Below are 60,948 nucleotides of genomic sequence, written 5' to 3' on the forward strand. Positions count from 1 at the left end.
AAATCGATCAAGAATGATTGAAATATAATATTTAAATAAATGATATCTTCATTATGAAAACATTCTCTTATTTATATTCAGTGGATAAATGTCTCCCATACTCTCCACACCACTTTATATCTCAAACCATGAAAGGATTGTACAAAAGATGTCCTGAGTACCCTAATTATACATGTATGTACCGTTGTGCTGAATGTTTGATGTAAAACTGCACCATTTCACATTTTCTCTCGTCAGATTTTATGGATACCAATATCAGTCTGTTCATTTTATTGTAAGGGCTATATAGGATGGTTCCTTAACAAAATACTGCAGACTGAAGTTTGAAAAGACATTTGATATAGCTCATCACTTGTGATGATGCATTCTTCTTAGAAGCATCAGCATGTTCATTTAGTCAAAGACTGATTATATCATATCAAGCTAATTAGTCAAATATTGATTATGGCATGTTAAAGTTATATGTACTTAGTATATATAATTATAATATCATAATCGATCTTTGACCTGATGAGCATGCTGAGCACATTTGGGCAGACAACAAAGAAAGTCGACGGACGGACAATTTCTGACAGATGGTCGTCGTCAGAGCAGTGTAGACAGAGTATGAGCATTCGTTCTATCATTACCCCCAGCCATCATAATACTCCAGGGGTTACGTTCGCTCTCTTCACCCATGTAACAGTCACTAGACATTAGTTTGGTCCTTTAATTTGGTAATCTTGAGGTCGCTTTAACATTGGAGAGAGAAATTGTATGTACCGGTATATCAGATTTGCGATTGGTCATGCAGGGTTTTTCTCGTCACCAATTAAATAGCCAGTTGCATTGTGCCTTCGATACAATATTGTTTCTCAACTTCCAACACATTTTATAATAATGGGCGATTTTAATGGCCACAACAGCATGTGGGGGGTTCCCAAAACAGAGACGAAAGAGAAAGACGTATCGAGGAGTCTATCAATAAAAACAAATCATGTCTGTTCCAACACCTATACTCCTATATATCTCCATCCTTGTTCTGGCTCACTCATTCACATTGACTTATCGTTGTACCACCCATCACTTCTATTAGAATAATGACTGGCGGGTCAAAGATTATCTTTATGGGAGCGATCACTTCCCCATCATTTTGAAAAATCTAGGGTCACCTACACTGGAGGAACCTCTGCCATGTTGGAATATGCTCAAAACAGACTGGGTGCAATTTCAAAACGTGTACCGAGGACAAATTCGAGAACCTCGATGACCCAGTAAAAACATTCACTGAAACGCTTACTTCCATTACCACTAAAACTATACCAAAATCCCTTCCAAAACCTGCACAGATCCTTTTATCTGTAAAATCTTTTATTAATATATCCGACCGAAAGACGGTACTTGGCTTCCCCTACCGTTGAAAACTACGATGATATTAAATTTTGGAGGGCGAAGGCTGAAATTGCAAATGCATTTGCCAAAAATGTAGCCCAAAACTCATCAGCCAAAAATAACTCCAAATAAATTCAAAAACATTCAGAAAAGAGAAAGAAAATAAACGTCTTGCCTTTAAATCCTCCAACACAGAAAATTACAAAAAAATAAAAAACAACCTTTTCGAACTGCTAGAGTTGCTCGAATCTCTAAACAAATCACACGATTCAACAGTTGTCCCCAATGAAATTCTGTATCAATTTCTGAAACATCTAACGGAATCATTACAATGTCTCCTATATTTTTAATCAAGTTAACGCTTCCGGAAATATCCCCGAGTCTTAGAAGGAGTCTACAATTGTTCCAATTCCAAAACTTGGAAAGGACACCATTGGATCAAAGAATTATCGCCATATCCCTCTAACGAGCTGCATTTGTAAAACACTTAAACGAATGATAAACACTAGACTAGTTTGATTCCATGAATACAATGATGTTTTGAATCCTCTCCAAAGTGGATTCAGAAACCGTAGAAAAACGATAGACCATCTAGTCAGATTAGAAATCTTTATTCGAGAAGCTTGGGCAAAGAAGGAACATCTTGTTGCTGTGTTTTTTGATCTGGAGAAAGCATACGATACTACATGGCAATATGGTATTATGAAAGACCTGTATGAAATTGGTGTACATGGAAATCTCCCAAAATTCATTTCAAATTACATATTTGACATGGCATTTTAAAGTTCGAATTAGTTCAACTTATTCTGAAACAGCCAAACAGGAAATGGAAGTCCACCAGGGTGGGATCTATCAGTAACTCTTTTCGGTCTGAAAATCAATAGTATAACTTAATGTTTCGGTAAGTAAACTCTATTCGATGATGACTTCTAGATCTGCTATAGGTCGAAGAACATGCACATGATAGAAAGACAACTACAACAATGTTTAGGCAAACTACAAACATGGGCAGATGAAAACGGCTTCAAATTCTCCAGATAAAAAAACCGTCTGCATATATATTTCTGTCAAAAATGAAAAACACACAATGATCCAGATCTAACACTAAATGGGAGCAAAATTCCAGTTGTCGAGCAGACTAAATTCCTCGGACTAATATTCGATTCGAAACACTCCTTTGTTCCACATATACAACTTCTGAAGGAAGTATCCACAGGCACTGAGCATTTTACGCATACTATCCCATGTTGACTGGGGGCGCAGACCGTGAAATGCTTTTGCGCCTTTAGAAGGCACTTATTCGAGCAAAGCTCGACTATGGCTCCATCTTTTACGCATCGACACGCAATTCCTACCTGCAGATGCTGGATCCTATCAAAATCAAAGGAATACGTCTAGCACTTGGGGCTTTTCGAACAACACCGATGAAAATCCTTAACGTAGAGGCAAATGAACCTTCATTAAAAGACCAAAGGAAAAAAACTGGCTCTACAGTACAGTATGCCGCTCAACTGAAGTCAAACCGGAAAAAACCCGACTTTTAATCTTGTTTTCAATCCGCAATACCGAAACATATTCACTTAAAATCAAAAACTCTTACCAACATTTGAATCTTAAACTTTCTACGGGCATCTTATAATAAGTTGAAAATATAGCCGAGTACACCGAATCCGATGTACCACCGTGGCTTGTCAACACACCTGACATTAACCTTGCTCTACATGAAAGGGCAAAGTCTATTGAGTGCATTTCCTGAAGAAACAAATCTTCCTTTCGAGAGTGCATTGCAGATTTCCCCCGATCATGTTCAGATCTGCACTGATGGCTCAAAAGATGGTGAAAAGGTCTCAGCAGCATGCTACACCGATCACCATTGTTTCTCTACAGAAGCGTGTGCCATCGTTTTGGTCCTCGACCACATCGATGAACACCGCATCAAAAGGCAATCATTTGTTCAGACTTTCTGTGCGTCCTTCCTACAATTATGAGATTCAAAAACACACTCACACAAAACCTTGTCTTTCGAATATCTAGTATCTTAGAAAAATGTAGAAGAACTTTACTGTGGATTCCGAGCCATGTCGGAACTAAAGGCAACGAACTTGTTGACCGTCAAGTAAAAATGCTTTAAATCTCCAACCAGCAAATATCAAACTACCATATACAGATTTCAAACCTGCCATTTGTACTGCCATCCAATGTAAATGGCAGCAACGCTGATCTCTTGAGACGAGCAACAAACTTTTTAAAGTACAGCCGAAACTTAACACATCTATTCCAAGTCGAAAAGATCGTAGATAGAAAGTTGTCCTCACCCTTTGTGCTTTGTGATCATGAATTATGGCTATGATATGCTGAACTTCATTGAACTGTTAATTTGATAATTGATTCTAAATCGATACAATGGCAAAATATGCACAAAACACTTATTTACATTGACATCTATGCAAATACACTTGGAAAAAAGAATGTGTTCTGGAAGGCAAATCGTTTTTTTTATACACCCACCATACAAAGTTACTTAGGAACTTATTGAAAACTTAGGAGGTAGATCTTACATGTAAGGGAAATAACCGCTGAAAAAAACCTTCTATATATCATGATAATTAAGCTTACTAAGTTTCAAAACTGTGTGAGATTTCCAGACAATATTCAAAATAAACAAGTAAGCGTCTTCTACTTCATAGACGACACCCGTCATACAAATCTAGGTCACGGCGACACCCGCCATACAAGTCTAGGTCACGACGACACCCGTCATACAAATCTAGGTCACGGCGACACCCGCCATACAAATCTAGGTCACGACGACACCCGTCATACAAATCAGGGTCAAATCCAGGTTAAGTCACACTCTCAAAATGAGAACTGGGGTAGTGACATTGGAACCACTAGACATAAACATGCATCGAACACGTCTTCATATCGCACAAGGAAACTAGATCATTTCCGAATGAGATCATGATGTCGAGCATACAACTTTCCCATTGTCTTCCTCAATCTGTATCTCCCATGCCTTGTTTAATTTTTTAAGCCAGTAGTCAACATCTGGTATGGAGATCGTGATGAGAACTTGAATATCGAATCAACAGAGATATACAAACCAGTGTATTTGGGGGAACAGGAATGTTACTATATATATAAATGGAACTTTAACTATTAGGGAATTGAAATCACGCTGAACATACAGCTTAATTGTAAGCTGTTCCTGCTGGTTACGTTGCAAGTACAAATTGAGTTGAGGTGAGCTGACGTTGAAGAGTCAAATATCCTTGATATACAAGGTGGACATGGTCAACATTTTTTTTTTTTTTTTGTTATTTAAGGACGAATAAGCCGTTCTATGTAACCAGCCTCGTATGAAGACAAAAGCAAGTCTGCCAACAGACAGGAACAGTTTGTTTTCATGGGAATACCAATAGTCTATTGGAAGATTTGGTCGATAAACAATTCAACTGATCTCAAGATATCATTGTGGAGCTCTTTGTTGAAAATGGAATTTTACATTTCTAAACTATTGTATGCTATTATTTGACAAAGAAATACTTCAAAAGTTAGATATTCAGCAGAGTAGGTTGTTAATTATAGTAGGTTGGTCGATATTACTTGACCAAGCATTTCAGTACTCCAGATTCTCGGATAACGTCAGACAAGAATGACTTATGTTGACGAGGAATGTTACCGTTGATAATGTAATTAGTTTTACATATTAATTAGACAATGTGTATAGAGGTTATTGTATGATTTCCGAGTTAAGATTGAGGCGACATCCAGCAATAACTGACTTACTGCATACAGGCTTACCCTGTACACACATAATGAATGTGAAATCTAATCTCATTGACATCCACATTCTGTCTTCATTTCTTTATGCATACTTTAAATGTACCTGTGTCAATAAGTACTTCCCCGTATCGGGTAGCTTTAGTGCGATATTTATAGCAGTGCTCTCTGTCTAAATAGATACGATTACATGTTAAGGTGAATGTGATCTGTGGATTTCTTTGCTTGAAAATCAAATTATTTAATATAGATATACAAAAAGGAGATATATTATAACAAAAAGATTTTACAATGATGAGTTTTTTATCCAAATGTCAGAAAATCATCAAAGTTTGGTTTTTAGGGGTTTAACGTCCTCGCAACAGCCAGGGTCATATGAGGACGGATGTCAAGGTCACACCAACAGCCAGGGTTATAAGAGGACGGGTGTCAAGGTGACACCAACAGCCTGGTCATATGAGGACGGGTGCGAAGGTGACACCAACAGCCAGGGTCATAAGAGGACGGGTGCAAAGGTGACACCAACAGCCAGGGTCATAAGAGGACGGATGTCAAGGAGACACCAACAGCCAGGGTCATATGAGGACGGGTGCCAAGGTGACACCAACAGCCAGGGTCATAAGAGGACGGGTGCCAAGGTGACACCAACAGCCAGGGTCATAAGAGGACTCGTGTCAAGGAGACACCAACAGCCAGGGTCATAAGAGGACGAGTGTCAAGGTGACACCAACAGCCTGGGTCATGACGTTATAACGAAAATAATTTTGTAGATACATACATTCTTAGTCTTTGAAGAAATATGGTATCTGAATATCAGTTTTATCAACAAGAGAAAGTTACAGTATTGTAAAAAAGACAAACAAAATTTAGGCACCTAGAGTAGAGCCAAAATGACTGCACCACACAGCTATTTCGTGGTTCTAGGACTCGTCAGTGATAGGAGGCGTCCAAAAACAAGACTAAATAGGTCATAAGACATGCCAAAATCTTGATGGGGAGGTTCAAAAGACCCATTATTCAATAAATTTGATGATTTCACAATTTCCAATATTGCATTTTTAAAAACATTAAGTACACGTATACTAAGTATATCTTACCCATGACATTATTCGAATGAATTATAATATAACGACTGAAAAATCCAACTACATTGTCTACCACCCTCAATCTAAAAAGGATTGTACGAAAGACACAACATCTAAAATCATCTTGCAAAAAACAAATTGAGAGTTTCATAAATGGAGAGAATGCTCGAAAATCTGCAATTAACGGGTAAAATTCTCCAGACAATACTTTTACTATCTCAAAATTTGTAAAAAAAAAAAAAAAAAAAAAAATGAGTATCGTGGATAGGCGATCAGTGTGCAGGTGACTACGATATTTAGGGATTAATCATACGCACAATCCCATTCAGACAGATGACACGTTCTTCCTTTTATATCGCCTTCTTTGAAGCTCGAACTGGTATTGCTATTGCGCAACGTCCTGCCAATATCAGGGCGGCGTCTAGCTGAATGAAGGCGTCCTTAAATGACCATAGATATCGATAGGACGTTGAACAATACAAAAACAAATCTTCCAATTTCAGGTCGCTTTGTTTTGTGATTTCAACGAAATGCCTTGACGTAGACATCTGTATACCCGGCCCTTCCCGGTTTCAGTAACCGATATGGTAACTGAAGGTCGAAATGACAATGCAAACTGATCTGAAAATACCCGATTGGCTGTGTTTGCCTGATAGATTGACTTGAATTGAGTTACGTGACTACTTGATATATTCACTGCCTCACTTTTGGCCTTTTGTTGAGCGTTCTTCCTGTGAGGCAGGTTTTGGTTTGTCCCCTGGCCGAGTCTATAAAAAAAGATACTTCCTAATCCTGCCAAGAGCTCAGTTTTTTGGAGGGAGTGGGGCGACTGGTTCGCCCATTGTTAGTATAATTTGACTGGATGTTTTGTCCTGCTGGGTGTTCTCGGTGGTATGATTCAGTGAGTTCACACTATAAAGAGGGCATCAGATGTGCGCGTTTGCATTGAAACAAACATGAACATTCCACAGATTCCCAAAAAACACATTTACCATAGCATGCATCTTGCGCACAGGAGAGTCCGTCCTTAATTGACCTTAGCTGTTGGTAGGACGTTAAACAATACCGAACCACAGGTCCTAGCCTCGTCTGTCAATACAACCAATATATAGTCGATATATATTGGGTGTATTGACAGACGAGGCTAGGTCCTGTGACTAAACCAAACCAAACCCGGGCTGTTATATCTCTGCGCTTATGAGGTATTGATTTTCGGTGTATCTGTCGATTTTGGGATTATTATCTGTCTGTAAACCTCTAGTGTACCCATGGGGTGTCCGATCCGACTATCTGACCTATTTGATTTGCTTTCTCTAAATGTCTGGTCCACTTTATACCCACCTGCTTCTGTCTACTTATTTATTGGTGTCTGTCTTCACCAGTGGAAAATGTTAAACTACAAAAAATCTATTACCCAGGTTTACAGTGGAGAGAACGTATCTTATTTATTATTTTACTATTATTACTTTATTGGAGATATTCCCTGTGATAAATATATATCTTGGCAGACATTTTAGTTGAAGTCTGCTTGGATACGAGACTGGGGACCAGTGCCTATAAAAGCGCGAATGAACGTGAGACCGACTATCATTATATCAATGTCAGCGCAATGCTACAAAATAAAAATTAAAAAAAACGTTACGAAACACATTCTTGCCTTTTTGTTTTCTTCTGAATAGCAGAGACCATGGACACGGACTTTGAAGAGGTAAATATAATAATGGTTGAAATAAGAAATAATCAAAAATTCACGTTCTTTGTACAGTATAACAAAAACAATCAACACTAAAAAGACTGATGGTATACACAATGCTCTCCTCACGTTTGGCGCAAAATATTTCCGAAAACATCTAACTGAAAACACTAATTTATATAAATATAACAGAAACTTTCTGACTTTCTTCTTTGGTGAAGAATCAACATATTTCCTACAATCGTCGTTATCAAAAGAAAATATGTTTGCTTTCGTTTTGTTAAGATCAGTTTCAAGTAATTAGCATAAAGTTCCCCGGTACACTTACGTATTTACTCCTACAGGTACAAGTTACGCAAACAAGAGACAAGTAGAGGGTATTGGGTGAATTGTCAAGGTGAACAATCTCCGCCTATTCACTCTGTGTATTCGAATTGGGTAGTATGCAGTAAGATTGTCAGGGTAGGATTTCTCGTCACGTGGGACACATTATACATACTCGCTATCGCTTGGCAGTGTAATCCCTATCTACACGAACACCATGCAAAATACCTGAAGTTACTGGTCTATACAAAGAGAGTTCGTGTCTGTGTATGACTACATATTCATGCTAGATGTAGGCACCATCGATCATATATGTAAATATTATAGTCCACGTTTGTTTGTCTTCCTTTTTAATACCCAATTACGTTTTTCAAAAATAACGTTGTGTAAACACGGAAAGTATTGACAGAAACTAGGACACAAACAAAAGGCTTCAACGACCGCTAACAGCTGCAAACCCTAATATTAATGGGATGTATGTCGTCTGTACTATATCTTATTCCTTATTGTATAGAGATAAAAGTTAAAAATTTTAAGGGATTATCATATATAATTAAAACGTATAACCGTATCACATATTTATACAACTTCAACATAATTGTTACAAATATGTCTTCATCATCCATGATAATATAAGCTTAAAATTGATGGCACTATGCACTATTGCAGACATATAATATATAACGGTATCATAATTATTTTAAATAGGTTCAACATAATTGGTACAAAGATGTCTTTATCATGCATAATAATATAAGTTGATATTGACAAGATATCTTTCCATCTTGGCATGTATAGTTAAATTTTGATCGGATGGGTGACTTTAATAAAATCTGAAAACTCAAAACAGGTTGAATGTTTATGTATGTTGATGTAATATGTTATTTTTGTGGGTATTCATGAATTACTAACTATCATCCAATATGGCTGAATTGCCCAGTCAATAACATCTGTAAGGTGCATATATTTACCAATACAATTAACAACATTTAGCGTGACATTTTGAAGTTTTATGACTATACTAGACTATATATTCTATTATATTATATTATATTATATTATATCATATATCAATTTGCTCTGTCCGTGTAGCGGTAGTATTATCGATATAATTGATGTAACTGTAGTAGTATAGGAATATATTATCAGTTTAGAACTGGTAACTTCATCTGATAATATATCAATACATGTATTCTACTGACTACCAGCCCCTAGGTTTCTATTCTGACTACCAGCCCCCTAAGTTTCTATACTGACTACCAGCTCCCTAAGTTTCTATACTGACTATCAGCCCCTTAAGTTTCTATACTGACTATTAGCCCCTAAGTTTCTATATTGACTACCAGCCACTTAAGTTTCTATACTGACTACCAGCCCCCTAAGTTTCTATACTGACTAACAGCCCCCTATGTTTCTATACTGACTACCAGCCCCTTAAGTTTCTATACTGACTACAAGCCCCCTAAGTTTCTATACTGACTATCAGCTCCCTAAGTTTCTATACTGACTACCAGCCCCCTAAGCTTCTATACTGACTATCAGTCCCCTAAGTTTCTATGCTGACTATCAGCTCCCTAAGTTTCTATACTGACTACCAGCCCCCTAAGCTTCTATACTGACTACCAGCCCCCTAAGTTTCTATACTGGCTACCAGCCCCCTAAGTTTCTATACTGACTACCAGCCCCCTAAGTTTCTATACTGACTACCAGCCCCCTAAGTTTCTATACTGACTATCAGTCCCCTAAGTTTCTATACTGACTATCAGCCCCCTAAGTTTCTATACTGACTACCAGCCCCTTAAGTTTCTATACTGACTACCAGCCCCCTAAGTTTCTATACTGGCTACCAGCCCCCTAAGTTTCTATACTGACTACCAGCCACTTACGTTTCTATACTGACTACCAGCCCCCTAAGTTTCTATACTGGCTACCAGCCCCCCTAAGTTTCTATACTGACTACCAGCCCCCTAAGTTTCTATACTGACTACCAGCCCCCTAAGTTTCTATACTGACTATCAGTCCCCTAAGTTTCTATACTGACTATCAGCCCCCTAAGTTTCTATACTGACTACCAGCCCCTTAAGTTTCTATACTGACTACCAGCCCCCTAAGCTTCTATACTGACTACCAGCCCCCTAAGTTTCTATACTGGCTACCAGCCCCCTAAGTTTCTATACTGACTACCAGCCCCCTAAGTTTCTATACTGACTACCAGCCCCCTAAGTTTCTATACTGACTATCAGTCCCCTAAGTTTCTATACTGACTATCAGCCCCCTAAGTTTCTATACTGACTACCAGCCCCTTAAGTTTCTATACTGACTACCAGCCCCCTAAGTTTCTATACTGACTACCAGCTCCCTAAGTTTCTATACTGACTATCAGCCCCTTAAGTTTCTATACTGACTATTAGCCCCTAAGTTTCTATATTGACTACCAGCCACTTAAGTTTCTATACTGACTACCAGCCCCCTAAGTTTCTATACTGACTAACAGCCCCCTATGTTTCTATACTGACTACCAGCCCCTTAAGTTTCTATACTGACTACAAGCCCCCTAAGTTTCTATACTGACTATCAGCTCCCTAAGTTTCTATACTGACTACCAGCCCCCTAAGCTTCTATACTGACTATCAGTCCCCTAAGTTTCTATGCTGACTATCAGCTCCCTAAGTTTCTATACTGACTACCAGCCCCCTAAGCTTCTATACTGACTACCAGCCCCCTAAGTTTCTATACTGGCTACCAGCCCCCTAAGTTTCTATACTGACTACCAGCCCCCTAAGTTTCTATACTGACTACCAGCCCCCTAAGTTTCTATACTGACTATCAGTCCCCTAAGTTTCTATACTGACTATCAGCCCCCTAAGTTTCTATACTGACTACCAGCCCCTTAAGTTTCTATACTGACTACCAGCCCCCTAAGTTTCTATACTGGCTACCAGCCCCCTAAGTTTCTATACTGACTACCAGCCACTTACGTTTCTATACTGACTACCAGCCCCCTAAGTTTCTATACTGGCTACCAGCCCCCTAAGTTTCTATACTGACTACCAGCCCCCTAAGTTTCTATACTGACTACCAGCCCCCTAAGTTTCTATACTGACTATCAGTCCCCTAAGTTTCTATACTGACTATCAGCCCCCTAAGTTTCTATACTGACTACCAGCCCCTTAAGTTTCTATACTGACTACCAGCCCCCTAAGTTTCTATACTGACTACCAGCCCCCTAAGTTTCTATACTGGCTACCAGCCCCCTAAGTTTCTATACTGACTACCAGCCCCCTAAGTTTCTATACTGACTACCAGCCCCCTAAGTTTCTATACTGACTATCAGTCCCCTAAGTTTCTATACTGACTATCAGCCCCCTAAGTTTCTATACTGACTACCAGCCCCTTAAGTTTCTATACTGACTACCAGCCCCCTAAGTTTCTATACTGGCTACCAGCCCCCTAAGTTTCTATACTGACTACCAGCCACTTACGTTTCTATACTGACTACCAGCCCCCTAAGTTTCTATACTGGCTACCAGCCCCCTAAGTTTCTATACTGACTACCAGCCCCCTAAGTTTCTATACTGACTACCAGCCCCCTAAGTTTCTATACTGACTATCAGTCCCCTAAGTTTCTATACTGACTATCAGCCCCCTAAGTTTCTATACTGACTACCAGCCCCTTAAGTTTCTATACTGACTACCAGCCCCCTAAGTTTCTATACTGGCTACCAGCTCCCTAAGTTTCTATACTGACTACCAGCCCCCCTAAGTTTCTATACTGACTATCAGTCCCCTAAGTTTCTATACTGACTATCAGTCCCCTAAGTTTCTATACTGACTATCAGCCCCCTAAGTTTCTATACTGACTACCAGCCACTTAAGTTTCTATACTGACTATCAGCCCCTTAAGTTTCTATACTGACTATCAACCCCCTAAGTTTCTATACTGACTATCAGCCCCTTAAGTTTCTATACTGACTACCAGCTCCCTAAGTTTCTATACTGACTACCAGCCCCCCTAAGTTTCTATACTGACTACCAGCCCCCCTAAGTTTCTATACTGACTACCAGCCCCCTAAGTTTCTATACTGAATATCAGCCCCCTAAGTTTCTATACTGACTATCAGCCCCCTAAGTTTCTATACTGACTACCAGCCCCTTAAGTTTCTATACTGACTACCAGCCCCCTAAGTTTCTATACTGGCTACCAGCCCCCTAAGTTTCTATACTGACTACCAGCCACTTACGTTTCTATACTGACTACCAGCCCCCTAAGTTTCTATACTGGCTACCAGCCCCCTAAGTTTCTATACTGACTACCAGCCCCCTAAGTTTCTATACTGACTACCAGCCCCTTAAGTTTATATACTGACTATCAGTCCCCTAAGTTTCTATACTGACTATCAGCCCCCTAAGTTTCTATACTGACTACCAGCCCCTTAAGTTTCTATACTGACTATCAGCCCCCTAAGTTTCTATACTGACTATCAGTCCCCTAAGTTTCTATACTGACTATCAGTCCCCTAAGTTTCTATACTGACTACCAGCCCCCTAAGTTTCTATACTGACTATCAGCCCCCTAAGTTTCTATACTGACTATCAGCCCCCTAAGTTTCTATACTGACTATCAACCCCCTAAGTTTCTATACTGACTATTAGCCCCTTAAGTTTCTATACTGACTACCAGCACCCTAAGTTTCTATACTGACTATCAGCCCCTAAGTTTCTATACTGACTATCAGCCCCCTAAGTTTCTATACTGAATATCAGCCCCCTAAGTTTCTATACTGACTTTAAGCCCCCTAAATTTCTACTCTGACTACCAGACATATCATCAAGACTAAACGTATAAAGCTCTATTGTATTATATTTTTAATATTCTAGAGAGAGTACCAGTTTAACCGAATACTCTTGGTGATATTTATTGTCCTTGATGCTTGTCTTTGTGTCCAGCGGTTTTTAATATCGATTCACGTGAACGTTTCTGCATGTTTGCTTTGTTTTAAATGTACATATCTTTCTAGGTCGTAAAATAGATATCAGGAACACACGAAATTCATTATACCTATTGTATATCATGCTTATCGTTGGTTTTATTAAAGAGAATTGTTATTATTCAAAGTTATAGTCAAGCAGTGTATGATAAAAGCTATATGGGACACTCTAAAATTATCAACCAGACACTGTTGTAAAGGACACCGTCATCACGTTTTTGGCACAGAGCCAATTTCGGGTCCAATGAAAATGATTTGCTTTTTCTGTTATCTTTGTAAACTGGGTATATGTTAATATAGGTCTACACTGGTATCTATATATAGAGTTAAATCATGACTGGTATACAAGACGGAGGTAACCAGAGCGTGAAAATAATCAATACCTCCTGCTATTGAGTCAGAGTGGTGTGTTTATATTGGATCGACTGGAGGGTACGAACCACATAGAGGATCGCTATAACGGGGTAGAACTACATGCAAGCCTAGTACTGGTACCTATAGCGGATATGAAGTCTGTACGAATATTGACCCTAGTGGGGCTGGCCCTCCTTTGTATGATGCTCACTGTCCAGGCAGATGATGGTAAGCATTCGAGTATATTTTTTATCTGAAATATTTGTTTTGTTTATCTTTACCGACTACTGGTATTGATAAATTATCCAAAATACTTGTTGCAGTATTTTTTACTTCAGTGTTGATGGAAGAAAGTATGCTTTAAAACAACGATTGAAGGGGCTTGATGTGTATCATCTGGTCATTCCATTTTTTTATTATTATTATTTTTTTTTTAATATATATATTTTTATGAACTATAGGTTATTCAATTTTATCATTACAGTAAAATACATAATAATATTCAATCTTATTTATTTTGTTTTATTCATTTTATTTTTATAGCTAAAGCAATAAAACTATCACTATTTTATTTTGATAGCTAAAGCAATAAAAAAAATCATATTTTATTTTGATAGCTAAAGCAATAAAAATATCACATTTTATTTTGATAGCAAAAGCAATACAGATATCACGTTTTATTTTGATAGCTAAAACAATAAAAATATCAGTTTATTTCGATAACTATGACAATGAAAATATCACATTTTATTTTGGATTTCGCTTCAATACCATCGTTATTTAAAATTCTTTAAAATTGTCTCGTTGATAATTTAGTATTAAATAGTTCTCCAGTTTACAAAGGTATGGGAGGCTTGTGCAAAGTGACACGACCAATTACCATTGTACCTGTCAGTGTACGATTAGGCTCTAACCTAAAATGGCTGTCTGGTGTAAGAAACTTAGATACAATTTTCCTGTTTTTAATTGAAGGTGACAACAGTGATGAGAACACGAGTGATAAACCACGCCATCCTTCCGGAGATGGTATGTACACTTGCCTGATATTTTCACTTCATTTATTTAAGCGTACATGTATATCGAGATTAGGAAAATGTCGTTTTAATATACTTATACATTTTCTTTGTGTTCGTTCAGCACACATCTGGATATGGATACATTAGTACAAGTTTTATGATAATTGACTTCGATTGTTTTATAATATAATGACAATTTCTTGTTATTGCAATCCAGTAAACCGCAGAAAGCCATTTAAAGACGGGTTCATCACAAATAACATTCGACTTGAAGCTGACCGATATGCTATAACACAAAATACAGAATTTGAAAATGTCTGTTCTAATTATTCCATATCTATATCTTGAGAAATGGGTAGAAAGTATAACTCTTTTCCTCCGTGTGTTTCGTGAAATGCATATGCATTGTTTCATTCCAGACATATGTGGCACGGTCAAACACCTCCAAGACTATATTCAATGTTTATCCAGTATTCAACAATATTATTTATTTTACATTATTATATTAAAGATATCTTACATAAGGTTTATAAGATAGGCTATATGTTTTATAAGATATCTTATAAAGTAAATTAAATATGTTATATAATTATTAAAATATCTTATATAATTCGGTTGATTACTGGATCAACATTGCTCCATGAATAAACGAACGCAAATTTGGCTTGCCATAGTAACCTATCCCAAAGCTTTGTACTTTAACTTAGTCTCTCATCCTGTAATATAATCTAATAACAACATGATACATCCCGGAGGTCAACCTACAAGACCTATTTCTTAATTCAATTAGACATATTGGTATCAGAACTTCAGCTCCCCGGTCAATGTCGCGTTCTTTGTCCTATAACCAAACATATTAATGATATCTTTTTAAACGTGTTATTCATGGGCAGTATGAACAAACAGCAAATCCGATAAACCTTAAAAAATAGCATGGACTATGTATTGGAGAGGGAACAAGTTGTACTTTCAATTGAAACAATTCATTTCAGATCATTTTGGCTACAAAGACGATGATGACGACGATGATTATGATAAGGATTGCGACGACGACGACGACGATTATAAAATGGGAGAAAAGGGAAGGATGGGAGATGACATGCACCACAAGAAAGGAGAAAAGGACCATGATGGGGATAGCAAGGAGGACGGTGATAAGGACCATAGTGGCGAAAGCAAGGAAGACAAAGATGAATACAACGAACACAGTAAACGCAAACAATGCCACCGCAAGAAAATCGCCAAGATCTTAATCATCGTCGGCGCTAGCATTGCTGTCATCGGTACAGGTGTCGGCTTGGCTATCTGGTGGGTACACGATAACATCCCTCATCTCGGTTTCCATGGGTGGTTGAACACATCACATAAATCTTTATTAGATCTAAATAGGAATTTTGTAAAAATCATTTATCGATTTTTACTTTTTTTTTTCTATTTGAGATTGCTGAATGAATAAGTGACCGAATGACAATTTACACCTGGACCATATTACAATGTGATTGTTAAAGAATAATATCTTATGTCGATATTTTAAACAAAATCACGAAATATTGCATGCATACCATTATTTATTATTTCAAATCTTTGTTCTATTATTCTTTAAGCTAAAAGAAACAAACTTCCTCGTGTTGACAAATGATGACAATTAAGTTTTGTAGTGTTAATGTCCCGTCTTTTTTCACAGTTGTGTGCGCCACAAACGTCAAAGGATGAGGAGCGTGAGCGAGTCCAAGACTAATCTGCACGTGCCAGGAGGCCGCGAGAATGTATATGTCGTCGCAGAAGTGCCCACCGCACCCGAAAAGAAACCGTCCGCACTCGACTTCCCCGTAGTCTCGCACGCTCCCCTCCCAGGAAAGGAGTAAAAACCAGACGGACAAATCACGTGCGTTACACAGGTGATAAAGCAAAACAAAAATATAAACAAAAACAAACAAAGCTGACACTTGTGCGTTGTTTGACAAGAACCTACGTTTACTAAGGAAGTGTTAAAACACGAGAGGCAGGATTGCAACCAGAATCGTGAATATACAAGTGGTACAAGAAATACAACAGGTGTTTAATGATTGTTTAGTTTGTTTAGAGACAGAAACACCCCTTCGAGGTATCTTATTGCACGTGATTTGTAGGGAAATGCAGAATATATTACATCATATATCATTCCCTCAACACCGCTATTTCTAGTTTCCATACTCTGTTTCTTAATTTCCGGTTATGTTTTGTTGTATTCATTTTCAACATTCCAGTTTTTACAGTAGCTATATTTTATTCAGAAAATATCAATAATTTCATTTTGTAGTCTTGCATATCCAATATTTTATATTCCAAATAATCACAAGCTCAGTAAGTACCACCTTATCATCAACAGCGCTTTGGTGTTTTACCATCCTCGTTACTCAATGGGATACGCTCGCTTTCGCTTCAAGTATTCGTTGACAGGCCTTTTATATGTATATTTTGGATGGAATATTTTGATTTTTGGTTTTCTTCGGGGTGTATATCCTTCCGCAAAGAACAACAGTCTACATACAGCATTAATATTAATGTCAGCGACATCAATTAAGGCTTTTGATAGGCCCGTTTGCTTTGATTTTTGACAGCTTTCTTGTTGCTTATAGTTCAAAAGGTTTCAACAGGCTAGAATCGTGTAGTTTTTTGTTGTTGTTTTTTTTTTCTCTCATTAAATATGCGTTTGTCCCCATGTCAATTCTTGTTTATTGTTGTTTTGAAATAAAAATCGTTAAGAGAGGTTTTTTTTTATTATTTGTGTTTGTCATTCCTTCCTGTATCTACTACACTTTCACGCATGACAGAACAGTTGTACTTTGCAGATTTGTTCATCATTCTGCATGATTCAAAGTCTTATTACTGGCGCTGATCGTGTGTCGTTTGTACAACAATCTGAGTTTTTGTTTCTATTCCTGTTATCTCTCTATATGTGTTGAACTTTGATTCACCTTTACGCGAACAGACATACTATAACATGTGAATACTAAAAATGGAAACGACAGTATGGGTGTTAATGTGTTAATAATTCATGACTTGTACACGAGCTAATTACCAACGCGCATTGTAAATGTGTATCGACAAGGTCTTTCGGTTCATCGAAGTGTTCTGGAATATATATCAAGCGTATATTGTATTGGGAAATGATCAAAAGAGACAAAACAGGGCTAGGGAAAATGTACTGATAATGTATATATGTGTAAATATTGGAATTCGTGACTAGAGTTCGAGCAGATACTATATATATATAAATAATACATAATTCATTCTTTGTAAAATAAGTTAGCTACAAGGAGTGTCGTGTGCAAATTAAGCTTGAGTAACACACTAATTAAATATCCTTAATAGGGACTATATTGATGTTAAATTCACCCGGTATAGAGAAGGACCCTCAAATCCTAACACAATTATTTTACACCATACCTCCATGCAGTTGTTACGGCATTCATACTTTGGATACCTGTTTGGTAGTCTTATGGGATTGCCGATATACGCCGATTACTAATAGTTGTGCATTAGGCATTATCATCGTTGTAGAAACAAACGCCACGCTCTATAGTGTTAGGTTACAAGGTCAATGACCAGTTCTGTACGGGTTATGTGACACCCATTGGTCGGCATTCTCAATCTATTAATTACAATTACAGTTACTGGAGTCCTATCGCCATAGGTACCAAACAGGTGGTAAATACGTCATTAATACCTAGATGTGGCAAAATAAGCGTTCATGAACCCCAACATGCTTTCGCTGTATATCTCATTATGTCAATCTTTAGGAATTATTATGACTTTTTGTTTAATTAAAGCGTATTTGTATCTTCCAATCTAGATTTTGATATTTGTTTCGACCTATTTTACTTTCCTCTGTCGTTTTCTAGGCATAAACACTCTAAACTCTTTAGAATCACTGATTAATCCTTTCGGAATACAACCTCGAGCACATAACACAAAATATCTTTATTTTACGTGTTGTAAGTAAAGGTGGAAAAAATAAGTGGTACTCTTATGCCTTCACTTCACAGACTTTGATGAAAGTTATAGAAACTGCACTTGAGATATGAAATAAGGTTAGACAGAATTATTTTAGTGTAATACTTCACTAAACGCTCTTACTACACAAAAGAAAGAAAGCTGTCTTTTTTATGGTAGAAAGGACGACTTGATATAGATTGTTTTATATATTTTCATCTCGAAGAACAAAAATTTTATGGGGCAAGTAGAAATTGCATTTGGGCAGATAAATTTCTGCTTTTCTTGGACAAGTGCTTTGAATTTTTTGTATGTAAGGAAAAGTTCAATCAAAAGAAATATTGTAAATTGTGTACACAACAATTTCCAACAAAACTCCAGCAATGGAATAGGCTCACTCGGGTACTATAGTAATCTGGCGACGATCCAGCGTAGTTAAATTGTTTTGGGTTTAAGTTTTCACATTTTTTGCTAAAGCTGAGGTAGGTGTAGGTGTGATGTCTCTGTTGTTTTACGAGGGCTGATTGATATGTCGTGAGCCTCATATTGAAGGATTTGAATTTTGCCGGACATATTGCATTATTTTTAACATAACCTCCTTCAGAATCTATATACTTTTGCTTCTATAACTTTGTCTTGGCTTGCATGTATGTTGTCATCATCGGGCTAAAAGTAGGTGCTTGAAATAGCTGTTTTCAGTTTTGGAAATAGATGCGAGTCTAATGGAGCGAAATCAGGTGAATAAGGTGGATGCTCAATCAATTTAAAACCACAGTCGTGAATGGCAGCCATGGCAATGACAGACTTGTGAACAGGAGCATTGACCTGATAGAATAACACATATGTAGTGAGCTTTCCGCTGCGCTTTTAGTTTAATATTTTCCCGTAACTGCCTCAGAAGTCAAGCATAGTATGTGTCATTGATTGTTTGTCCCTTTTGGAGATAATTTATCAGCAGAATACCATCTGTATCCCAGAAAACCGGGGCCGTAACCTTGCCAAATGACGGAACAGTCTTTGCTTTCTTTGGCAGGGGAGAGTCAGGGTGCTTCCATTGTTTCGATGGTTGTTTAGTCTCTGGGGTAAAATGATGGACCCATGTTTCATCCATAATGACAAATCTCTGAAGAATCTTCCTCAAAAAGCACGCGACAATATGCACCTAGTGTCATTCTGATCAACTGTCAGAAGTCTTGGTACCCATGGGGCCAAACGATTTCTCATTGCAAGATCCTCGGTCAGAATGGAATGTACTCCTGTGAGATTCCAACACTACTGGATATATATCTTTCTGTGACTCGTCTGTCAGTCATAACAATATCATGAATTTTATTGACCATTTCTGGGGTTGCAACATTGACAGGCCTTCCAGGATGGCATCTTCCTCAAGGCTCTGTCGGCCGCGCTTATATTCTGCCACCAACCTTTTCACTATAGCACATGGAGGGGCATTTTACCCTAGTGTTGCTACCATATCATTATGGATATCCTTAGGTGTTAAACTTTTTTATGCAAATATTGGGTCTCTGCTCTTTGACCGATTTTGTCCATTTTGCAAAAGCAGCTTGTCTTGTTTACTTGAGTGCTACCTCGTCGATATGAACTTACTAAATGAGACCAGTCCTTGGGTACACTGCCTTATATAGTCAGAGAATAGTACGACTTAAAAAGAACATCCTTGAGTACCTCCTTCAATATACAACATATCAATCATCCCTCGTATATGTATCTTCGTTTTGCATTTATGTACTAAATGTAAATAGTTTCGGATTTATTTTGGGGGATTTATAATTATAAGCAGGGACAATCTTTATATATATTTATCTGAAGAATCGCCGAGATGCGAAAAACCCGCTAAAGACGTGTTGTCGAGTTTTTATTTTTCTTTATGGTTGCTTCGTCCTTAGTGTTCATATTCAACTATTTTACTTTATATGGAATAATAAAAAAGGACTTTGCCGCTAGGCATGAAGAAGACTGAGAGGGCAGCAATTTCCAGCGGCGAAGTCTCGTTTTTGTAATTTTTTAAACCTTCGCAAGGACAGATTTCTTTAACTTATATACTATATATAATAGAGCTAAACTTGATAGAAATGTTCTTCGGAAGTATATTAACCTTATTTTTTGGAGCGAAATTTTAATTCATAAACAGGGGTAATAGTGAGTAGGGATAGGGTAGGGAATAGGGATTTCAAAAAGCTGGAACTTACTAGAGAATGGTCAAATGATTGTATCTTTAACAGGTAATTATCCTAATCTTTGAATGTAAATATGTATAGAGCTGATTAGAGGTGTGAGCACGAGTTGTAGTTAACTGGTAACTAGAATGAATGTAAGGTTTATCTGTAATTGTCATGATTTCAAATATTCCAAAATTAAGTTATTTAACTAAAACAAGCTTTTGGTTTTAATTGAGTAGTGATCGCGGTCCCTGGGATATTTATTGTAGCGTATACTCCCAAAATAAAGTTTGTTGATCATAGCTAATGGTCGAAGGGCAGACAACTCCAGTTGAGAGGTTCGCATCTTTTACTAACAGACAAACACAACAATACAACAAATTCACATTGACAAATTTATTGTCGTTGAAACTGGTAACTGAAACAGAACTACGATAGAAAAACATTGAATGGACCAGATTAATAACAGAGTACGGTTGTATTGATACAGAATTACTAGACCATTCGTGAAGTTCTTCATGGACTTGGTTCATATCAGATGACCAACCGAACTTCTCTGTAGCAGTCAGCCACGATACTTAATGGACAATTAACCGAATTGTTATACCTAAACTTAAAATGGTAGTTAATGATTAATTGATCAAACCACATGTACAGAAAAAGCGATGAAACCTTGACATCCGCATTTATCTTAAATAATACGTTTAAAATGTGAAACGATATAAATTCTTATTGAAACGTCACATACACCTTCTTTGTGAATTGTCCCTTTAATTAACAAATACAAAATATAGCATTATTACAAATATAATTAAATTGAAAGTAGTCAGAGGCAGTATTAGCACTATACATTTTTATCACAAAATTTCCTTGTGTTATTACCATGATTATGCGTGGATAGGTCGAACAATTTGACTGTAACAATATCAATATACACTATAGCTCTTTGTAAATGTTATACATTTCATATAAACAAAATAATGGCCAAATTAAAATTGCAGTTTTATGAATTGGTTTGGTGGTCTTTTGTTTATAATGCAGTTGAACGGTTACATTCCCTGAAACGCTCCCAGGACTGGGGATTGTTAGGGAAAAGGTTGTTCAAAAGACACATAAAATATTAACACATTTCAAGAACAATTTTAAGTCAGACATAGTAAAATGTAGACTGACCACATCCTTGGTACCTCCTCCTAAACTACTCCTTAACAGAATGTCTTTTAAAACGCAGCATACCATTAATGAATATTCCATTTACAGAATTCAGAGAATCGGACAAAGAAAATGGATTTACCGAGAATGTGGTTTCTTTTAAGCGGATGTGTGTATTTATATGTACACTTAATCAGCAATCTGCAGGTGTAAGATCATATTTAAAAAGTTCAAAAGGCTAATCACTTCCCATAGTTACATATACACACAAATAACGGTCTCATGCAAAATATTAATTGAGGATAAAAGTAGTTGACTTGATTTTCACTGGTTCTAACGAATCATGTCTAGACATGTAGTAATCACTTTTTTGTGGAGCATGAGCATTATTTTTTTTGAACCAAGCTTATACTGATTTTCCTGTTTAAAAAAAAGTAAGGCAGAACTTTGATAAACTTGTAATATGTTCACTTGTTAATTCCAAAAAGACATTTTATATATAAAAAAAAAAAAAAACTGTTGTTTGTGAATGCCCAGTGATTTGCCCCCAAATGCTAAAAACTCAGAGAGCTGGTCAAGCTACCATAGTTCCGGTGTACTGGACTACCACTACCCTTCAGTAAAGTAATATCAAACGAAAGAATGGCTATTCATAGGCCACGTCGTCGACAAACGCAGCAAACATGAAACTGAAAATAATACCCAATGTTTGTTTTGTAAATAGTTTATATATTAGTTTGTGATTGTAATAACAATATGGATCTAGTCAGTCAAAGATATCTGGTATAAATGTATAAAAGTGTATATGTCAGATTTACTGAGCGCAGCTGTGTTTCACAATTTATTTAGTCATCATACAAACTGGATTTACATTACTATGAACTTTTAAGGCAACCGTATTAGGCGGCACAGAAGTAGATGTTACCTTAGTCTTATGTCTTGTCTGGTGCACAGGCATACATGTACAATGCTAAAAGAGACTACCATACAAGGTATCAATATATTTGAAGGACTGTCTGAGGCGGTTTTCAATACATGTTTTAGCCTTATTTAATTTCTGATGCCTAGGCATAGATCGACTACTACAACAGATTAGCATATCAATTATCCAACATTATTTGAAGGACTGTCTGAGGCACCTTTCAAAATCTATGTGGGACAGACTTGTTTTGTTTAATTTTGATTCTAGAATCCATTGCATAAGTCATTTTATTGTCTTACTCTTTGTTGTACACGTACTTATTAGTTTAGTAGAATTTTAGTCCACACAACTTATTCTGGCTGGGACACTTGAAAGAAAGTTTCATTTCAAGTTTGTGGCGTTTTATTAGTAAGAAACCCCCATCTTTTTTGGTTTGTTAACAAATAACTGGCATTTTAATGAATGCTCAATTTTCGACAACGAAAGTGTTTGTTGTTTTATTGCCAAAAAACATAGCAGAATTATTGTAGAATTAATGTATGTTCCATCATGTAAAATACGATGGTATAATTGGATTTATGTAAAACATAAAGTAATTTATATCATCTATTTAATATGTAATTATTTGAGTTTCCGGACTGATAAAGTAGTCTGGTTTTGTTATTAGTTAAGTGTGGTATTTGATATAGTTTCCGGATTGATAAGATTTTCCGTTTCGGCTTTTAGTATCTCCCAGAATGGATAGTCACGTGATGTTTTGATTTGGATGATCACGTGACTACTACAGAACATTTTCACTGGCAGGAAGAATTGGTTTATCCAAGTATTTTGCTAATACCCACCTCCTCCCCTGCTTTAATGTCCTCCTAAAATTAGGATGTGGGGTGGATTGCATTTCATATTATAGTTTTACTATCTTAATGAAAAATATTATTTGTATTTATAGGTCTATTGATGTTATTGTTTTACTTGTGTGTATAATGTAAAAGCTTACTTACATGTATATGGGGCGTTTTATTAGTAAGAAACCCCCATCTGTTTTGGTTTGTTAACAAATAACTGGTATTCTAATCAATGCTCAATTTTCGACAACCAAAGTGTTTGTTGTTTTATTGTCAAAAAACAGCTGAGTTATTGTGGGATTAATGTATGTTCCAACATGTCAAATACGATGGTATAATACCTGGTATAAAAACAGCAGAGTTATTGTGGGATTAATGTATGTTCCAACATGTCAATACCTGTATTGGTTAATCACTTGATTGATATAGGTTTATACTAGTCAGCTTCCAACATTGATACTTACCTTGGATGTACAATTATCAAACTGACCAGTAACATAACCACGTTCAGAAGGGTGTTATTTCGTAAAAGGGCGTTCGTTGCTTAAAAACACAATAAATGATGCTCATGACTAGATAGAGGAGATGTTGAGAGAGTATTGTGCGAAAGACACACAAGATAGCAAAAGGTTTAGATGGGTATTGATAGTTAAATAAGTAATACCAAAATAAATTGGTTCGTCCTTCTAGGACTCGTCAGTGGTACTAGGGACATCGTACAGCTATTCCGTCCTTCTAGGACTCGTCGGAAATGTAAGGGACATCATACAGCTGTTTCGTTTTTCAAGGACTCGTCGGTGGTACTATGGACATCATACAGATGGTTGGTCCTTCTAGGATTGGTCAGTGGTACTAGGGACATCATACGTCCTTCTAGAACTCGTCAATGATGCCAGGGGCTAAAGTGTGACGGAGAAAAGTGAAAATATGTAGAAAGAAATATAAAAATATAGATGTGATGGCGTAACATCCCACAATTAAACAAATGTTCAATTATCTTAAAACAGTTTCGATACCTAAAGCCGATGTTCATCATCGCTATCTTTCTGTAAACCTACTCCTTCAATTATTATTCCATTTATAGAAATTCACAGAATTCGACAAAGAACAGGCTTTACCAGAAATTCATTCTTTAAAAAGAAGTTGTGTATCTGTATACACACCAAATCAGAAATGACAGGTTTTAATTTTTTTTTTTTTTTTAAAGTTTAAAAGTTTAAAAGTCAACGAACTTACAATAGTTACATGTACATATAGACACCCGTTGTGATAACCGTCCACCAACATACTTAGAATACAAAATGGCAGGTATGTATTTTTTTATAATACCATCATTTAAATGAATGTTGGCATATATCTACATCAGTATTTATCAGATTGAATTCTGCAATGATATGCACCTAAAATAATTAATCTTACCAAAAACTTGCATAACTTATGACCAAAAATGACTGTCTTGTGTAGCATAGTGATATACAATGTTAATTCATTTTACAAATGATATCTTTAACTGACAGTAATCTAAAACCCAAAATTACGGCCTTGTCTTCATGCTTTACATGAATTGAAGATAAAAGTAGTTGATTTGATTTTTACTGGTTCTAACGACTCGTGTCTGGGATTAACCAATCACGTTTTCGGAGCATGGGCACATTATTTCTTTTGAACAAAGCTAATAATGATTTTCCTGTTTAAAAAAGGAGAGGCGGACCTTCGATAAACTCGTAATATGTTAACTTGTTAAATTTAAAGGGATGCTTGTATGATAAACCCAATGCTGACAATTTAAAGATCACTATTTATAAGAAAAATATAATACGAGAAAGATAACTTATGATCGAGTGAAAACATAATTAAACTGTGTAATGATTTCATGAAATCTTAATTTAACTCCGACTTTATGAGGACTGTTATAATTACAAGTGTAATTTGATGGTTTAACAGGAACAACATAGATAACATGACAATGTAAACTTAATATTAAATCAAACTAGAACACAGGCCTGTCTTCCTCAGTTTTAATGACTTATTTATCAATAAGCAAGTCTGAAGTATGATATTTTCGTATTGGATGTTGTATTTGTAAATTTTGTAACTTATAGTTGGATTAAGGATTTTCACAATCAGGAGTTAGAACTTGGATCTAACCGATATGTCAATGTAGCAATGAAAAATGCAATGCAGTCCATCATCAAGTAAATTACTGTCTATGCAATCGGTTTGTTTAAGAGACAATAAAACCAATTTCATATGTGGATGGAAACTTGTCATGATTTTAATTAGCTTTTTGTAGTATACCAATCATAGTTTACATTTTTGCATGCATATCATAATACATTTATGAGTTATTTGCTTAACGAAACAAATCCATGACCAGGCTATGCTATGTAACCTGATATATATTTATGCCATATTACCTAGAAACTGACAGACAAATCTTTTTCATGTCATAGACATCACTGTGTTATTTACTGTTCTATTTTGGAAATTCACAGAATTCTAAACTGAAACCACATTGCTATTTATACACCCACGTCATCAACCCCGACTGTGAGTGAACTGAAACATGACGATTGTTCTATTTTTAGAAATTCACTGAAATCTGATAAAGGAACTCCCCTTGTCAAAGCAGAGGCAGCTTTAAATAGCCGAAAATTTACAGTTTAAAATGTACACAATCATAGTCTACACCAGCCACCGTTATACTCTGACAACCTTAGAAATACCTTGATTTCCGTAAACATGATCACATTAATTTAACATCTTAACTGTTGAACAGTTCTGACACGGACAAGATTGTTATAAAATAATGCACTAATGGTTCTTTGACCTTGACCTTGAAAGGTACGTTATTTTCTTTAAACTGAAACCACATTGCTATTGATTCTTCCACGAACTGAAACAATTGCTGACAAATGCTCTATATTTAAAATTCACGGAAATCTAATAATGAAAATCCCCTTTTCACAGCGGAAGCAGCTTTAAATAAACCGAAAATTTACGGTTTAAAATGTATATTTTCATAATTACATGTACACAATCATAGCCTTACCAGCCGCCATCATACTGGGACATCAAAATGACTGGTAAGTATAATTATATTACCAAACGAATATTTCTGGTATATATGTACATTGTATTGATGGACTCACTGATATTCTATTTACATTCCACAGCAAACGATCACTTCCGTGTAAATTTGTATTTTATAAACAGCTCCCTAACCTTAAAAATGTCTTAATTTCCGTAAACATGATCCCATTTACATCTTAACTGTTGAACAGTTGTGACCCGGACGCGATTGTATTACAATTTTGCATTCGTTGATTGTTTGACTTTGAGTGGCCGGGTGGTACAGTGGTAACACACTTGCATTTCACCTAGGTTACCGGTGTTCGATTTCCAAATCAGACGTGAAAAGGTTTGGGGTCATAACTAGTTTCGCAATTGTTGTAAAATAAATAAAGTTTACATTACATTTGACCTAGAAATAAAGGTCACGGTAACCCTTACAAAGACGGTGGATGGCGCAAGTTCAAGCTGTTAACCAAAATATCAGTAATTGTTGAAACGTTATCCCCCAGACAAGATTTATCAAAACAATGACAAAGAAGACGGAAACATCAAGAACAGTACAAGAGCAAAATCATCTTCTTTCCAATTAGAGACACAGCAAAACAATGACAAAGAAGACGGAAACATCAAGAACAGTACTAGAGCAAAATCATCTTCTTTCCAATTAGAGACACAGCAACAAAATAATAAATAATATATGATAGGTGAGCACATGTGATTTATTACAATGGGAAATTATCTTGTTTAATTGAAAATTGGTTTCAGACGATAAGAAGACGTATTACCACCACACAACTAAGGACGGAGCCGCAAAAATATTACAGTCAGGGTACATCAAGCAATCAACTGATACGAAAACAGATGCTAAGCATGGTCCCGGTACTTACCTTACCAGAATGGGCCCAGACAAGTCCCAGAAAGATATAGCAAAGAATAACTACGACGGACTCAACAATCAATTCGCAGATAAAATGCTGAGGGATGGTAAAACAGACGTTACCATAGCCATTGATCTGCCCAGCACTAAGGTTACCAGGGCAAAGTCACCTCGCGACATTTATGTGTCGCCGGGAGATGTTACCATCAATGACAAAAATCCAAGGGTTTATGTGAGGGATAAGGATGGAAAGGCTCGGGAGTTCAAACCCAAGTAGAAAATGAAACCCTCGAGTACTGGTACACACGATTCTTTCGTGTTTGCTTTGAAATAAATGCTAAATTTTCTCTCCCTAAATTCTATCAAAATGAAATCTTGATATCTGAAAGGCGAACATTGTTTTCTAATCAAGCAAAAGTGTGGAAAGAAGCCTAATTCTTAAGGCTTAATTCGACTCAAGCTTTATCTGGACTGTTATTATTAAAAGTGTAATTTAATGGCTTACAAAGGACAGCATGAAAACAATATGATAATGTATAGATAATACTAAATCGAACTTGATACAGGCCTGTCTTCCTCAGTTCTAATGAATGTTTAATAAATAAACAGGTATGAAGTGTGATCTTTGTGTTAGATGACGACATGATATTTGTAAAACTAAAAGTTGGATTAAAGATTTCCACAAGCTGGAGATAGAACTTGGATCTAACCGATTGGTCAATGTAGAAATGAAAAAAAAAGCAATGCAATTCATCATCAATTGGATTACAGGTTGTATTTTTTTCTCGACCATAAGAACTTACCGTCTAAAAAATATCTGAGAAAATTTATAAGCTGGTATCATCTTTAAATATGAATTCAATAATAGAAAAAATTCTTTTGATAGATATTTCAAAATTCAATGGATTATGTACATATGCTCTCTCTAATTTACGATGTAATGACATGATTAGTTATATCTTTGGTTGAATAATAGCCCGAAAAACCTTTATGTTATTATTTTATTGTCCAGACAATTGAATCTTCACAATCAGTTTCTTTAAACGACAATAAAACTAATTTCGTATTTGGATGGAAACTTGTCATGTTTTAAGGTAGACCGACCCTTCGGGTTTCCTCTGATAGATCTCCTTAATTTTATTTTTATTTCAATGTTAATTATGCTCTTATCACAAAAAGCACATAAAAAACATATGTCACCACGTTCGTTTTACTACCAGGGCCACATAAAGATACGTATTAATTAATAGCTGAACCATATTTTTAAGGATTTTGGTAGATTTTATCTTTCCCCGATAATATTCACCTCAAGCATAAAAAGGAGTTTATATCCTATTTATATCATCAGTATGAGCAATATCATTCATAATTATCAAAAAAGAGAAGATTCTTTGGGTGGTTAACAAAATATGGCTATTTTTATACGAAAAACCTGTTATTTTTAGTGAAAAATTGATTTAAAAAATACACGTTTATTTTTTTCCTGAAAAAATGAACAGAAAAATTACCCCCTTTTTTTTGCTTAATTAAAAATTTCATATGTATGCTTTAAGAGAAAAAAATAAAAATAACACCTCACCATATTACTTTTGACACTATGGCCGTTTACTTTGCTGGTACCCCGAAAACTTTTGCTTCAAGTATGGCTCAAATTACCAAATTAGAGCAGTTATTTTGGAATCTGAGATTGATGAATTTTTTTGTTAAATCTTTACCATTTTCTTTCATAAATTATATTGTAATCTATGTTACTGGTGCTTTCTTTTTTTCTAAAAGAATTTTATTTGTTTGATTTCCCAAACGCAATTAACATTTTCCGGATATTTTCCTCTTTTCCGGATGAAAATTACAACATTACACTAACGGTCCTTCAGACGCTTTCTTCTAATACGCCATGTCAAACGAAGCGTATCGGTGATACAGAATGCCAGAATATGCACAATATGAGCTTCATTTGCAGCGCTAAACAAGGTTGCTCGAGTGTCGAGCGTTCCAACCTATGCGATAATGTAATTTGAATTAAGGCAAAGCCTTAGAAGAGCGCAGCTATGACAGTAATCACTCACCGTAACATGTATATGTAGCAAGGGATGTTATCGTGTATGTACTGATAGGTTAAGCTGACAGGGTTAAGCTTAACGCTAACTATATGCCATGCCTATATGTCGTGTCTGTACTATGTGTACCTGTGTCACCTTGACCTTTGCTAGTCCTCTGTTCACGTGTGCTGTCTCTGGTCGATGTTTTTGTCGTGCATTGTTCGTAGTCGCTTGCTTTTTCGTCAGTGTCTGTCGTGCCTGTGTATCCTCTGTCGTGATTGGTCTTTATAGTTTTGTATTGTTAAACAGTGGGATAAATTCAGGGTGGTGTATCGTATACTGGGCAGTCTGATGGATTAATTTCCTGTGTGCTGTCACGTCTTTCTCGCTAGTACTAATGTAACGTTAGGGTATGTAGGGTCTTGGGTGGGTAGTACTAGTCTTGACTTTAAACATATTTTATTGTCTAAACAAGAACAATAGGATTAGGCACAAGTTATTATAACTTATGAAGCCTTCTCCACTCAACATGTTAATATTTACAAGTAATGACATAGGTATAATATATAGTAAATCATGTAACATTTAGGAGGAAAAATTGATAATTTAACATACAATGTACATTTACATAATAAAGAGATACAAGTATATATATTCAAAATCTTCTGCTGAACTTTATGAAAGACTGCACATATCCAAATACATAACTATTCACTTCCAAAGCCAAGTTTTCATTACCATATAATAACAAATTTAAATTTACATGTATATTTAAATCATTAAAATATTGGAACATTTCAGCACGAGCAGTAGCATATATTGGACATTCAAAAAAGAAATGATGCGCATTTTCACAAATGTTACTACAGTTTACACAAATAGAGTCCTCTGCCAAATTTACACGAAAGTATTAGTCGGGATGTTGGGTTTAGTTAGGTCGTACAGGTATGGATAGCTAGGCCTATGCTGCTGTCCGTTTATATGTAATTTCATGTTGTAAATGTTTATGTCATCGTTAATAAAGTGTTAATTGTAGTTCAAGGCGTTTGTTTTCTCTCTATACGACAGATACAAGTTACCCATCGAACCTGGGTTGTTGGTCCACAAGGGCGAGTCGGGTGCAGTTTAACGTACGCTCCTGTTACATATATACTACCACATTTTCAGATTTTAGACTTTTTTTTTAGGGAGGGGGGGGGGGGTTAATTTAAAAGAATGACACAAAAAAAAATGCTACAACACATTGTAACATAACTATGTATTACATCTAAACATCTATACATGAAAGTATATATGAAAATTCCTTAGACAGTATGTCTACAGAAAATTGAAATCCCATAGCCCAAGTCATTTTTCCACAGACCCATTTTGTAAACATATTGTTGAAAAGTAGCATTACTGTCACGCAAACGCTTGCATCATCCAGTAATAACACGCTATTATGGGTTAAAAAAACCTCTATTTTAAGCTCGGATTTCATATCATCATTTGTCAGAAAATATTGGAATGTTGTTTACATGAATTGTAATGTATGTCAGGACTCAAACTTTTCATAGCCATTGGGGCCAACACTGAGAAATTTTACATAGACCGACCAGGTTTTCTATAGCCTCTGGCCATCGGACCACCTTTACTTTCGAACACTGCAAGTTGAGTGACAGACTTGTTTATTGTTTGTCCTGATGTGAATTTCATTGTCTTTACTTTGCGTTGTTGGATTCCAAATGATCGTGCACTTAATAATGGCATCAGTATTCTACTGCCATATTTCTTTGCTACTAACAACGTAAAAGGGCAGACGATACAACAATATTTTCATATATATAACAGGAAAGCGAATTTAGTGCCGCCACAAGGGGTTAAACCCGCGACCCTCTGCTTACTGCTCCGTCGCTCTACCGACTGACTTAATGGAAATTCCCCCACCTGAAATCACTATGTACCCTATTTACAATTAAAACCTGCCTCACTATTCCTCACTTTTCAAACGTGTTCGCCCCGAACACACATTAACCCAGGTTTTATCCCCAACGAAGCCTCTCATTTTCATATAGCTTGCACTTGGAGTGGTCAACCGATGTAACAGAAAAGCAAGTAGTGTGCCTCCACCGTCATCGAACCGCGACCCCAGGCTTTACTCACCGGGTTCAATCGTACTGACCGGTCGCCGGTGCTTACACCTGGGCATCGATGAATTTTACACCCGGGCAACGATAATTTCGATAGAAAATGAACGCCGAAGACGGGATCGGAAGAACGGTTGGGATATTTTTTCTCTTTTTTGATATGATAATGATGTCCTTCAAGGAAAATAACCCGACCACGGAACAAAATGATAAATTGGCTATAACTTGCAAGGATAACTGACAGGAAAAACACCTCTCATTTTTTGCTAATTCGCCCACATTGTAGGCGGGTATGACCAAATTATGCCGCAATCCACGAATTATGCAACATATACAGCAAAATCCGCGATCGAAATGACTGTAAATCTCACAGTTTATCGGAATTATATATTTTGATATTGACAAGTCTTATTGGATTGATTGGTAATAGTTAAATAGGAAAATTAAACATTTCCGTATTTTACACCTGTGGCAACGAAGACGCTCTTGAGCTTTACACCCGGGCGCCGCAATTTGCTGACATGGTAGTGATGTAGAAATTAACAGAGTTGGCCTTTTGATGGTTTTTGTTTATGTATTTTTTGCATTTATGCAACTCGTTACAATTCATTCACGGACATGCCTCTTTAAAGGGTCCGAATTTGTGCTTGTCAATCCGTCATCCTGATTGATTGATTGATTGATGGGGCTTAACGTCCTTGTTCCGGTTATAACCGAGCCTAGGACACTAAGGGGAAATGGGTGGGTCGGGGCACTAAATAGGGAGCAATTTCGCATTTCGTCATCGCCAAATGATCTGATATGAGAGGGACAGACGATTATCTCTATGTCTAAAAAAAAAAAAAAAAAAAATCCGTCATCCGTTTTTGTTATGATCTATTTATAAAACTGCTCGAACCTGGTAGAGAGCTCCCCATGGAGTGAAATCTCCAATCTCCAGCCTAGACCGATCACAAGAAACGTGTTTTATAGGCTTACAGTTAATTAAATACAATATTTATAATATATCCAGAATATGAGTAAAAAGGCACTTAACATCTACATCAATTTCACGGGTGTTAGGTTTTTGAAAAATTGTCGAATGTCTATAGTTTATATAGATCTTTTATACCATCAATGCATGTTGCAAGTTTTGTGTTTACGTCCCATGCGTTTCCTCCTTTTTCTGATCTGTGTCTAGCCGCGGTTGGAATATGGTTGACTACCTCGCATTCTGAATAACAATATATCACATGTAAAGTGCGCAAGGCCGAACTTACGTTCCCCAAACAATATACAATCTGACAGATGGAGTACATACTGAAGTAATTGTTGGTTGCCGCAAAGTGCATGTACTTTTAGAGCATCGGCCAAAGTCCCCAACTCCACTATGCGTCGGCCCGTGCGCCATGAAGTGTCCTCTTGTTCTACATTGCCATAAATTGGAGATGTGCTAACCTCTTCCTGACTTGATATAAATTGTCTCCGCCGAGACTGTAACTAACGTTATATGGTCGTCACACATTGGCACATTATGTGATACATCGGCGCTGTCCTTGTTTTCAATGGACCATCTTTAATTTATGTTCTCACTTCATTGAAAGCATAAGCCTTACCTAGTCTTTTAGTTTTACAAAACTGACCCCTTTACCTCTTGACCGCATCGTGCTGTAGGCCTAAACATTTATCTCCCAGCTGACTTGAAAATTAAACCAGATACATTATATGTAACTATTCGTGAATATAATCAAGGGCCCGGATCGCCGGACGCCGGATCGCCGGACTCATGTCTGTGACGTCACAGAAGGGTCGGTCTACCTTAAATAAGTATTTTGTATTATACCCACCCATTTCGTTTTTGAAAAAGCTAGTCCTATTTCGTAAAACGTTTATTGTTACCTTATCAATCTGATAGGGGGTTTACACCTTCAAGTTATTACATAATGAATATTCACCTAATACAGAAAGTCTGAAATTAAATCACATGTCATGGGATTGACCTTTAATGACGAAAATTTGTCTGACACCCATTTATATTTAGCGGATAATGTTTCAACCTTCTTTAATTTGATGTTTTTACCATGGTTATATTCCCAAAACTGTTATTTCACTACCACCCCTTAATAAAATTTATATTCAGTTTCTGTCGATATTCATTCCTGGGTTACATAGTGGAAGTATCATGAGAGATGAAGAACATTGAAATCAAATTATTTTTGAACGTAAAACAGCGAGATATGCTGAGATCTGGCCCGATTGTCCAACCCACGGTTCATAAACATGTTTTATATACATGTATGTGTATTATAAAATAGCAAGATTTGCAGGGACTTCCGACTCCGAATTCCGAACGCTTCTCCCACATATTATATACATGTATGTGTATCAAATATAGTATGTAATTATGGACTGTTGGATGGGAATTCCGTCCAAGTCTGTGCATGTCTCGTCAGCGTCCAACTACACCGCATACTGTGACATAATCGCATTTTCAAGTTAAGTTCAAGAAAATAACTTGAATTTTTCAGTAAAATAATTAGGTTATGGCATACCTTGATTTTTATTTATAATTAATTGAATATTTTCATTAACACAAATATAAAGACATCAAAATATCGTTCCCTGTTACATGAATTTGCCTGGCAGATTCTTGTGGTTTTGCGTAAAACCCAAGAACCGAATATTTTTCACCTGATATGAAATAGTCGAATATTCGGAGTTTTTTATAGTTAACAGATAGATCGCCCTTCAAGATGGATTTTTGGTAATATCGAATGTCAAGTCGAAGTCGAGAGAATGTTGAAGTATTTGCCATGTACGATCTGAATAAGAAATTGGTCATCAGAAACCGGGGCAAACATATTATATAAATTAGTAAAAATGTTGAGGCATAGAAGGGAGCTGTAGTTAACACATCCTTTGTAGTCATTTTCGTATTTGGATAACTAATATTCATAATGCAGTCGAACGGTTATGTGCCCTAATGTTCCCATATATACATATACACACACGCTGTGATAGCCGTCCGCCAGCATTCCTGGGCTTCAAAAAGGTAGGTATGTACATGTATATATCATAATACAAGTGTACCATCATTTAAATGAATGTTGTCATATATCGTCATCAAGATATTCATCTGAAATTATTAATTTTACCAAACACTTTTATTACTTATGACCAAAAAAGACTGTCTGATGTAGCATAGTGACATATATGTTAATTTATTTCTTAAAACTAAATTTCTTAAACTAACAGTAACTTAATACCCGAAACAACGGTTTCATGTTAGATATGAATTGAAGATAAATGTAGTTGATTTGATATTTACTGGTTCTAACGACTCGTGTCTAGAATGTAACAATCACGTTTTCGGAGCATGAGCACATTATTTCTTTGGAACCAAGCTAATACTGATTTTCCTGTTTAAAAAACGAAAGGCAGAATTTTGATAAACTTGTAATATGTTCACTTGTTAATTCTAAAAGGACCATTGTATGATAAACTCAATGCGGACATTTTAAAAATCACAAAAGTGGTTGCAAAGGAAACCGAACCACGTTCATGTAAAGAAATAACACTTTTGTTTGTGAATGCCCAATGATGTGCCCCCAAATGCTCAAAACTTAGAGATCTGGTCAAGCTAACATAGTTCCGGTGTACCGGATTACCACTACCCTTCAGTAAAGTGTCGTCTTCATTAAAAACTAATGTAAAAGGAAAGAATGACTATTCATAGGCCACATCGTCGGCAAACGCAGCAAAAATGAAACTGAATATAATACCTGTATTGCCTGATCACTTGATGGACACAGGTTTATACTAGTCAGCTTCCTACATTGATACTTAACTTGGATATACAATAATCAAACTGATCAGTAACATGACCACGTCCAGAAGGGGGTTATTCCGTATAAGGGCGTCCTTCTAGGACTCGTCCGTAATGTAAGGGACATCATACAGCTGTTTCGTCTTTGAAAGACTCGTCAGTAATGTAAGGGACATCATACAGCTGTTTCGTCTTCCAAGGACTTGTCAGTGGTACTAGGGACATCATACAGATGGTTGGTCCTTCTAGGACTCGTCAGTGGTACTAGGGACATCATACAGATAGTTGGTCCTTCTAGGACTGTTCATTAGTGCCAGGGGCCTTAAGTTTTGATATATATGAGGTGACGGTGAAAACTAGGTCGAAAGTAATATGAAAATATAGATGGGATGGCGCAACATCCCATAATAAAACAAATGTTCAATTATCATGAAACAGTTTCACTTTCGATACGTAAAGCCCATGTATATCTTCGCTATCTTTCTGTAAACCTAGTCCGTCAATCATTATTCCATTTATAGAAATTCACAGAATTCAACAAAGAACAGGCTTTACCGGGAATTATTTTCTTTAAAAAGAAGCTGTGTATCTGTATACACACCCAATCAGAAATGACATGTTTGAGAAAAATACACACACAAAAAAAAAACAGTTTAAAAGACAACGCACTTTCCTATAGTTACATACACACACCCGTTGTGATAACCGTCCGCAAGCATACTCAGACTACAAAATGGCAGGTATGTATATATCATAATACTATCATTTAAGCGAATGGATATCTACATCTTTCAGTATTGATCAGATTTCCGCATTGACATATATCTGTTATTAATCTCACCAAAATCTTTAATTACTAATGAAAAAATCCCGACTCATTTGTGTAGCGTAGTGAAAACTCATGGCGAACAAACCTATATGTTAATTTATTTTTTCCACTATTTTCTTTGAAGAAACCTAAAATCCACAACAATGATCTTGTCCTCAAGCTGAATAACAAAAGTCGTAGATTTGATCCTCCCTTGATCTAGAAATGTAGCAATAACGCTTTCGGGACATGAGGAAAGTAAGTCTTTTGAAACAAACTAATACGGGTTTTTTATGTTCAAATAGGGGGAGGGGAGATTCTGATGAACTGGTTATGTATTTCCTTGCTCATTGTACCTGTAAAAGGGCGAGTGTATGATAAACTCAATGCTACCACTCAAAACATGATAAATGTATCAAAATGGTTGCCCAAAAACCCACCCACATCCATGTTAAGAAATAAATTTATTGTTTGTGAATGCCCAATGATGTGCCCCAAAAATGCTGGAATCTCAGACACCTGGTCAGGCTGTACTGGGTGTTTTAATTCGCGAAACTCACAGAAATCTGAAAAAGGAAATCCCAGATACATGTATTGTTCAAACTGAAAACAAAAAATACAGTTACCTTTCCATAAACCGACTTCTTTAATCATTAATGACAGAGAATATTCCATTGATAGAAATTCGCAGAAAAATACAGAAACTAAGAAAGGTTTTACCAGTAATATGTTATCTTTGAGCACATCTGTGTGTATTTATATGCGCACACACGGAGATTACACGCTAGACTACGGAATGCCAGGTATATAAAAATAATAACGCCATCATCAGACGAAGATTGTCAAAAATCTATATCTTTCAGGATTGATCATATTGCTGCATCTTAAGTTCAACAATAACTATCATGCATCTAACTTTTAAATAATTTTCTATTTAAGCTAATTTATCTTAATTATCTTAAACAATGATCACATTAACAAGATGGATATGGATGGAGGACATATCACAGCGGTTGATATCCTTTTCCCAGTTCTAACACATCCGTCTCTTTTATTCAATATCATTACCGCTTCCTTGCCAAGGGATAATATTTCTCTTGTAAAAACGGAAAGAAATCTGATCATTTACTTATTTTATTATGATTACAAATATATATATAAATAAATCTTTGCGTCTTTTCAAAGAGCTTTTAGATTATTTTCAAATGAGGCTAAATAAAATACGTTTTGTACCTATCAACCACAACATTCCGTCGTTAACCAAATTCAGAAGAGTGAGGTGCGTAGAGGGAGATATCCTTTCAGACTCCGTTAACAGCAAGTTGTACTTCATTTGATATATACATTAAATAGCTGAACAATTCAATCCCATTCGTGAATAGTAAATATGATGTGTAATACATTTGTGATGGTAAAACATCTTATTTGTCAGTATCTGATATTTCATGTATATATTCTGAATATATATACTCGCTAAAATGTCATTGTTATTTTCCTAACCTCCTCCTTTCTTTTCTCTAACTATTGATTATCAATTGAATTTATTGTGATAACCGTCCGCACGCATACTCGGCCTGCAACATGGCAGGTATCATATCGAATATTGTTACATAATGGGTTTGATTTTCCTTAACTATACGCATAAGCGATAGACTATTGCACGGTCACGTGCAAACTATTGAACACCTGTGACGTTTCGGAATTTGGTCCTTCACTTTTAAGCGTCTCTGTCACACGGATGTCAACACTGCCAGACGACAACCATGTTGACTTCTAGGCCTACAGGAAAGTCCAGATTTCAGTGAAAGTGTCTTTAAGTGAATATGTAATAAAACAAAGTATATCATTTGTGTCTGTGCAATAATCCAGAATAATTGACCCTCGGTACTGATAATCGACCGATTTTGAGTGACACCCATGATATATTTGTATAAAAATATCATCAGACGAACATTGTCAAATACCTACATCTTTTACTATTGATTAGATTTCAGTATCTGATGTTTCATGTATATGTTCTGAATATATACTCGCTAAAGTGCCATTATTGTGTTTTCGTTACTTCCACCATCCTTTTCACTAAACATTAATAATCATTGGAATCTATAGATGTACATAAGATGTAGATAAAATCTATTTCTTACGACTCAAAACCAACTTCTTAAAATTAAATTCTGTTTCAGGTTGTATTCAGACCTATTACCATTACACAACTCTTGAAGCGGCCAGAGCAATAGTGCTGTCGGGGTACATCGAACAATCAATTGACCTCACAACAGACGCCAGATATGGTGTCGGTGTCTACGTTACAGACATGGGCCTTGACCATACTCGGCGCACAGTAGCGAATGCAATCTTCGGCAATGCCGCGCATTACATGTTGGATAAGGGTAAACTGGATGCCGTGATAGAGCTTTATCTGCCGAGCAATATAGTTATCAGACCAGATCTAATGCTCAACATTTATAAAGTACAAGAAAGAGTTTCATTAAACGCCACAAATCACAGGGTTTATGTGAGGGATACAGATGGAAAGTTTATCGAATACAAATTCCAGTAGAAACTAAAACCCTCGAGCACGGGTACAGACGATTCTTTTGTGTTTGCTCTGAACTAAATGTTTAATTTTCTCTTTTAATTGTACAGACACAAATATCAAATATTCAAACTTGAATGGTGGACATTGTTTTAATGAACTAAAAATATGAAAGAACCCCTAAAATTCTAAATGTTGAGACAGAGGAGGTAGCTGCCGTTACCACATGCTTTGTAAACATTTTCGTATGTTTGTATAACTGAAAATTAAACACATTAAAGAACATGAAATACTTGTGTTAATTCTGAATAGGTGCCACTGCTCATAAGAACAAAAGGTACTACATCTCGGACAAAGAGAGCCGTTGGTCGAGTGAGAACAAAAATAAAAGACTCGTGGATTCATGGAATTCGACTAAAGCTTTATTAGGACTGTTATAATTACAAGTGTACTCCGATGGCTAAACAAGAACAGCATAAAAACAAAATTTCTCAATCAAACTGGATACAGGCCTGTCTTCAATAACAAGACAATGTATAGATGATACTAAATCAGACTAGATACAGGCCTCTTTTAATCAGTCTCAGCTCTCAAGACAGGTCTAAAGTATGATCTTTTTGATGGGTGACGAAATTATGTTGTAAAACTTGTGTGATCACTTAAAGTTGGATTAAAGATTTCCACAATATGTAGACAGAACTTTGGTAATCTAACCGATTGGTAAATGTAGAAATGGGGAAAAACAATACATCGCATCATCAAGTGAATTACAGGTTGTGTAAAGTCTTTGCATGACGCTATTGCCATTCTCCAAATGTTAGGGAATCTTTATTTTTCTTTTTTTCTTTCTTTTTTTTATCATTTTAAAATATGAATTCAGTTGTAGATAGAATTATTTTGATGGCTGTTGCAATTTCAATGGATTCCAGTCAAACCTCGATTATTTCGAACTTCGTTGATTCGAATTTCTAGCTGTATCGAACTTTTGCTTGGTCTCCAATTTCCTCACTATATAACACTACTAAGGAACCTATGTATGATTCGAATTTTTATGAATCGAAGTTTTCGATGAATCGAACTTTTTCATGGCAAGTTATCTATGATATTATAGGTAATTGACATCTTTTTTTTTATCATTTTAAAATATGAATTCAGTTGTAGATAGAATTATTTTGATGGCTGTTGCAATTTCAACGGATTCCAGTCAAACCTCGATTATTTCGAACTTCGTTGATTCGAATTTCTAGCTGTATCGAACTTTTGCTTGGTCTCCAATTTCCTCACTATATAACACTACTAAGGAACCTATGTATGATTCGAATTTTTATGAATCGAAGTTTTCGATGAATCGAACTTTTTCATGGCAAGTTAGCTATGATATTATAGGTAATTGACATCTCATGACTTGCACAAAAAATTTACCTGTACTGACCACTGGACAGGTGTTTGGCGTGACTGACAATAGGGATAACGATAGCGTGCGTTGTCATTCACGATTATGGGGTTAATTAATAATCAGACTAAATTAATAGATTAATGGTGTATTTAGAAGCCATGGCATTTAATCACTCGAGAAAACCATACCGGTAGCCGTCTGTGATGATCTCCGCCGCCATTGAAATCAGTGGTTGGTGAGTAAATATTACAGAACAGTAAAACAAACGGATCAATTTTAAACACAAACTATTAGCGACGTCTTCACTCATATTCAAAGTGTCACGTTTTAAACTTATACATAAATATCCATGTAAATCAGTAATTTGTCATTCAATCATGCATTCTCCAACTGATTGGCATTCCGTATTTTATATGCACATAACGCAAACACACGTGTCGTTAACAGAAAAAACGTTAACATCAGCGTGCATTGTACTTTTGCTTTATCTATTAGACGGGATATAAGTGTTTTGTGACATAGATACATAGTTTGTTTAATCAAAAAATACTTAGGTATAATTGATGAAAAGTATTTTTATTTTGTAGGGTTTGGGGTAAATTAACTAAACTTTTCCATGTGAGCCTGACAGGCGACGATCAACAAGATGACACCGAGGACATGTAACGTTAACATTATCAAGAAAACATCGATCTATTTTCAACCATGAATAATTCGAAGTCCCGCTGTTTCGAAGTTTTTCTGTTAGTCCCTTGAACTTCAAAACATCAAAGTTTTACTGTATATACATTTGCCCTCTCTAATTTTATTGCCCAGATAATAGAGACTTCGCAATCAGTTTCTTTAAGCAACAATAAAACCAATTTCGTATTTAGATGGGAACGTGTCATGTTTTTGATTAGCATTTTGTAGTATATACCAACCAATTTCGTTTTTGAAAAACTGAAAAGCGGTAGTCCTATTTCGTAAAATGTTCACCGTGACCTCATCCCTGTAATATGAGGTTTACATATATACCTAATACAGAGTCTGAGATTGAATCACGTGTTATGGCATTAACCTAAACTATAAATACCTATCAACTCTTTGACTGACCAGACTTTGTCTGACTAACATTTATATTTGGCGGGTAATGTTACAACCTCCTTTAATTTTATGGTTTTTTTTTTACCCTTAATATATTTCCAAAAACTGTCATTCAATTACACTCATGATTTAAATTTGTATCTGTTTCTGTCGATAATTATTCCTTGGTTATTGAACATCGATATGGAATTATTTCACTATGTAAAATTGCGAGATATGCCGAATTCCCAACTCATCGTCCATATACATGCATTACATACATGTTTTGTGTATCATAAAAGCGAGACGCGGAGGGACCCATCCCAAAGTCGAAACCGTTCGTTCACATATTACAAAAGTGTATGTGCTTTAAAAACGGACTGAAGTTAGCAGCGGATTCGTTATTCGGTATTGGGGATTTGAATAACGAATCCGCTGTTGCACAAGCGGATTAGGGATTCAGGTTTTTTTTTATGTTTAAATGATATTTCTTTGTATTGACATTTGGACATTTGGATTCAAATAACGAATCCGCTGCAGCACCAGCGGATTGGGGATTTAAATAATGGTGCTGCAGCGGTTTAAGGATTCAGTGTGGTTATGTTTCACTGGTATTTTTCTGATAAACTATGATTGGAGATTCGATTTTATATTTTGATTTAGTGATTCGAATAACGAATTTGCTGCCAATAGCGTATTGTGGATTCAGTGTTTAATTGACTTATTTATCACAAATTACGAAAATGATAGATTGCGGGTATTTCAATGATATAATAACTTAATAATTCAATCAACAATAATGGGATTCTAGTTCGAATCTGCTGCTAAGAGTTTCTTTCTTGAGGGAGGTTTATCGGCTCTTTACATGCAGACGAAGTTCTATGTTTCTTTGCCACCATATATGGTACAAATATAAAGACCAGAAGGGTTCCTACCGTTGTAACAAGATCGATTCGATATAGCTGAAGGTTTGATTGGAATGCAAACATGTATAAGGAATTTAAAGATCTATCAGTAAAATACTCTTGTTTATATTATATTATATTTATGTTACCATTGTTATACTAATCTGCTGTTATTCGAATCTCCAATCATATATTAAAAGGGAAAATATCAATTGAACATGTATATAACTGATTCACCTGCTGGCAGCGGACTCGTTATTCGAATCCCCAATCATATCTTATAAGAAAATTTACTAATATGTAACTCTATGCCAAATCCACTGCTGCAGCGGCGGATTCGTCATTGAATCCAAATGTCAAAATGTCAATAAAAAGAAATAGCATTTAAACATAACAAACTGAATCCCTAAACCGCTGTCCCTACATGTCTCGACAGCATCCGCCTACATTACATATTCTTGTCATAATCACATTCTAAATCAAGGGGAAGCATCCGCCTACACTACATACTCTGTCATAATCACATTCTGAATTAAGGGGAAATAACTTGCAGATTTATATGTAATCGCACTTAAACGAAGTAAGACACTCGAATGATGTATTTTCAACATTTTCAATTTTTCAATAAAGTAATTTAGATATAACATATTTTGAGTTTTATATATAATGAATTGAATGTTTTCATTTTTTGCCACAAATACATACATATAAAAATAACGTACTATGTTGCACGAATTTGTCAAGAATTTGAATAGACAGATTCTTGTGGTCTTGCATTATATCCAATTGAACTGAATATTTTTCACCTGGTTGGAGATTTTCCGTAACATTTAGATCACTCATCAAGATTGTTTTTTTTTTGGTATTATCGGATACCAAGTCGAGAGAATATTGAAGTATTTGCCAGGTTTTAACCACGAGAGTTTGAGAATACAATAGCAAATACCTTTCAATCCTACTCGAAAATCTCAAAGCGTAATTTCTTCAATAGTTGATTTAAACAGAATCCAAAGCTTTGAAAACGACGATAAAAAGCATTAGGCGCAAACTGTTTTAGCTCAGTTAGCCTTCTCAAAACATAAATACATTGAACATATATCATGATTGTCTTAATATGTACATTTCAATAAATAAATTAATAAATAATCAACAAAACAGGTTTTTTATGTAAGTTCTGCTTAAATTTATATGTTAAGACAGCCACGATGTATGTAAAATGTATCTAAGGTAAACAATTAATTAATTAACAAAATATTCTGCTGACAGTCGTTTCTGTACCCTGACCTCACTCTCAGGAGAATCAGCTAGGGTTTCACACAGACAAAGCAAAACAAAAACAAAAAACTAAACAAAAACAAAACAAAGCAAAAAGAAAAAAACGGAAAAAAAATAAAAACTATTTAGAATAGGTTTGTAACCTTAATGTACTATCTGGTAGATGCAAATAGCCACCCTATGTTGCCATAACGAATTGACCAATAGACAGTAAAGTGGTGACTTGCATACATTGATATGGTAAAGGATGGAAAGGCAAACAATTGTCAACATTTTAATTAATTCATAATTGAAAAACATAATAAAGAAAAAAAAAACAAGTTATATGAAAAAAAAGAAGAAAAAAAACCCAACAAACAAAATAGTAAGGTGAAAAACTGTGTTTCAGATGGATAAATCATAAACTTCCTGTGTAACTACCAGTCAACGTAAAAAAAAAAAAACAGTCTCAAACCTGCCGAATTGAGAGGTTTGCGTACCTAGACCAACCATATAGAATATGTCGGTGAATACATCTGAGATAACAAACGCAATGTCATATATAGGTAGATTGTAAACGACAAATCAACAACAATATGGAAATATTCATCTAAAGAATCAACACTCTGTAACACTCATCAATGACTTTAAGTCATTAAGATACATTGACTTGACTGGTTTATTTACCTTACTCAGGTTTATAGTAATATATCAACATTATCTTATATGATACATTTTGAAAAAGTTTATCAAACATCAACTTATATCTTACTTTTGCACAATGTATTCAGATGATTTGTTTTTACTTGTAGGTTATGATGAGGATAAACTCACACTTGTCATAATTAGGTTGAATAGGAGGCGAAAGTAATTAAGCTGATAATGGCTCACACTTGATAAAGTATTACGATCCATAGTTCCTGCCACAGTCTTTAAACATATCTTAGAAAAAAATTAATTACCGAACAGGTTCTCCATAAAGTTTACAGGTAGCTTCTTTCAGGTTATGAAGTGTGTTGTTGCGGAACACTTTATTTTTGCGAGATTTATCAGAAAATAACCCCTTCTTGTCCATATATCGGTACACTTGCTATCAAGTTTGATATTCCTTGGGTTTTCTCTCTCTCTCTCTCTTTTTGGCCCAGCTGGCTCTGGTTTTGGATAGGTCCTCATTGATAAGTATTTATTCACATCTTGGGACTATTTTGGTAGTGTCATGTCAATGATTTTAACCTTTTGTTATATAGAATTTCAACTTTTTGATTGTGGGAGATAGATATTGCAATAATTGACCTTGGTTTTCTATCAATGCACAGCAAACACTAAAATATATCCACTCTTTAGATACTATAACAGGAGCATACTGTATTCGTAGGGGGATATCTCAGAAACGATTTCTGAATACTAAAACTTTTTAATCCCAGTTGTAAGCTTTTATATTTACACCGTTAGCTTAATACGCACACAAGTTATGCTTTATAGACCTTAATTTCTTTCAATTGTTGCTTATCAGAATACCAATGCAGAGAGAGATTGTTGTTATCATAACTCATAAAAAAATAAAATGGGGATATAGAATTATTTTCAATTCAATATCATGCTTAAGTTGATATTTGTTTTCTGGGATTAATATCTCAAGCAATATTCAGTGTCATTTTTAAGAGTCGATAGCTGTCCTGCGCAAATAGGGTGTTTATCGAATAACACCTCCACGACAGTAGATGATTGTTTGTCCTTTAAGCTTCCAGAGAACTCATAACTCGGATATACACAGTGCATTAGTTCCATGTCCTATCTGCTTGGCTGTCGCGACCTCCTAAGAGAGCAATCTTAAATCTACTGCAGAAACATCGCATGACTAGATTGACAAACAAGCTCCGAGTGTATCACATTTCTAATATTTCACAGATCGAGTAATGTTCTGATGCGCATGAACAACCTTGAAGCACAGGGCTGGTGTACCGAAGGCATCTACGTAAATTTGTATCCGTGGTATTGTCAAACTGCAATAGGTCCTCATTAACAGGCTGAGGCGGATCGCCCTCGTCCCACCACTGCTCATTCCGTCAGTCGCATAATAAAAACAAATGTTCAATTATAATAAAACTTCGACAAGTAAACCCATGTTCATCATCGCTGTTTTTCTGTAAACCTGCTCCTTTAATCATTATTCCATTTATAGAATTTCACAGAATTCAACAAAGAATAGGCTTTACCGGGAATTCTTTTCTTTAAAAAAAATTGTGTATCTGTTTACACACTGTTTATAAACTTTTATTACTCATGACCAAAAAAGACTTATGTAGTAAAGTGATGTATGTTTATTTGTAAAGTGACTATTAATGCTACGATATCAAAGCTGTCTGTCAAATTAGAAATAATTTGTATTTGCCTATGTAACTTTCACGTCATAGACATATGTTTGTTGACCTGTTTAAAGTGCAACTAAAAACTTCCTGAATGCTCGTGCCGTTATACAGATCAATCACATACAACTAATACGATGGCATATTGTATTTCTTAATTGGCATAACTTCGTCAAATATCTACATCTTTCGGTAAAGATCAGATTTCTGCATTGTATTTATCAACAATAATCTAACTTACACCTATATTTGAGAAATAACTTTGTTTATTATAAGAAAGGTCAGACTGCCATAGAACCCCGGTGTATTGGTCACCAGTATCCTGCGGTCTATAGGAATCTATCTAGTAACATAAACACTCCATTTTTTCAAGCCGATATGATGGACAGGGATATTATAGAAGACCAAACGACAAATAACCCACATAATTAACGATTTCTTAATTGTTTAGCATTTGAAAAAAGGCCTGGCCTCATTACATAAAAAGAAGATGAATTCTAGGAACATTAGATTATCCTGTTAAAGCAGAGATACGATTTTGATACACTGTTTAATCAGTTTAAAATTACTTGCGATACTATTGGTCAGGTAAAACTCTACAAAGAGATAATATTTTATACCTTTTGGACGACAGGTTCATTTGATAAACAGGTTCAATACCTGAAAGTATAAATTCCATTAGTTAATAGAATAAATGGTGTGTTAATAATCGGATATTTTACGTAACAAAGACTATTCAATATGTGGAGGTGAAATTACATTTTCTTTACCGGGTACAGGCTCGCAGTCTTATCCCTAACATTTTGGTTGTTATCGTGACCCCCTTTTTTTCTATGTAAAATATAAATGTAAAGCAATTTACCAAGATAAATGCTGACTGACAAAAATATTAGTCATGTCATAGACATCACCGTGTTAGTTACTATTCTGTTTTGGAAATTCACAGAATTCTAAACTGAAACCACATTACTTTTTATACACCCACGTCATCAACCACGACTGTGAGCGGACTTACGAATGTTCTATTTTTATAAATCACTGAAATCTGAAAAACGAACTCCCCATTTCACAACAGAGGCAGTTTTAAATAACTGAAAATATACAGTTTAAAATGTACACAAGAATAGTCTACACCATCCACCGTTATACTCTGGCAACCTTAGAAATGCCTTGATTTCGTTAACATGATCACATTTACATCTTAACTGTTGAACAGTTCTGACCCGGACAAAATTGATTGTTATAAAATTTTGCAACCACATTGCTATTGATTCAGCCACAAACTGAAACAATTTGGTGATAAATGTTCTATTTTATGAATTCACGGAAATCTCATAAAAAAACCCTGTTCACATCAGTGGCAGTTTTAAATAAACTGAAAGTTAGAAATGTTATGTACATTTTCATAATGACATATACACAATCATAGTCTTACCAGCCGCCATCATACTGGAACATCAAAATGACTGGTACGTATAATTATATTACCAAACGAATATTTCTGGTATATATGTACATTTTATTGATGGACTCACTGATATTCTATTTACAATTGCACAGCAAGAAATCACTTCCGTGTAAATTTGTATTTTATAAACAGCTCCCTAACCTTAAAAATGTCTTAATTTCTGTAAACATGATCCCATTTACATCTTAACTGTTGAACAGTTTTGACCCGGACGCGATTGTATTACAATTTTGCATTCGTTGATTGTTTGACTTTGAGTGGCCGGGTGGTACAGTGGTAACACACTTGCATTTCACCTAGGTTACCGGTGTTCGATTTCCAAATCAGACGTGAAAAGGTTTGGGGTCATAACTAGTTTCGCAATTGTTGTAAAATAAATAAAGTTTACATTACATTTGACCTAGAAATAAAGGTCACGGTGACCCTTACAAAGACGGTGGATGGCGCAAGTTCAAGCTGTTAACCAAAATATCAGTAGTTGTTGAAACGTTATCCCCCAGACAAGATTTATCAAAACAATGACAAAGAAGACGGAAACATCAAGAACAGTACTAGAGCAAAATCATCTTCTTTCCAATTAGAGACACAGCAACAAAATAATAAATAATATATGATAGGTGAGCATATGTGATTTATTACAATGGGAAATTATCTTGTTTAATTGAAAATTGGTTTCAGACGATAAGAAGACCTATTACCACCACACAACTAAGGACGGAGCCGCAAAAATATTACAGTCAGGGTACATCAAGCAATCAACTGATACGAAAACAGATGCTAGGCATGGTCCCGGTACTTACCTTACCAGAATGGGCCCAGATAAGTCCCAGAAAGATATAGCAAAGAATAACTACGACGGAGTCAACAATCGGTTTGCAGATAAAATGATGAAGGAAGGTAAAACAGACGTGGCCATAGCCATTGATCTGCCCAGCAGTAAGGTTACCAAGGCGAATTCAGATCGCGACATTTATGTGTCGCCGGGAGATATTACCATAAAGGACAAAAATCCAAGGGTTTATATGAGGGATAAGGATGGAAAGGCTCTGGAGTTAAAACCCAAGTAGAAAATGAAACCATCGAGTACTAGTACACACGATTCTTTCGTGTTTGCTTTGAACTAAATGCTAAATTTTCTCTCCCTAAATTCTACCAAAATGAAATCTTGATATCTGAAAGGCGAACATTGTTTTCTAATCAAGCAAAAGTGTGGAAAGAAGCCTAATTCTTAAGGCTTACTTCGACTCAAGCTTTATCTGGACTGTTATTATTAAAAGTGTAATTTGATGGCTTACAAAGGACAGCATGAAAACAATATGATAATGTATAGATAATACTAAATCGAACTTGATACAGGCCTGTCTTCCTCAGTGTGAAGTGTGATCTTTGTGTTAGATGACGACATGATATTTGTAAAACTAAAAGTTGGATTAAAGATTTACACAATCTGGAGATAGAACCTGGATCTTACCGATTGGTCAATGTAGAAATGAAAAAAGCAATGCAATTCATCATCAATTGGATTACAGGTTGTATTTTTTTCTCAACCAGAAGAACTTACCGTCTAAAAAATATCTGAGAAAATTTATAAGCTGGTATCATCTTTAAATATGAATTCAATAATAGAAAAAATTCTTCTGATAGATATTTCAAAAATCAATGGATTATGTACATATGCTCTCTCTAATTTACGATGTAATGACATGATTTAGTTATATCTTTGGTTGAATAATAGCCCGAAAAACCTTTATGTTATTATTTTATTGTCCAGACAATTGAATCTTCACAATCAGTTTCTTTAAACGACAATAAAACTAATTTCGTATTTGGATGGAAACTTGTCATGTTTTAAATTAGCATTTTGTATTATACCCACCCATTTCGTTTTTGAAAAAGCTAGTCCTATTTCGTAAAACGTTTATTGTTATCTTATACATCTGATAGGGGGTTTACACCTTCAAGTTATTACATAATGAATATTCACCTAATACAGAAAGTCTGAAATTAAATCACATGTCATGAGATTGACCTTTAATGACGAAAATTTGTCTGACACACATTTATATTTAGCGGATAATGTTTCAACCTTCTTTAATTTGATGTTTTTACCATGGTTATATTCCCAAAACTGTTATTTCAATGCCACCCCTTAATAAAATTAATATTCTGTTTCTGTAGATATTCATTCCTGGGTAACATAGTGGAAGCATCATGAGAGATGTAGAACATTGATATGAAATTATTTTTGAACGTAAAACAGCGAGATATGCAGAGATCTGGCCCGATTGTCCAACCAACGGTTCATAAACATGTTTTATATACATGTATGTGTATTATAAAATAGCGAGATTTGCAGGGACTTCCCACTCCGAATTCCGAACGCTTCTCCCACATATTATATACATGTATGTGTATCAAATATAGTATGTAATTATGGACTGTTGGATGGGAATTCCGTCCAAGTCTGTGCATGTCTCGTCAGCGTCCAACTACACCGCATACTGTGACATAATCGCATTTTCAAGTTAAGTTCAAGGAAAATAACTTGAATTTTTCAGTAAAATAATTAGGTTATGGTATACCTTGATTTTTATTTATAATTAATTGAATATTTTCATTAACACAAATATAAAGACATCAAAATATCGTTCCCTGTTACATGAATTTGCCTGGCAGATTCTTGTGGTTTTGCGTAAAACCCAAGAACCGAATATTTTTCACCTGATATGAAATAGTCGAATATTCGGAGTTTTTTTTATAGTTAACAGATAGATCGCCCTTCAAGATGGATTTTTGGTAATATCGAATGTCAAGTCGAAGTCGATAGAATGTTGAAGTATTTGCCATGTACCATCTGAATAAGAAATTGGTCATCAGAAACCGGGGCAAACATATTATATAAATTAGTAAAAATGTTGAGGCATAGAAGGGAGCTGTAGTTAACACATCCTTTGTAGTCATTTTCGTATTTGGATAACTGATATTCATAATGCAGTCGAACGGTTATGTGCCCTAATGTTCCCATATATACATATACACACACGCTGTGATAGCCGTCCGCCAGCATTCCTGGGCTTCAAAAAGGCAGGTATGTACATGTATATATCATAATACAAGTGTACCATCATTTAAATGAATGTTGTCATATATCGTCATCAAGATATTCATCTGAAATTATTAATTTTACCAAACACAAGGTAGGCTTGCATGACTACATGTATACTCTGTTCCTATGGCTGATGCAGGTGTGACATTTGTTTCGGCCAATTGTCAAGGGCTATCCGATAAACTTAAACGTAGAGATGTGTTCACTTATCTCAGGGAAAATAAATATAGTATCTACTGTCTACAAGATACCCACTTTACACAAGAAAATGAAGAATTAATTAGGAACGAATGGGGTTATGATTGCTATTTTAATTCTTTTAGGTCAAATGCGAGAGGTGTTGCTATACTTTTAAACAATAATTTCGAGTTTAAAGTTTATAGAGAAAAGAAAGATTCCACTGGTAATTTCTTAGCTCTAGACATTGATATAGAAGGTTTGCGCATTACGTTGATAAATGTATATGGTCCCAATATGGATAAGCCAGATTTTTATAATAAAGTTTCTGAAGCTGTTGATTACTTTAACAATTCAAATATTGTTTTATGTGGTGATTTTAATCTTGTATTAAAACCCGAGCTTGATTATTGTCAAAACTACAAAAACTTAAATAATGCCCAGGCCAGAAACAAGGTTTTAGAAATTATAGATAATTATAATCTAGTAGATATTTTTAGAGAACAGCATGAGGAAAAAAGACGGTACACATGGAGAAAAAGTAATCCTATTAGACAAGCTCGTCTCGACTTCTTTCTTATATCAGAGAATCTACTATCTAGCATAAATTTATCGGGACTAGACCCTGGTTACCGTTCAGATCATTCCATACCTAAAATAATTATGAAAGTTAATGAATTCAAAAAAGGTAGAGGGTTATGGAAATTGAATAATTCATTATTACATGATATTAATTATCTTAATCTTATAAATAACTGTATTGATAGTGTTAAGAAACAGTACTGTGTCCCAGTATACAACTTTGAAAATTTGCATGATATACCTGACCAGGATTTACAACTTACTATAAATGATCAGTTGTTTTTAGAAACCGTGCTAATGGAAATTCGAGGGAGAACTATCTCTTACTCTTCTTATAAGAAGAAACTGCAGAACATTACTGAGACTAATCTTAGGAAAGTTATAGAGGAGTTAGAATCTGCAGATAGTGTGAATATAGAAGAACTGAATATGAAGAAAAAGGAATTAGAAGTCATAAGAGCACAGAAGGTGAAAGGTAGTATGATTCGATCTAGAGTTAGGTGGGTTGAGGAAGGGGAAAAGCCAACAAGTTATTTTTTCAGTCTAGAAAGCAGAAATTTTACATCAAAAATTATACCCAAGTTACAAAAAGACAATGGTGAAATTTTGACAAAACAGGAAGATATATTGGAGGAAGTAAGTAATTTTTATAGAAAACTTTATGATTCTACTGATATACAAGAGGAGATTAATTTGGACCAGTTTCTTTACGATTGTGATGTTCCAAAATTATCCTATCATGACTCACATAATTTAGAAGGGGAAATAACTCTGGAAGAGGCCAGTAAAACCTTAAGGCATATGAAAAATAATAAAAGTCCGGGATCTGATGGTTTCACAACTGAATTTTTTAAATGTTTTTGGAGACAATTAGGAGTTTTTGTTGTTAGATCTGTTAATTATGGTTATCAAAGGGGGGAACTATCAATTACTCAAAGACAAGGGGTTATTACTTGTATTCCTAAAGCAGATAAAGCGAGACATTTTATAAAAAAATTGGAGGCCAATTTCTCTACTGAATATTGTTTATAAAATTGCATCAGGGACTATAGCTTTTAGGATCAGAAGTGTTTTAGATAAGATAATAGATAGGGATCAAACAGGTTTTCTTTCAGGGAGGTATATAGGGGTTAATACAAGATTGATCTATGATATAATGCAATATACTGAGGAAAATGATATTTCGGGGATGTTATTAATGTTAGATTTTGAAAAGGCTTTTGACTCTGTGTCTTGGGATTTTATTGATAAAGTTTTGACTTTTTTTGGTTTTGGTGTTGGTATTTCGACTTGGGTCAAAGCTTTACATAGAAATGCATATTCAGTAATTAATCAGGGAGGAAATTTATCGTCTTCTCTGAATATCAAGCGGGGCTGCCGTCAAGGGGATCCAATCGCCCCATATTTGTTTATATTATGTGCTGAAGTTTTGGCAGTCAGGTTAAGAAATAATGATAATATTAATGGTATAGATATTGACAATTGTCCAGTATTAGTTTCCCAGTATGCTGACGACACATCAATTATTATAGATGGATCACAAAATTCTTTGTCTGAGGCAATTAAAGAACTGAGTGAATATGCAAAAATTTCAGGCTTAAAAATTAATGTTGATAAAACTCAGGTAATTTGGATTGGGCATAAAAAATATTCACAAGATTCCTTTTTACCAGAACTAAATTTGCAGTGGGGTAGGAACAAATTTACACTTTTAGGTATTGAATTTAGTGTTGATTTACATGAGATTCCAAAACTCAATTTTGACAAAAAACTAATTAAGCTAAAATCATTAATAAAAACTTGGAGTAGAAGATCTTTAACTCCTATTGGTAGAATTCACATAATTAAATCACTGCTTGTTTCACAATTAAATCACCTTTTTATCTCGCTCCCAAATCCAAATGAAAATTTTCTTAAAAAACTGAATTCTATTCTTTTTAATTATCTATGGAATGGTGGGCCAGACAAAATTAAAAGAGATGTAGTAGTGCAAGATTATGCAAATGGAGGCCTTAAGATGATTAATATAGATTCTTTTATTTGTTCGTTAAAATTAAATTGGATCAAGAGATTGTTCCAAACTACAGAAAAATGGCAGTCAATCTTGAAGACTCATATTGATATTGATTTGCTAGCACACTGTGGTAATGAATATATACATACATGCATGAATATTTGTAAGAATCAGTTTTGGAAAGATGTTTTTAAATCATGGTATAAATATAATTTATGTCAAGAACATTTGGAAAATAATGAGTCAATCCTAGAAATACTTCTTTGGTATAACAAAAAAATATGTGTTGGAGGAAAACCGATATTGTATAAAAATTGGTTTAAAAAAGGTGTAGTTAATATATACCATGTTTTAAAAGACACTTCCACTGGATCGTTCTATTCTCTTAATGAATTCTCACTCAAATATCAGATTGAGACAAATTTTTTACAGTACTATGGCTTCACATCTGCAATAAAAAAGTTAATATCTAGTTTTGATTTAAGTTTATATAACTTAGCCTGTCCTTTTATACCACTAATTCTAAAACCGTTTTTTGAGCACACCAGACTCAGTGGCTCAAAATGTTTTTATAATAAGCTTATTAAAAATAACATAATGCCATCTGGTAGAAGGAAGTGGGATTTAATTTTTGAAGATTTAAATGATACTGATTGGAAAAACTATTTTAAAATTCCGTTTTTAGTGACAAAAAATACAAAGCTTCAGTGGTTCCAGTTCCGAGTGGTACACCATTTTTTAACAACAAATTCATTCTTGTGTAAAGTGGGTGTGGTAAACTCTCCTGTTTGTGTCTTGTGTAATTCTGAAAGAGAAACTGTTATACATATTTTATGGGAATGCATTGAAGTTCAGACACTATTACAAAATTTTGAAACGCTACTGCAGGCGTTATTAATCCCCTTTTCTGTGAACAAAAAATCCTTTCTCTTTGGACTAATTACTAATAATTATCCACCTATAAATAGAGTTGACAATGAAATAATAATTATTATAAAACAGTACATTTACAGAATGAGGTGCTTCCATAATTCATTACATATAGACTCATTAATTAATACCATTAAGGATCACTTCAGAGTTCAAAAATATATTGCTACTGGTAAAGGTGTATCAGCCAAGGAAAGGTTTGATTTAGAGTGGAGTAAGTGGCAAAAATTAATAAATTTGTCTTAAGAATTTTTTTTTTTTTTTTTTTTTTTTCCACCATATATATTTTTAATTCTACCAATTTGTTCTTGTAATATGTCTCTGTAGTACAGTTGTAGTTGTTACAGTATATATATAAAAGTCAACCTTGACATGGTCAAACAACTCTCCTAGCCTACCTCCCACCCTATTTCTCCATCTGTTTCTGTTGCATATTTGTTCTTTTTCTCAACAATTTCTTTTTTTTTTCCTTTTTGACTAAGTCTTCACTATCTTTACTTTTTTTCTGTGTCTGTCTGTCAGTCTGTCTAGTATTGTATGTATGTGTGTGTATGTATGTATGTAAGTATGTGCAATGTATGTGCTTATGTATGCTTATGTATGTGGGTATGTATGTATTGTATTGTATGTATGTATGTACTCTATGTATGTATGTATGTACTCTATGTATGTATGTATGTATGTATGTATGTATGTATGTATGTATGTATGTATGTATGTATGTATGTATGTATGTATGTATGTATGTATTGTATGTATGTTTTGTATGTTGGTATTGTATGTATGTATTGTATTATGTATGTATGGATGGATGGATGGATGGATTCTGGATTATTGTGATATATTTTTGACATTTATGTCTTTAAGTAATATCTTTATTAGTTTATCAATTTCAGTATATTAGTATATATAATACATGTACATCTTGTATATGTGTATGTGTGTGGTGTGGTGCATGTTTGTATGTGTGTATGTTTTGTTCGTGGCATGCATGGATAATAAAAAAAAATGAATTAAATTATGTAATTTGTACCTGTATACATATATATTTTGATGAATAAAATGTAAGTTACAAAAAAAATTTTTACCAAACACTTTTATTACTTATGACCAAAAAAGACTGTCTGATGTAGCATAGTGACATATATGTTAATTTATTTCTTAAAACTAAATTTCTTAAACTAACAGTAACTTAATACCCGAAACAACGGTTTCATGTTAGATATGAATTGAAGATAAAAGTAGTTGATTTGATATTTACTGGTTCTAACGACTCGTGTCTAGAATGTAACAATCACGTTTTCGGAGCATGAGCACATTATTTCTTTGGAAGCAAGCTAATACTGATTTTCCTGTTTAAAAAACGAAAGGCAGAATTTTGATGAACTTGTAATATGTTCACTTGTTAATTCTAAAATGACCATTGTGTGATAAACTCAATGCGGACATTTTAAAAATCACAAAAGTGGTTGCAAAGGAAACCGAACCACGTCCATGTAAAGAAATAACACTTTTGTTTGTGAATGCCCAATGATGTGCCCCCAAATGCTCAAAACTTAGAGATCTGGTCAAGCTAACATAGTTCCGGTGTACCGGATTACCACTACCCTTCAGTAAAGTGTCGTCTTCATTAAAAACTAATGTAAAAGGAAAGAATGACTATTCATAGGCCACATCGTCGGCAAACGCAGCAAAAATGAAACTGAATATAATACCTGTATTGCCTGATCACTTGATGGACACAGGTTTATACTAGTCAGCTTCCTACATTGATACTTAACTTGGATATACAATTATCAAACTGACCAGTAACATGACCACGTCCAGAAGGGGGTTATTCCGTATAAGGGCGTCCTTCTAGGACTCGTCAGTAATGTAAGGGACATCATACAGCTGTTTCGTCTTTGAAAGACTCGTCAGTAATGTAAGGGACATCATACAGCTGTTTCGTCTTCCAAGGACTTGTCAGTGGTACTAGGGACATCATACAGATGGTTGGTCCTTCTAGGACTCGTCAGTGGTACTAGGGACATCATACAGATGGTTGGTACTTCTAGGACTCGTCAGTGGTACTAGGGACATCATACAGATAGTTGGTCCTTCTAGGACTCTTCAGTGGTACAAGGTACATCATATAGCTGTTCCGTCTTTCTAGAACACGTCATTAGTGCCAGGGGCCTTAAGTTTTTATATATATGAGGTGACATCTGCCTTTCCATAAACCGACTCCTTCAATCATTAATGACAGAGGATATGCCATTGATAGAAATTCGTAGAAAAATAAAGAAACTAAGGAGGGTTTTACCAGGAATATGTTATCTTTAGAGCACATCTGTGCACACACACGGAGAATACACGCTAGACTACAAAAAGGCAGGTATATAAAAATAATAACGTCATCGTCAGACGAAGATCGTCAAAAATCTACATCTTTCAGGATTGATCATATTGCTGCATCGATATGTATCTTAAGTTCAACAATAACTGACATACATGTAACTTTTAAATTTTTTTCTATTTAAGCTAACTTATCTTAATTATCTTAAACAATGACCACATTAACAAGATGAATATATATGGAGGACATAATATCACAGCGGTTGATGTCCTTTTCCGAGTTCTAACGCATCCGTCTGTTATTCAATATTATTACCGCTTCCATGCCAAGGGATAATATTTCTCTTGTAAAAAAAAAACAGAACGAAATCTGATCATTTACTTATTTCATTATGATTAAAAATATAAATATAAAAAAATCTATGCGTCTTTTCAAAGAGCGTTTAGATTATTTTCAAATGAGACGAAATAAAATACATTTTTTTACCTATCTACCACAACATTTCGTCGGTTACCAAATTCAGTGAGGTGCATAAAGGGAGATAACCTTTCAGACTAAGTTGTACTTCATTTGATATATACATTAAATAGCTGAACAATTAAATCCCATTCGTGAATAGTAAATATGATGTGTAATACATTTGTGATGGTATAATATCTTATTTGTCAGTATCTGATATTTCATGTATATATTCTGAATATATATACTGTACTCGTTTTCCTAACCTCCTTCTTCCTTTTCTCTAACTATTGATTATCAATGGAATTTATTGTGATAACCGTCCGCAAGCATACTCGGCCTGCAAAATGGCAGGTATCATATAGAATATTGTTACATAATGGGTTTAATTTTCCTTAACTATACGCATAAGCTATTGACTATTGCACGGTCACGTGCAAACTATTGAACACCTGTGACGTTTCGGAATTTGGTACTTCATTTTTAAGCGTCTCTGTCACACAGATGTCAACACTACCGGACGACAGTCATGGTGACTTCTAGGGCCTACAGGAAAGTCCAGATTTCAGTGATTTTAAATGTGTTTTAGTGAAGTCATGAAATAAAACAAGTATATCATGGGTGTCTGTGCAATAATCCAGAATATTTGACCCTCGGTACTGATAATCGACCGATGTTGAGTGACACCCATGGTATATTTGTATAAAAACATCATCAGACGAACATTGTCAAATACCTACATCTTTCACTATTGATCAGATTTCAGTATCTGATATTTCATGTATATGTTCTGAACATATACTCTCTAAAATGCCATTGGTGTTGTTTTCGTTACTTCCACCTTCCTTTTCACTAAATGTAAATAATCAATGGAATTTATAGATGTACATTAGATGAAGTTAAAATCTATTTCTTACGACTCAAAACCAACTTCTTAAAATTAAATTTTGTTTCAGGTTGTATTCAGACCTATTACCACTACACAACTGTTGGAGCGGCCAAAGCAATATGGCATTCGAGGTACATCGAACAATCAACTAACGTGAGAACAGACGCCACATTTGGTGTCGGTACCTACAGGCATGGGCCTCGACTATACTAAGGTCACAGTAGCGAAGAACAACTTCGGCCCGGCCGCGGACAAAAGTTTGTTGGAGGGTAAAATGGACGCAATGATAGCGCTTGATTTGCCGAGCAATATGGTTACCAAAGTAGATTCAATACGCGACATTTATGTGGTGCAAGGAAGAGTTTCATTAAACGGCACAAATGCAATGTTTTATTTGAGGGATCAAGATGGAAACCTTTACGAGTACAAATTCGAGTAGAAACTAAAACCCTCGAGGACAGGTACAGACGATTCTTTTATGTTTGCTCTGAACTAAATGCTTAATTTTTTTCTTTTAATTCTACAGACACAAATATCAAACATTCAAACTTGAATGATGGACATTCTAAATGTTGAGACAGAGAAGGTAGCTGCCGTTATCACATGCTTTTTAATAATTTTCGTTTTTTGTATAACTGAAAATTAAACACAACATTGAAAAAACATGAAATACTTGTGTTAACTCTGATTCGGCACCACTACTTATAAGAACAGAGGTACTACATCTCGGACAAAGAGAACTGTTGGTCGAGTGAGAACAAGAAAAGACTCATGGATTCGTGGAATCTTAATTCGACTCAAGCTTTATTAGCACTGTTCTAATTACAAGTGTACTCCGATGGCTAAACAAGAACAGCATGAAAACAAAATGATAATGTATAGATGATTCTAAATCAAACTGGATACAGACCTGTCTTCAATAACAAGACAATGTATAGATGATACTAAATCAGACTAGATACAGGCCTCTTTTAATCAGTCTCAGCTCTCAAGACAGGTCTAAAGTATGATCTTTTTGATGGGTGACGACATTATGTTGTAAAACTTGTGTGATCACTTAAAGTTGGATTAAATATTTCCACAATATGTAGACAGAACTTGGGTCATCTAATCGATTGGTCAATGTAGAAATGGGGAAAACAATACAATGTATCATCAAGTGAATTACATATTGTGTAAAGTCTTTGAATGACGTTATTGCTATTCTCCAAATGTTAGGGAATCTTTATTTTTCCTTCTTTTTTTTTTTTTTTTTATCTTTTTAACTTAAAAGTAGACAAATAATCAAATGCTGTCAAGCGATCACTTTCAGGATGATGCTAACATCTTTTATTTGTCGGAGTTACACATTTTTGTGGCAAACAGTTTATACACTGGCGGCAATAAAGTATCTTTCACACGAGGCATAAAATCAACAAGAAGAGCTTACCATCTGAAACATCTCTGAGAAGATGTACAAGCTGGTATCATTTTAAAATATGAATTCAGTTGAAGATAGAATTCTTTTGATTAGTATTGCAAGTTTCAATTGATTATATACATTTGCCTTCTCTAATTTTTATTGTCCATATAATAGAGACTTCACAATCAGTTTCTTTAAGCAACAATAAAACCAATTTCGTATGGAAAATTGTCATGTTTTTTATTAGCATTTTGTAGTATACCAACCCATTTCGTTTTTGAAAAACGGTAATCCTATTTCGTAAAATGTTCACCGTGACATCATCCCTGTAATATGAGGTGTACATATTTACCTAATACAGAGTCTGAAATTGAATCACGTGTTATGTTTTTACCTATGATACGAATACCTACGACTGTTAATTTAATTAACTCTTTGACTGGCGAGACTTTGTCTTACTTACAATTATATTTGGCTGGTAATGTTACAACCTCCTTTAATTTACTTTTTTTACCCTGAAAATATTTCCAAAACTGTTATTCAATGACACTCCTGATTAAAATTTGTATCTGTTTCTGACGATAATTATTCCTTGGTTATATAGTGGAAGCATCATGAGAGATATTAAACATTGATATGGAATATTTTCACGATGTAAAATTGCGAGATATGCCGAGATATGGCCCGAATTCCCAATTCATCGTCCATATACAATCAAAGCGAGACGTTGAGGGACTAACCCGTCCTAAAGTTCAAACCGATAGTTCACATATTACAAACGCGTATGTGCTTTAAAAACATGCGGGCTGAAGTTAGCAGCGGATTCGTTATTCGTTATTGCAGCACCAGCGGATTGGGGATTCAGTGGTTTTTTTTATGTTCAAATGATATTTTTTTATTGACATTTTGACGTTTGACCAGCAGATTGGGGATTCGAATAACGAATCCGCTGCTAGCAGCAGATTAGGGATGCAGTTTTTTTATGTTTCATTGTTATTTTTCTGATAAACTATGATTGGAGATTCGATTTTATATTTTGATTTTGTGATTCGAATAACGAATTTGCTGCCAATAGCGTATTGTGGATTCAGTTTTTGATGTTTAATTGACGTATTTTATCACAAAATACGAAAATGGTAATTTGCGGGTATTCCAATTATATAATTACTTAATAATTCAATCAACAATAATGGGATTCTAGTTCGAATCTGCTGCCAAGAGTTTCTTTCTTGTGGGAGGTTTATCGTCTCTTTACAAGCAGACGAAGTTCTATGTTTCTTCGCCAGCATTCTATGGTACAAATATAAAGACCAGAAGGGTTCCTACCGTTGTAACATCTAACGAGATAGAGTATCATTTCGATATAGCTGAAGGTTTGATTGGAATGCAAACATGTATAAGGAATTTAAAATTCTATAAGTAAAATACTCTTGGTTATTGTATTTATGCTACCACTTGAATAATATTGTCATACTAATCTGCTGTTATTCGAATCTCCAATCATATATTAAAAGGAAAAATATCAATTGAACATGTATGTAACTGAATCACCTGCTGGCAGCGGATTCGTTATTCGAATCCCAAATCATATCTTATAAGAAAAATTACTAATATGTAACTGAATGCCCAATCCACTCCTGCAGCGG

General features: G+C 35.2%; 4 protein-coding genes and 1 long non-coding RNA gene across 5 annotated transcripts; 4 read left to right on the plus strand and 1 right to left on the minus strand.

Annotated features, from left to right (window-relative positions):
• The first annotated feature begins 13,526 nt into the window (after positions 1-13,526).
• LOC117326031 (pheromone-processing carboxypeptidase KEX1-like) lies at positions 13,527-17,375 on the plus strand. Its single transcript, XM_033882615.1, has 4 exons — positions 13,527-13,826; positions 14,571-14,624; positions 15,607-15,922; positions 16,299-17,375. Exons 1-4 carry the CDS (start codon positions 13,751-13,753, stop codon positions 16,477-16,479), a joined length of 627 nt encoding a protein of 208 aa, XP_033738506.1. The 5' UTR covers positions 13,527-13,750; the 3' UTR covers positions 16,480-17,375.
• A 9,255-nt stretch (positions 17,376-26,630) lies between these two features.
• On the plus strand, positions 26,631-28,709 carry LOC117326032. Its single transcript, XM_033882616.1, has 2 exons — positions 26,631-26,771; positions 27,526-28,709. Exons 1-2 carry the CDS (start codon positions 26,765-26,767, stop codon positions 27,912-27,914), a joined length of 396 nt encoding a protein of 131 aa, XP_033738507.1. The 5' UTR covers positions 26,631-26,764; the 3' UTR covers positions 27,915-28,709.
• Positions 28,710-36,167: 7,458 nt separating this feature from the next.
• On the plus strand, positions 36,168-39,991 carry LOC117326034. The gene is made up of 2 exons (XM_033882619.1): positions 36,168-36,347; positions 38,599-39,991. Exons 1-2 carry the CDS (start codon positions 36,341-36,343, stop codon positions 38,973-38,975), a joined length of 384 nt encoding a protein of 127 aa, XP_033738510.1. The 5' UTR covers positions 36,168-36,340; the 3' UTR covers positions 38,976-39,991.
• LOC117326035 lies at positions 39,225-58,984 on the minus strand. Its single transcript, XR_004532409.1, has 2 exons — positions 58,811-58,984; positions 39,225-39,463 (listed from the first exon to the last, which is right to left on the minus strand). It is a non-coding gene; the product is annotated as an uncharacterized LOC117326035 (long non-coding RNA).
• LOC117326033 lies at positions 47,373-48,790 on the plus strand. The gene is made up of 2 exons (XM_033882618.1): positions 47,373-47,406; positions 48,084-48,790. Exons 1-2 carry the CDS (start codon positions 47,400-47,402, stop codon positions 48,470-48,472), a joined length of 396 nt encoding a protein of 131 aa, XP_033738509.1. The 5' UTR covers positions 47,373-47,399; the 3' UTR covers positions 48,473-48,790.
• Positions 58,985-60,948: the final 1,964 nt, after the last annotated feature.

The sequence above is a fragment of the Pecten maximus genome, chromosome 4 (genome assembly GCF_902652985.1).
Source record: "Pecten maximus chromosome 4, xPecMax1.1, whole genome shotgun sequence".
In the NCBI taxonomy this organism is placed as follows: Eukaryota; Metazoa; Mollusca; class Bivalvia; order Pectinida; family Pectinidae; genus Pecten; species Pecten maximus.

What these genes read in the sequence shown, in the direction of transcription:
- LOC117326031 (XM_033882615.1), top strand. Translation starts at nt 13,751, where the DNA reads ATGAAGTCTGTACGAATATTGACCCTAGTGGGGCTGGCCCTCCTTTGT. An exon ending in CACTGTCCAGGCAGATGATG is followed by an intron (nt 13,827 to 14,570) that starts GTAAGCATTCGA and finishes TTTTAATTGAAG; the next exon opens with GTGACAACAGTGATGAGAAC. An exon ending in GGTGTCGGCTTGGCTATCTG is followed by an intron (nt 15,923 to 16,298) that starts GTGGGTACACGA and finishes CTTTTTTCACAG; the next exon opens with TTGTGTGCGCCACAAACGTC.